Here is a 70798-nt window from a genome sequence, read left to right on the forward strand (position 1 = left end):
TAGATCAAACCAAATACTGTCTGCACCGCTATGAATCAGATCACAGCTCAGTTAGAAATTCAGCCAAAGAAGTCAGATTGGCAATCAAAAACCTTGGCTCTTGACTCCTGAAATGGGTTTTGAAATCTCAGAGACAAGGATTCCAGCAGTCAGTTTTGTGAAACTCTACAGTATTTGGTCATATTCGTAGTTAAGTAGGTTTCTATTTCAACATGACAGTCAAGAAGGTGGATATCACCTGCACTCACTACTACTTGAACTGTATTAAGTCCCCAGATATGAAAAATTTCTCTATAATTGATTGGAAATATGCAACAAACTGTGATTAGCCATCTACCTAACATGGCAGAATTCAAATATTCAATAGGAAAATCTCTTAGGGAAAAAGAATCGTGTTTTTGATATTTTCTAAAATAAAACACAAATAGATAAATGTATTATATACAAAGAAAAATCAATTGCATATTAACACATGTAATTTTGTGATTTACAAATTAAATGCGTGTGATTTTTCTGAATAGAAGAGGAAGAGTAGTTTTGCTGTGAAGGCACTGTTGAAAACTTAGATCTTCATGATTTTTCTAATATATTTCTATCTTAAATACCAGTATCTAAAGAATCCTTTCAAAATAAAAATTTTAACTAACTCTTAACTTAGTCTAAAATGTTAGTTTCACTATGGGACTAGAGGGCTTTCCTAATCGCTAGTAGACTACTCCTTCCCTATTTCCTTTAGGGCTCACTAACAGCTAGGTTTTTTTGTATTCTGAGAGGCAAGTTAATGAACTGTGAATAAAAGAAAGACAACTGTGCAGTCTTACTACTGCCTGTTAATTATTCTTCAGTAATATTATAATATGTATTTTATATATATATATATATATAATATTATATGGAATATCTGCTGCACTCATCATCTTTATTTTTCAGCCACCATCAGTGAGCTCCAAACTAAAAAGTTCAGGCACATTATACAATTTTCATTGTTTATATCCAATGATCTGGATATCCAATGAGGCTGATCTCCAGCCTCTTCTCCCAGTCTGTATATAAATCAAGGGTTGTGCTATCCCAATCCAAAATCCAGCATTTGCTCTTGATTGTCCAGCCCTCTGATTTGTCAAGATCTCTCTACAAAACCTCAAGAGAGGCAACAGCTTTTCCCAGTTTGTTTTTGGCCGCAAACTTAGTATATCTTCAAATCCTATATCCAAGTCATTTACAAAAACATTAAAAGAGAACACTTATATTAAGTAATTGCATATATTGGTTAACAAAAAGTAACGTTATGATCTCTTAAATTTTGATAGTCTTTAATATACTCTGAAATTCTTCCTAGTTCAATAACCATAGTAAGCTAGCCAAGTCTGCTAGCAAAATATATATTTACTATCAAGATCTTCTGCAAGCCTGGATTTTTCTGCTGTACAATTCATGAAAATTTGTGGTGACATTCTGGGCCAGAAAATTCAAGAGATGTCATGGTATTGACAGGTGAAGATTTTACTTTCTGTACTATAAGAACAGAGACTATTTAACATCCACTTTGCATGGATTGATGAAAATTTAATCAAAATCAATAATATTTGAAGCTTATTCCATCAGTCAAAAAATTACTTTAAATTATTTATCTACTTATCTTTGCTAAATATATTTAATAGCTACTTGATTGTCTTGCAAGACGTCTTGCAAGTTTTTATTTATTTTCTTCTGTTCCTATTAGTGTTCTATCTGGCTACCCTCTCAGCCTCCACTGAAGAACAACTTTGGAATCTGTGAAACGGGACTAACAGAAGACAATGTCAAGCATCTGATGTAGTGTTTTGACATTGTACAGTTTTGGCCTAGTTCTTGTGAGTGGAAAGATTCCACTGTCTTAATTGGGATTATTACTTAATTGGGATCATATCACTTGTCAGAAATAGAAGTGATTAGAAAAAATGGTTTGATTGCTTCAGTACAGACAAGTCTTAGTAAAACAACCCGTACAAAAGCCACAACGCAAAAACTGTGATCTTCTGCAGTATACTCAACTGAGGAATTTACCTTCAAACACAGACTTCAATATACACTTTCCATACCCACAGTTACTGCAGGCTGTGAAGCTCCCACTAGTACTCAGACCTTGATTTCATTTAAAGTATAACATTTATTATAAAAGGTATGGAATAACTGTACAGTCTTTGGAAAAGTCAAATCTATCCTTCAATTTAAAAAGAAGAATTATGTCTCTTATCTGCATCTGACACCAGAAGGATTAATCAACCTAGTAACTTCCTAAAATGTGTTAATGATAATGATGATTAGCTGCAGGCCAGCTGAGTCACCAAAGAGTTGATTTATATCATATTTAAAATGAGACCTCAGGAAACAAAAGCTTTATATTTGTTTCCAGTGTCTGAAACTAAAGATTAAATCTGTCCTTGAATTTTTTTTGTTGTTTTTGTTTTTCACAGAGAAAATTTGAGTGTCTTTGTCTTCATTGACAAGGCAATAAAGAAGCTCAAACCCACTTGGAAAGTTCAGTTCCTCTGAGCAAAAGAGCTTTGTAAATTAAAGCATAAGGAAGCAGGGAAGTGTTTCACTCTTTTACTAAGCCTCAAGTTCTATTCTCTTCCTAATCACCATACAGTGGATACATTCCTTCAGCTATCTTGTTAAATCACAACCTAAATGATTCCTTATTTTCAAGACACTAACTCAGATTTATAGAAATAATTGTAACTTTAAATTGCTTAAAAAAATAATAATAATAATCAAGAACAAATCCTCTTTCAGTTCAGCAGTCCTAATGGGTGTCTTGATTTTGCAGTAGGTTGAAAATTTTTATCTTATACCTTGCACAGACTTTTTAAAATGTTTCTTTGGGTAGTTCAGTAGACACAAATCAGTTATATTTCAATATTATATTGAAAGCTTATGGCATTGAACGAAACATAAAAGATCTATGAATTAACTTTTTAAAAGAAAATAAAAGGAAGAACAATGTTGTACATCTTCACCTACTGAAATGAGGATTTAAGGAAACAAGTCTTTAAATCATTTTAGAGACAACTAATAGTGAATCATATTTGAATTATAAGCTGAGTCTCTTTCTCAAGAATATGGAGAAAGCAGAAATGTCTGGAGAAATATGATACTTTTTGAAAATATTACTGCTAAATGATATAAGTGTCAAGGTGTAGATTTTTTATTAACATATTTTGGAAATTCCGTTGGACTGAAGGGCAGTTTTTTGTAGAAAAATCTTTGGTAGCTGCTTGGGACAAGAAGCAGCAGTATCAGAAGTAATCCAAACTACATGACTTTTTTCAAGTTCCTCCTTGTTGAAATGAATTAACAAACACAATTTCTCCAGTGTTTCATATACCGTGTTTCATATGCCAAAAGTCAGTGATTCTGTGATTAAGGATATCTATAACTCATTCTTCATATGTCTAATGAGAACAGCAGTTTTGTTAATTCAAAGAAAAGAACAACATCTGTGAAGATTGAAGAGACAGTAAGCAGAAACAGTATTTTGCATTTTTTCAAGGTGTAAGCTTTTATTTCCATTTTTTTACAAATATGCTTTGCTGCTACAGTATGTTCTTCCACTAAAGATACACAATTATCAAATGATGTGCAGGTAGAACACAATGAGGGTTTTTGAATGTGGCAAAGATGTGTTCTAGCACTTTGTACTAGAAGGAGAACAGGTTTTATCTCTGCTCTGACTGTAGCAGCAAGAAAACCAACTGGCTAAATTATCCAAATTTACATGCCCAAAGTTAGACAACCTCAATTCTGCTGAGGTATTTTCAGATCAGTTCTGCAAAGTACTTGATCATTTCCCAACCTACAAAAATGTAGAAACTTAAATGGCCTATTTTGTTCTAGGGCAGGTGCAGATCTTAAGTTCTGTGCTATGTAATATCATTACATTATTGTTTATGTTTAATCCTCAGCCTTGGCTATAACTAGGCCACCTCTTTCTTTGTCTAAGAAAAGATTTTGATTAGGAACAGAAATATTGTCACACTTGATCAAAGTCAGGCCTACCCACTTTGTCATCTCCACCAACACTCAACACTATAGAACAACTCTAGAGATAAGTATATAGAAATAAAACAATTATTTCCTTCCATTTCTCCAGCTTCAAAAAACCTCTACACGTTGAAGATGAAGTTTCAATATCACTTCTACAGAAACTCCAAAACCACAAAGTGTTTTTTAAAAAGTATTTCATTTTTCATTTTTCCAGTTTTAAGCTGACTTTTTTTTTTTTACCCATGTGAAGTATCCTGTTTCTTGTCACCTCAACCACCCTAGTCAAAGAAGTTTGAAAACCGCAGTACAGACATTTAATTGCATTTATAGCATAAATCAGAATGACTTGTCTAACTCACAGTTATTTTGAAAATCAATTACCAAAATAGGTTCATTCACAGACATGAGCAATGGAATGCTGAAGAGCCAAATCCCACTTCACTGAATTCATCACACCTAAATACAAATTTCTATGAAAAGTTTCAGAGACAAAAATATGATACGTTAAAATGTAATATTAATCTGTAACATGTAATGTTTTAAAAAAATGGGAATAAGTTTTCACAAATTAGTTAGATAACTGTTATTAAACACAATAACAATGCTAATGTCTACCTTCTAGAATTAGTTGATATATATGTTGATAATAGAAGAGGTAAGGTCTGGGACCTTAACAAAATATGGCATAGAGGTAGATACATTATTCCTAAAGTGAAGTTTGTTAATGATATTTCAGACTTCTGTTAAAAAAAAAAAAAAAATGATACTCAGAGGTGGCACAATCACAGAAATAGAAAACAGCCTTCCTTCTGTTTCCATGACTGAGTAGGAGGCCAAAAAAAAAAAAAAAAAACAACAAATGGATCAATTAAGAAGAATAAAGAAAAACACCTACTGACACAATTGAAGCACTGGCACTATTATCAAGGAGATAATCCAGTGTTATCTTCTGACTGTCCTCAAAGACAGCGCTCTCGTCTGCAGATATGTTAGAATAAGAGCACTACTACCACAAAGCCTTCTAAAGGAGGATACTGTATATGCCAGAATATCACTCAGTAGGAAAAACAAAACAGGATTCTTTGTCATTTATAAAGCATTTTAAATCATGTTCATCTACTGACTAACATGAATGCTCATGGAAATTTATCTTGAGTACACATAATAGAAGTAATGGAGTATCATGGAGTGCTAGGATTTTTTTAGGTTACTTTCAAGGATATGAAACTTCCCTGTTATCAGAACATATAATAGTATTGCAACATCAAGAAAAATCTCTGATGAAATTCCTTGCAAATTATTATTACTGTAAATAAGACACAATTCTATTGAGAGCACATCTCTAAGGACACAACCCCAGTGTGATATAAATTTCTATTATGTGAATTTTGAGATAATAAGAATAGACAGGAAAAAAAATCTCTGAGAATGGAAGGGGGAAAAAAAGTCTTAACATAGTTTATGATGCTCTTGGGTGCTAAATAACTGATTAGTGTCCTCAAACTGTGTAGCTGAATTCCTTTTCAGATCCTTTGAAAAGTTGATTTCACTGCTGCTCAATCAAACTTTAATAAATTTCACAGCACTCAAAAGGTATTCAAAAATATATATATTCATGCATAACTCCAAAAGAACATGCTGAAAACAATTGGGCAATTAAGAACATAGACATTTTTTCTCATAAAAATAGCAATATACCATCATAGAATCATAGAATAATTCAGGATTGAAAGTAACACAGGAAACTCATGCAGCTGAGTCAATCCTGATAATGACTGATTGAGATGAGGTAGTTTAGGACTTTGTCCCATTGTGTTTTAAGGAAAAGTTTGGAATTATTTAATACAGACTGGTATAGGGAAAATTACTACTGTCTATTTGTCAGACAGAGTGAGATATGGACACAGTGTGTGGAGTTATTGAAAATTCAGCAAATTCAAAAAATAAATAATTTTACTTTAAAAAAGGTTTTGTTTATGAAACTGTGACTCAAATTCTGTTCTTTAGTTCCACACACAGTATTCTGGATGCATGAGAGATGTAGAAGACATTATAATACATCATTTTTCCTTAGTAAAAAGAGGAAGAAAATACAATAATAAATCACATGATAGGACAATATAGAAGTTAGTGAGGCATAGAGAGGTTAAATTGCAGAAGTGAGTAAATAAAGTGTGGACAAAGATAAGGGAAGTTGCAAACTTGTGGGAGTTGTAAAAGTACAAAAGTATGATAAGAAGGACTTGGTATGATGCCTAACTCCTCAGGGACTGTAAACAGGGACAAGATAACCACAATGCATGCAGAAAACAGTTGGGAGTGGCCCCCCTGGAAAAGGTTAGAAGTTTACATTGAGGAAGACTATGAGGCTTTGCAAGGAGGACCATGAGCCTTCATCCAACGACCACCAGGAAAAGCCCCCCACAGGCGCAAGGAGGAGGGACTGTATCAGAAATATAATGAATATGCATACAAATTCCAGGAAATCTGTTGAATATGTGCAAGCTAGGCCTATATATGTAATGAGCTTTTGCTTGTTGGTGTACAAGTTAGGCGGTCTTGTTCCCCTTGCACCTGGCGTGCACGCACCGCTGAAATAAACATACATGCTCTGTATCTCTCAGGCTATAGAGTTGGATTTCCACACGTTATTAGATATGAGGGTGCACACAAAAACAATGGAAAAATCTTCAATAAATAAAAGTTCATTCCCTTACCATCTACTGTAGTGGTTTATCTCCTAAATGAAGTGCTAAATTAAATCTATGAAAATAATTATATTTTTATTCACATAGTAAAGAAACACTTGAGCCCATGGATGAAGGCAAATTAAAAGATATAAATCATAAGCCTAAGTGATGTGCTTATGACTGATTGCTGTTCATGCCACAGAATCAGTCTAGTTTCAATGCTGATATCTTTAAATTACAGTTTGTTTGAAATCAAGAGCAATTAAAATAGTAACCCATCAAAGTCCATTTTATTCCTCAAATAATTAGAAAACTTCTAATTTGCAATCTTAATTTACCTGTTGCCAATTAGTACTCTAGTGATAACTTGTCCTTTGGTTTATGTGGCTCTACCTGCTACGTACATCTGACCCCCTCTATGTCTTTCTTCTATTTTTTTTTATTTTTTTAAACATCATTTCAGTTAACCAACATCATTTAGTACATGAAAAGCCATATATAAATTTTGAGTATGTTTGGCACTAACCAAATAACTGGATGCCCAGTGAAAGTACTCTCTAACTCAAGTTTCAAAAGCACTTCATCTTATTTATATATACTTATGGAGAATGTCTGCCACTGTTCTAATTAAATGACATGAAAAACACCAGCAATTCATAACAATATTAGCCAAGAAAGCATAACGTTCATATTTACTGCTTTTAAGTGACATTTTCCATACTGATTATTAATATATTAGAAGCACGATGTTGTTTAATGAAGAAATATAATTTCTCAGTCTTGATAGTAATTAAGTTGAAAGAAATATTTATATTTGAAATCTTGACCGATTACTTTTTAAAAGGACTAATAATTAATATATTCTGGAATATTACTACCCCTTCTATGTTCTGGAAAATTACCATCCATTCTATGACAATGACCTTGGGGAAAATAAAGTAAAGCTCTAGTACCTTCTCTCTTCTATATATAACATACATTAGCACAACAGAAGTTAAATATAATTTTCTTACTGAAAAAAGGATGCCCTTAATTGCTTTATATAAAAATCAGTTTAAATAGCAGAAGATGGAAAATGTCAAACCCTTAAAATTGCTAATTGCATTTCCAAATATAATTTACCACTTACAGTTCTGTTACTGACAGATTTAGAAAACAGAAATTTCATGTATCCAAGAGGAAAACTAGTAACTGGTGATATGTAAATATGTAAATGGTACATAATAACATTATTATTTTATTTATCTTTATGAGAGTCCAGCCTATCTAAACTATGATATTTGTCAAAGTACTTTAAAACTTTTTCCATTTAAAAGTTACTTCGGGCAGGATGAGGTACCAGATTGGACTACTGAATTGTGCATATTTTATGATAAGGTGAGAATATCAAACCATCTGGTTATAATATACATGCATGCATTTGGAAAAATTAAACGCACATTGTTATTAATGCTGAGATTCATAGAAGATGATATGCATCTTTGAAATTCTGGCATTTAATACATCAGTGTTACTAAGCATGACTGTAGTTTACTGTCATTTTAGTAGTCTCCAAATTCAAGTAAATGAATATTTTCTGTTTAACTGTAAATAACATTGTTAAGGTAATTGCCTCTATTGCCAATAACTTCAGAATTCTCTTTAAAAAGGAAATTTATTATTTATTAGGCTTATTTATAATGAGGAGACTTACTGACTTACACTTTTTCGAACAGTTCCTATAACAAAGGCATTTTCTTTAAGAGGAGGAAACATAAAATCACTTTGAAACACAGGTCACTGCAACATTAAACTCACTGACCAAGCACATTCCTATGATCAGCAAAGGTAAAACAATGAGACATGAGATCAAAGTGGTATTCAGACAAATTTAAATCAACTGATCTGTGAGGTTAAGTCCAGTCAGATCATTTTGAGTTACTGACAAGAACTGAAATAAGTCTTCAAAAAAGGTCTTTTGTTACATCAAAACACATATGCAGTATTCCAGGAACTGCCAAAAGTGAACTTAACAGCGAAGGACAGATCTTCTCTATTGTGAAAGTATTCTCTGGCTGCCAGGAGATTCCTTCATAATTATAAACAACAATAACTGTCACACACTCACACCATTTGCATGCACTCTGTGTGTTTGAAAAGGTACAGACTGAAGCAAAGCCCATTATTTGTGTTCTTCATATCTCTTTTTTTCCCCACCTGATGCCAATTCTAAATTCAAAGAAACTAAGATGATAGTGTTCCTGAGAGTAAAACTACATGCAATTTTGCAGTGCTTTTCCTCCCTAAATCTGGTTGGTGTTTACTCTCATCTAATTTCTCTATCACAAGCCTGATGCTAGAGTGAGCATTGCAATTTTTGTGCCCTCCTTCTGAATTTAAATCAGACAGTGAGCAAAGAATATTATTCAATTGATGATGGAGAAAGAAGACCAAAAAAATTCCAAATGAAAAATTTATCAGTTCTTAATTTTTTCCTCATCTAAGCTTACCATCTGAGTAGGCCTGTGCACTAAATGAGTTTCTCCTAACATACTGGGGAAGACGAAGCTACATTGTATTTCATGAGAATGACATCATCAAAGATGTTGAAACCAACTGTGGATCTTGTCTGGAACAAGAATGAAAGCAGTTCAGGGTACTAAGCTAGAAATGTTATTCTTTTAACTTGATTGGTTTTGTGTTCTAAAAGCTCTTGGGTAAGGATTGTTACATTCTTGCTTTACTACATGCTCTACTATGACAGAGACATGACTCTTTGTTCCCTACAACAGTTTAATACACTGATTCAGTTGCAACTCAAAAATATATCCTCTTGTACAAATCGATTATGTACTTTACAGCTGTTGGAAAAGTCTGTCTGCCCAGTGATTCTTTGAAAGTCAAAAGGCACCTCACGAGCCCATTAGTTATCCCCTAACACACTGCCAATGGAAAGCCTCCTTTCAGCTCTGCTGTCACTGGTTTCCACTTCATTTTTCACCACGTTTTCCTAAAGTCATTCTTGTTAAATTCAGTTCCACATCTTTATCTAATTTCTTGATATCTATGCTTTTTTTTTTTTAATTTAAATCAAATAAAATCAAATCTCTTTCATATCAGAACGTAATTTAATCTTATCATAATATCTCTAGTCAGATATCTTAGATGTGGATTGGAAACAAAAACTTCAGAAAAGGTATCAGAGCAACAGGACAAGAAGACATGAAAACTATTTCACTCTCAGAAAGCTATCTCGTTCATGCCACCTATGAAGTGATTTAAATACACATCTATGATGTTTTAATGATGTCTCTGTGTGTGTGTATATATATATATATAAATGTATATATATTCATATAAAAGGAATGTATATATGTATGTGTATATATATATATATATATATATATATGTATATATAAAGGAATTCCTTTCAGATGACACCCAGGGAAATCCAGCTTGTCTGATTCAGTAACTAAGTTGAGTTCATATCAAGTATTCAACTGGGAATTTCTAGAGGAAGTTGAAGATATCCACTGAACACTGAACTGAAATACACTTTCTTCAAGCCGTATATCTGCCTGTGCCTCCTTTGTATTATCATTTTGAGCCTCTCTCATTAGTCATTTAAGTTCAAACAAGAAATGCTCCTTCTGGAAGTAATGAGGTTGAATGAAGGAGAAACAGAAAAGTATAAAATTGCAGCCCTTTACTGATACACTTTATGAAAAAGGTCAGACTACACCTTAAATGCCAGACTTTCTTCAAGATTTTTTACACAGAGTTTTAAGAACTACATCTATTTTCCAAGCTACTCTTTTTTTCTAGCTTCTTAAAAATGAAGATGAAATTTCATGTGACGACTTAAAATAAACATCTTCTTCTGAAGAAGATCTTCTACTGAAGGTTATCCTTCAGTACAAAAAGTTCATATTAGCTTACAGTTACAGAAATTGATTTTTTAAATTATTAAAAAATTAGACTAGATATGAAGTTTAAAAGACTTATGCCCTTTGAGTATACTTGCCAGCTGTAGTATTAGAAAATAAAATTATAAGCATAAATACACAACAAAATTATGTTGCATATTAAATGATATGAAAAGAGCAGAGCTGAGGTTTATAAGGAAAATATACCAGTTTGGAGGAAGAGAACTGATACTGTCATTGATGTTTTGCAATCAAAGCAGCATGCCATAATCTAAAGAAATACTAGAAGCAGTTAAAAAAAAAAATCAAAGCAATTCATACAAGATAATATTTTAATTACTTTGATGGAAATAGATAAGTGACTAGACTGTGGAAAAATCCAAGAAGCTTATATAGCTTATATGTAGTTTATAATAGGAACTGTTCCTGTTTTTTTATTCCAGTTTTAAAACAAGAACTACTCTTGTTTTCCTTTTTAAACTTTTTTTCTTTTAAAAAGGAACAAAAATGAAAATTGTGCATCTACAGAAGCAATCTATGTAGTATCTACAGAACAACTAAAATAGAAAATGTCACTTCTAACACAAGTAGTAACCTGTAATGAATGAAGACATTGTGGGACAGGTTCCCAGTCACCAGGAAATATTTCTTTAACAGAATACTATATATATATGTATATATATAGTATTCTGTTCTTATGATGTTTTGGATGCAAAATATTTCAGTGTCCTCAAGAAGTTTAATCTATTCATAGAAATAGCTGTCAGTGTTTATTCTACAAAACCATTACCACTTACTCAGGAAGTAGCTAAGCTGTAAACCAATGGAGGTACTCTATGAAGTATGTTGGAAGGGATTTGGGTTTGTCCTAAATTTACACACTTCCCTTGGTATTTGGTTTTGTTGGCTACTGCTGACAACATCCTGGAATAACCAGGTCTCTGGTAGCTGCTTGTTTTATGCTTCTTATGAGAGAAAGACAATGCACTCCATCCCTAAACTTCTAAAGGTAATGCCTACCACCAATATCAGCTCCCAACTTTCCTTTGTAAGGCTACATTTTCATTATGGACATCTCAAAAAATTTTAATTTTATGGAAGAAAATAACAAGATTAAGTTTTTGTCTCCAAATATTTTTCTATGGTTTCTTCTCCAAATTAATTTCCCCAAGATTCGCCAGATCACCTCAGATCATTTATTTGGCACACTCTGTTTCAGTGCTGTGGCAGGTGTCTTGTTCCATTCAATGGGATAAGAGGAAAATGAATCTTTGGAATCCCCCAAATAAGGTCTCCCTGTTTGGAGGAAGTCACAGGAACAATGGAGCCAGACTCAGAGGAGCAATACAAAACACCTTATTGAGTAACAAAGTTAGTCACTTACCTCAAGACAAAATTAGGTAACTTTCCAACAACAATTTACATTACAGATAAAGGGTACTTTGGCAACAGGTATTATTTCCTAGTCAACTACTTGAGGTAAATTTAGACTATAACTACTAAAGAAAATGAGTAAAATGATTGCTGCCATGCCTCTGCAGCTTTCTCCATTTTCTCTCTCTCAACATAACTGTAGTCTGAGATCAGACAGATGGAATTCTCTCTGCTTTCCATCTTGAAGAGCAGAGAGCCTTTAGCCAGCAAACATAGGAACTGCAGACTCAGAGACCCTTTCTACCACATGGCTTCTCCAAAAATAGGAAAACACTGTCTTGCTGTGGATGGATAGCAAGAATGAAAGAAAGTGAAGGAAGAGACAAAATAGTTATGTGACAGATGGCCAGAACAACAAAGAAATATTTTTAGCAAGAGGCCAAGCATAGGAAGATCTTACTATTCAAAAGCCTTTGCCATTCTATGGAATTTCTCCCCATTTCATGTTTAGTTCATGCACTGAACAAAAATGCTGAACAGATGATTAATTAGTGCATTTTGTGTAACAAATACCAAATGCAGCTTTGTTAATCACAACTCTTAATTATCAAGTGTTTGCTTTCTGTACAGTTGTTCTTAATCCTTTGCTGCTTAGCTATAGAAAATTCAGTTTCAGTAGGGTATTGTATGCGGACTGCTGAATCATGGCCTGAACCTCTGATTGATCACCTGAGGCAAGCAGTGAGTCAGCAATGGGAGCAAAGGTGAAGGCAATTATCCTGTGCTGTTGGAAGGGGTGGAGCCTGGCTCCACCTCTCCTAGACCCATTTAAGAGCTGACTGCCAGTGGGGAAGGATCTCTTCTGGAGATCTACTCCACTGCAGTTTCCCATGCTAGCCCAGATTATGGGTGAGTGTACCTATCATTTCTGTTTCCTGCTTTGGTGTAATAACATCATAGCCAAGCTCTCTGTTATACCTTAACATCTGTATATTTGTTAATTGTACACTGCTATACCATAACATTGGTATATTCATTAATTGTACAGGTATGAAATAAATCTACATCCTGAACAAGCTCCTGTAATGCTTCTGTATATCTGTTTATATGGACAACAGCATTTTTAGTTAATCACACATGAGTTTTACCAATTCCCATGTAGAAATCCAAAGCACAGGAAACTGAAAACATACTGTTTATGGAAATCTCCATATTCTGACAACTTAAAGCAAGTGGCAAAATAATTGGACCATTTTTCTTAAAGATGTGACAGCCAAATGTTGAGACAGAACAAAGACAGTGGTTAAAAAAAAAATGACACAGCGAGTGTGGATGAATGTGGCTTACTGTTATGAACTAGACTCACACGGTGACTGGCAGGTGACAGACCAGATTATTTGTAGTTTAAATTATTCTGCAAATGTTTGTGACAATTTATGTGCTCTTTGTCACACTGATATTATTATCATTACAGTATTGTAGCTAAGCAATAAATTGAAACAAGCTTACTTCCCTTTATTCCACATGGTCTGTGTTTTCACTGATTCAGTATGTGCAGAATCAAGGAAAATCTTCTCCATCTCCTCCTCCTGCACCTTCCTGTCCCCAGTTTCAAACTCCAGATTTGTACTTTGTAAAAGAAATTCATAGTCTCCATTAATATAAACAGATTTTCCAGTGACAACTAGGATGTATAATTGAAGTTGGTATATTGACTGACTTCTTGAGTCACTATGCAAAAGTTTGAAGTGTAGTGACATTAAAGAGAAATAGTGACCTCATCTTTTCCTCAGTTATTTCTTTCTTTTCAATTTAATTGCAGTTTTCTTGCTGGTCAAAATTAAGCTTGATATAAAATTGTTACAAATTAAAATCATGAAGCTTTTCACATGGGAATGATACAATTCAGAAAGCCATGTCATGTTCTGAAAACTGGAAGCCACACCTCACTGGTTTACTGATTAAGAACATTTCTTCTTTGTTTAGCTCTAGTTCAAAAAGGTTACTTGTAGCAAAATAAACACAATACAAACATTAATTGATTGTATATATAACCATGGAAACTGCACTTCTTGCCTTCAAAGAGCTTTGCAAAACACCAACAGGTCTTCATAACTGCTGGGGAGGCAGGAAACTGTTGTATCTCTATGGATCTAAGTCAAAGAATTCAAAACCACACAGCTTTAAAATACACTAGGCTGAACAACTCCATTACACAGATAGCATACAGGTACAGAATGCTGCTACTCTAGAAATGAAAAAGGAAAGCGGGTCAAAAATCAGATAAAAATGAGGGGGTACGGGTAAGGGGTTTACAACTGTGTTTTTCACTGCACTGACTGTGAGGTTGGTGAGAGCTTCTCTGAGGAGCAGGATTCTAGGGGCTGCCACCACTCACTCTCTCAATAAATGAAATAAACGCCATTGTGCACCGAGGCTTTGCTGGCATGTGAGCAACACCAGAATAGGCTGCCCAGAGCACCATCCAGCTTGTCCTTGAGCACCTCCAGGGATGAGGCAACCATAGCTACTCTGGGCAGCAGTGTCAGGGCCTCACTGCCCACTGAGTAAAGAATTTCCTCCTAACATCTCATCTGAATTTCCCTTTTCTTAGTTTGAAACCATTTCCCCTTGACCTATTGCTATCAGCCTATCTTGTCAGTCTCCTGTTTATAAACTCCTTTTAAGTACTGTAATGCTGCAATGAGGTCTCACCAAAGTCTTCTCCAGGCTGAACAAGCCCAGCTCCCTCAGTCTTGCTGCTCACTTGCCTAGCATGTGGGGCATGAACAAAGTGGCCCATTCCTTTCCTGATGTCTCAGCTGGCAGAATTTGAAACTGCTGGGTCATCTGCAACTATGAATCATATCTGGACTGCTTTATTTTGTGCTTTCTGAATGATCTACCTTCCACTAATCTCTCTAATCTTTTCTTTTGAATTTATTTATATTTTTGGCTTCTTTAACTTCCCATGGCAATGCTTTCCACATGCAAGTGTCATATGAAGAATATCTCCTGCCTCTTAACTTTGGAGGCATCCAATTCAACTACTGTATGTGACAATTCTGTTTCCTTCTCACTTTCCCTGCAGAATTTATTGAAGTCTGCTGTGTATCCCTGTTGCATCTTTAGTGTAACTCTAGCTCAAAGTGCAATAGAGATGTACTTTGTCCCTCCAGTATCTCGTCATGGTTGTCCTAGTCAAAACCCTAGAACATTTTAAATAATTGGTGAAACTTCCATTTCCTAATACACACAATTTAAAAACAAACAAATAAACAAAAACCTAGAACTTTTCAATTAGTGAGTCCAACTTTAAGCATAAGTGATGAGAATAACCAACAAAAAAAAAAATTAGTCCTGGACAGCCTATTCATCACTTCTTACTTAAACCACATCTTTAAAACTTTTGGTTTTATAAAGCCATGTGAAATTTTTCGACTTTAAGAAATTAACTTTGGGATCAGACATAACAGGAGATTCAGCTGTCTTGGGGAGAATGGTCAGCAAAGAATAATAGTCTTCAAACTTATCCCTAGTTCCTAGAAAGTCACTTCTCTGTGGACAGGAAGTTGTAATTTTTGGTTTCTCCATCAACATTTCAATATCAAAAATTAAATTTTGATGGAAGAGAGGAAAGAGCAACAGGAGGAATTTCATGAATATGAAGAAAACAATAGAAAAAAATAATTTACTTGATGAATAAGTACAGGACTTCAAGGAAAAAATATTCAACCAGTAAAAGAGAAAATCTTATGAGTAGCTGTCTGTGAAATCCATCGTGCCATGGAAATTCAAGAGAAGACATAATATGGAGTAGCAGCAATATTGTCTTTCTCCCATCTGCATTTTACCCTTTCTGTTTTCACAAAAGGAGTAAAATTAATTTACTTCAAAACATTTACTTGATCTGGCAGTATTACACAACTTTGAAGGAAAGCTCTTGATGAGAAATATTTTCACTTCTTTTTAGAAGAAAAGTACCATAAAGTGAAAGTATTTCCTGATTACTGTCTGGTTGATGTTAATTCTTTACAGCAAGTACAAGGCTTCGGATCATAGAAAGCTCTAACTGTTTCCTCTTACTACTGCTGAAGTAAACAGTTCTGTCTCCTGTTTGTTTTAAAAAAAATAGTAATAATATTATTGTGCAAAATAGCAAAATAAAAAAACATCCTTACCTATCTTTATCCAAATGCCTACCTTATACAAAGCCAGGTACTTTCTTTAGTCAAATCTCTATAAAAAAGGACTGCATATTACATTTCAATTTCTCTATGTATTTAACTCTACTCTAAAAGAGTGGGAGAACTAAAATAAAATGTTATTTTGGGAAAAAAATATGAAAGCTTAAATTATGACAAATGGCTAAAATTATAGAAGTTCCCACTGAAAAAGCCAAAATCCTGTAAATATTATTTACCATGCAGCAGGGACAGGCTGGATGATCTGTCTTACTCCTTCTGTCTTACTGCCTGCTGTACTGAGGAAGCCACTTGCCATTTCTAAATTTTATTGGACTTGCAACTCCATGAAAACATACCACAGTGCTGATCGCCATCTCCTGGTAGTTTGCTAGCTAGGTACTCACACAAACTGGCAGTCACTGAAGTTGCATAATGGGGTGGGCAGGAGCAGGCTATTTAATCAGTAACTCCCAAAGAACACTAGCAGGAATCTGTCTTGCTCCAATTTATAGGAGGGACAGGAGATTCTTTTAATATGTATATACGCAACATGAGATTAAGGAACAACGGTTCAAATGTTAGCCCAACCAGCTTATTACAAATCCTAATCAATCAAGGAAGTGGGGAAGGGGAATCAGGCAATTGTTATGAATTAGGGTGATGGGGAAAGAAAGCAGGTGATAGGAAAGAAGCAAGAATGACATAAAGCAGGGATAGTCACTACCAGGATCCAGCAGCATCCTGTTGCACACCATTCTGGTGGTCTGAGGCAAAAGCATGGGGGAGAGCAGCAGCACCGTGACCGGCCTTACACAGCAAGCAGGTACAAACACAGCAGGAGAATCCACCAGCAGGCAGGCATAGTGTCATGAGGCATCTGATGTCAGATACCTACCCTTGTGGTTGTTGGTCCCTTTTTTAGCCTTCTGCCAGCGCGGCATTCTTGGGCACTTTCGTAAGAGTCACATGCAGGCATTCCTGGGTGTATGGGAACTGCTGAATCATGGCCTGAAGCTCTGATTGATCACCTGAGGTGAGCAATGAGTCAGCCACAGGAGCACAGGTGAAGGCAATTCAGCTGTGCTACCAGAAGGGGTGGAGCCTGGCTGCACCTCTCCTAGACCCATTTAAGAGCTGACTGCCAGCGGGGAAGGATCTCTTTCTGGAAATCCACTCTGCTGGAGTTTGGTAAGCAAGCCCAGAATATGGGTAAGCTTTCTATCTATTCTCTTTTTGTTATTATAATCTGCTTTGCCTAACTCTTATTTATTTTGTAGCCATAACATCTTAATATTCATTGATTATACGCTGGGCACTTGAGTAAGAGTTGTTACCCCCTGAGATGGCCATCTCCCTCGAGATGAGCCCACACAAAAGACAGTTTCCTGGCTATGGAGCAGCTGCTTATCTCTCTTGTTACCCCTGGCCTGCAAGTCCTTAGACAAAAGATTCTTCCAACCCTGGCAGGACTTACCTGGACTTGTCCATCAGTGTTCCTCAGCAGGTTTTGAGAAAAAGATGCAAAAGGAATAATCTCATACAGAATCTTTACCTTAGAGATGAAGTCTTGCAAGTTTTGAAGCTGTCAGTCTTATCTCAAACTTTGCACAGTCCTGTGATATGGACTTTAGATACAATGCTGGGTCCTTTCTCATATGACAATAACAAGACATTGTTACACATAATGGGGTGTTGGTATAAGTTCTTCCACATAATTTTTTTTTTCCCCAAAAAAAAAGTGTTTCTAAAGTGGAAAGTGTCCTGATAATAGAAATAATTTTTTCTTCACTTGGCTTCCAACATGAGATTCTGCTAGTTCGATGTTGCTTCTAATAGTCAGTCTGATTAGTTCCTACCAAGAACTTCTACCAAATCCTCCTATCTGTGGTCTAAGTTTTGATACATCGGATAAACACAGTAACGCAGTCCTGGTGAATAAAGGACTAATTTGTTATATTGTTAAAATTGTAAAAGTAGTTGAGCACAAAGAAAGGGGAAAATGTGGGGTACTTCAACCATAAACCCAAGGAACCTGCTGATTGGTCCAAGGAGCCACATCCTAGAAACCATCCTAGAAACTGAGCCAGCTGAAGCTGGAATACTTCCTCAAACTACACCAAGGTCAGAAGCAGACAGTGAGGATGACATATGGCCTTCATCCTCCTGACCACCAGAGCAACCACCAGGAGACACCACGCATGCATAGAAGCATTAGTTAGGGGTGAAGTTTGAGGCATAGAATGGGCATGGAATATTGTAATGAATAAAGTTATTTGAGAGCATTTTCAAGTCTTCTGACTAAATCATCAATTTCTTCAATATACTTTCAGATGCTATTTTCAGTCAACATAAAAATGCTACCTGAGAATTTTCAAATGGAATGTATGGAGTTGCAATCAGATTTCAACTCAATAAAAGTGATCGTGTATCTTCACCTGACTTTCATAAGACAGTGAAAAATTCCAGTGAAAAATATCCTTCCCTTCACAGTCATGCCTTATTCATGTCATACGTTTCTGGCTGTATGCACACTTGCGAAGAACTATTTTCAAGGATGGAGTACAGGAAGAGTAAAATATCATCAAAAATCTCTGAACACATTGAGAACTCACTAAGAATTTCAAACACATCCACTGAAGCAGACAAATACGTTAATTTCACAAAAACAGGGTCAAATATCCCATTTGTTTTGTTTCTGTTGCTCTCTTTCTTTAAATGCTTTAATTAAAAGAAGTAAATATTTGTTCCCTATATACAATAACTATTCTATATTTTAAATGCTGCCCAAGCAAGCCAAAATGTTGGACACCCATGGGTTAAGGGCTGACCAGCTGGAAAGGAGCTCTGAGGAGAAGGATCTAGGTGTCCTGGTGGACAGCAGGTTGACCATGAGTCAGCAGTTTGCCTTGGTAGCCAGGAAGGCCAATAGTATCCTGGGGTGCATTCAAAATTTTTCCTTCAGGTCAAGGGATGTGGTTTTCCCCCTCTACTCCGTCTTGGTGAGGCCGTGTCTGAAGTACTGCGTCCATTTCTGGGCTCCTCAGTTCAAGAAAAGATGGAAAGTTCTAGAGACAGACCAGTGGAAGGCAACTAAGGTGCTTGGAGCCTGCAGCATTTCCTGTTTGAGGAAAGGCTGTTCAGCCTGGAGAAAAGAAGACTTATAAGTATCTAAAGGACAAGAGTCCAGTACCTGGAAGTTGTTGAAAAATGCCAGAAGTTTGTAAAACTAACACAAGGGTGCCAATTTTTCTTCACTGTTTCTTTCTCTCATCTTACAATCATGCTGAGAAACCGTAACAAGCCTGCACATTAGCTATTTACCAGATAATAAGATATAATAGATATAATTGCAGAAATAGGGATGTAATCAGCAGCTTATAGTGTCCCGCAATTAGAAGCTGAAAGTACAGTCATAAAGCTGTATGCAACTACAAAGAATATTCAGTATCACACAAATCAACTTATTTCACTCATAATTTTGTGGATTTTTTTAAATTATGTTTTCAAGGAGTTAGCTTTTGTGCTGCAATAAATCTTTTATACAAAATCTCATAATTATGATGTGTTTTGCATCTGATGCTATCAGTAACCGATAAAATCCTTGTTCATTTAAAGTCAAGATGTTGTCCTTGAAGGAAACTAGTTTAAGATAACATATGCAATTTTAATACAGTGATGAAAGAAACAAAATTAAGCAAATAAGTACATGCTCACAAAACTAAGTCTTAATCATTTTTTGCTAGAGAGCAAAATATCCATTAGACATTTTTAATATAATTTTCTGTATATGAGTACGCTTAAAGTTATTTTTTTCTCTGTATGGATAATTTTATTGGATATTTATATCCATAGAAATGGTGTCTGTTTCTGAAAACAACTTGAATTACATTTGTACATTTCATTAAGGAAAATTCCTAAGCAAAATTATTTACTTTAATTGTATTATAAACTCTTTCAATCAAAATGCATTTTATATTAGACCTATGCACATTTTCTTAAATTCGATGTGCTGTTTTGCTATTTCATAGACTTACAGTATCACAGAATTGTTTGAGTTGGAATGGACTGTCAAAGACAATCTGATCCAGCTGCTCTGCAATGAACAGGGACATGTACAGCTGGGTTGAAAAGGACCAAAATGCTCATCCAGTTCCAACCCTCTGCTGTGTGCAGAGTCACCAACCAGCAGACCAGGCTGCCCAGAACCACATCCAGCCTGGTCTGGAATGTCTGCAGGGATGGGGCATCCACAGCCTCCTTGGGCAACCTATGCCAGTGCCTCACCACCCTCTGATTGGAAAATTTCTTCTTAATATCTAACCTAAACCTACCCTGTCTTAGTTTAAAACCGTTCCTCCTTGTCCTATCACTGTCAACCCATGTAAACCATTGTTCCTCCTCCTGTTTATACACTCCCTTCAAATATTGGAAGATCACAATGAGAACTCCCCAGAACCTTCTCTTCTCCAGGCTAAACAAATCCAGTTCCCTCAACCTTTCCTCATAGGAGAAGTGCTCCAGTCCTCTCCTGTAGAATCACCTTCAGTTTTCATCAAGTTCCATACAGCTTTCTTGGAACGTTAACTACAGGTGTCATCCCTAATTAACTAATTCTGTAACCCAATGAATCTGCCCAAAAAGAGATATCTGCATAAACAAATAGTTCCCAACTTTGTAATAGATATAGTAAGTGTGCAACAGCTTCTAATACAATATTTGCTATTCATGCTTCTTTTCTACCTCTTCCAAAATTCTTCCCAGTGCAGGGTATTTTCACTGTGATTTTCATTTTCCACTGAAGCACTTAAAAAGGTTCTGAGCTGGACACAGGAATAATCCAGCTGAAAAGGAACTAAATGCAGAATGAGAATTGAGTGCTTCTGGAAGGACCTTGCTGTATGAGGATCACAGAGTTCTCACACTAAGAAAGTAGTACTGTTCCTGGAATAAAGCCTGGAGCTGGTCAGGAAATCCAACTGGAATACTATGTTTGCTATTGGTAGCAAAGAGACTTCTGCCCTCCAGAATACCCACATTCTGAGAGCTTACTCAGACTGAAAGTGCCAGCAGTGCCCCTTCCACATAGCCTGCCCCTCTCTCTGTCTGCTTAATGGGAACATGAAGAAAGGAAAGTGAAGGCAACTGGGACAAAATTCTGTCCACTTGGAAATGACTGGTTGCATTGTCAGTGACTTCCCTGGGGCCAGAAATTATAAATCTGCAATAAAAAAAGCATTACATTATATTACTGTTTTACATGTTTTAGGAAATCCCTCAATCGCACTGTCTCTAGCAGCTATGAAAAGGAGTGCTTAAACAAGCTGCTAACTGAGGACTCCTTTATAAAGCATAATTAGCTCTGATTCTACCTACTCCTTAGGAATTATGTTTTTAAAGTCTTTCAAAGTCTTCTCCATTATGCAAGTGCCTTCATCATTTTTAATAAAGCAGCTATTCTTATCCAAGTGCTTCAAACTTCATACTTAAGAACAACAGGAGATTCTAAGAGGCTTGCAACAGTCACAAATGTAGTCATTATTTTGGATACTGCCAGTTTGTAATTTGGTAAAGATATGAAAGGTGCTTATTTTTGAAAAAATATGGCTTTTGGGAAGTATGGACTTCTCTGTGTAATAAACAAGTCAAGAAATAAATACACAACTCATGCTAATTGAATTATATTTAACATAATTTAATATATATGTTTATATTGTGTTATGTATATTATAATTATTATAAATAATATATTATATATTTATATATTTATTATAATATTAATATATTTAATATAATATTAAATTGGTATCTGAACATAACACATTGGTGTGATGTGAACTAATAAAGGTGATTAGTAGAATCTACATCTGCTTGCCTCGTTTATAATTATAATTTATAATTACTGCTCAAAGAAAGAATTGACAGAAATCTGTGTGCAGCTGTTATCAAATCATACCTGTCAGGGAAATTTGTACAAATAGTGAATGTATTTCAAATTCTGCTTAGCATATGCATAATATTTTTGCTTCCCTATAAAATATTTATTTTAAATTCAGGCACATTTCACTAAGACTAGAAATTTTACAATAATTTATTACATGCTGATTTATACATATTTTTTGGCAATCCAGAAGTGCAAGCATAAACAGCTTTTAACTCCTGCACAGAAATTGAATGTTTCATAGTAATTAAATGAGCAATAAAAAACTATGTTAGCAGTCTTTCCAATAGAAATAATTGCCATGATATCATGGCCGTCCTGATATCTAGTCTGAACAGATTGTGACAGATCATTTAAAGGAAGGAAATGGGCAAAGGGCACAGACAAGAGACTAGCCAGAGATATTACTTACAAGGCAACATCATAAACAACAAAAAGATTTAAAAAAAAGTGTGAGAAAAGTCTCTACTCCAATGAAATCTTTTCAGAGTTAGCATAATTTAACATTAACCTCTCATTAACATATATATGCCTATGTAACAACTTTGATACATAAAAACTATTTAAAATATGATGCTTTCACGCTAAATTTTAAAAATTTTGCAAGCACTAAGATCCTCCAAAATATACAGTGAGAAAGAGCAGTTGTCCAGAGCTTTATCCTCGTTAGCATCATAGGACTCAGCACAGGCAAGAAAGAACGTGTGTAATTGCAAACTTAGATATTCTGTACAGATCTACTTTAAGCACTCATGTTTAAATCAGTGGTGCAGAAGGAAGCTGCAGTATATAAACATAAAGAAAGTATAAACATACTTCATCCAACTAGATTTGCGTATCAGTATCAGCAGTTTGATTCAAACCAATTAGACCACACAGTTATCTATGGAAAACATATAGTTAGACTGATAAAAAAAAACACTTCTATGTTTAAAACTATAGCATTTCCCTTGCATAGCAAGAAGCAGCTGAAGAAGGATGTTATTTTTCAAGGACTAGACAAACTGATACAAAGAGAAGTTCTTGTGCTGGATTCTCAGCTGGTATATATCAAGTTGAACACAGAGGTGAATTGAGGTGGAGCTACTCACTCTGAAAATGAACACACGCTCACAGAGAAACTGAAGGGAGCACTGGTTTCTCTTTTTTCTCTGTTCTTTACCTGTAAGATGGGACTATAACTTTTACTCATCCATTCTTATTTCCATTAACCATTAAGCTCTTCAGAAAGAGTATTGTGTATTACATTGTGTTTGTAAATAATTTGCACGTCTTGTTTAAGCAACTGCCTTAATATGAATAATGCCAATGGTTCCTCAACACCGCTACTTCCGTGTTTTTCCTTTCATGATGGCCAAAGGGATTTTTTTTGCTTATATTTATTTCTAAAAATAAATTATATTTTCATTGCTTCCCTGGACAACTGAGTGCAAATTAAGAAATAGAAAAGAAGTGACTGAGGGGAGAAACAAGGTAAATGAATTTTAGTGGGAAAGAGAGCATTGCTTCTAGACATCATCTTTACTGTCGTCACTTCCTGTATTCAAGAGATCAAAACAAAACAGCAAAAGAAACAAAAGCAACAGAACAAAAAACAAACAAAAAAAAACAACACCAAAAAGCAAAGTAACATTTGGAGCAGGCAGTGTTGTACCAATAAAAGTATCTCATCTGTACAACCTGATTAATCATTTCATAAGTGCCATATTCAGACAGCTAGACCTATATGCTCCTCTGACAACGTCTTTCCGCAAAGCCTTTACTCCCTTCTGAATAATGTTAATGGTTTCTGAACTTCTCCTTTACTGAACGAAGCACCCACAGTACTTGTTGGATGGCATAATTACAAACATTGCTGTCTGGAAATTATAACAATGAAAAATAGAATGAATCCACTCTCATGTATCTGAAATTCAACTTAGCGCCATATGAAATGACAATATATGCTACTTTCTCTCCTCCCCTGCCCATTCTTCAGTAAGTCAGTCAGTCCTATACAGATAAATTATAATACAACCACTAAGCAATGGAAACACAAGCAAACTGACCGTTGGTCAAGACAACACTATTACTTATTTATTTATCTGTCCCTTTATTTAGTTATTTTCATAAATATGAAACTCCTACCATCAAAATTATCCACTTCTAGCCTGCAGTTGAAGTTCAAGGAGAGCAGAATATTGCGAGTTTCTCAGTGGTGCTCAGATAGTAAATGCTGGAACAAGGGAATCAGCACAAAGTTGTCCTATCTGTGAACACCAAAATAGCTTAAGTCCTCCATGAAGCCTTTACTAAGTTTATATCACTTGTATTTAATGACTAAGTTAGTGGGAAAAAAACAAACATACAAAACAAACAAAGATGAATACTGAATTGTTAAGAAGCACATTAATCTCAACTGATATCCCAGAAAATAATGTCTCCTTTTTTCTGTATCCAAATCAAATACTTTCCTAGACCAGGCAGTTTCTTTTATCTACATCTGTGATTATAGTTTAATCTACCTGTGGTTTAGTTAATCATGATACCAATAAAGGTGAAATTTGACATAAAAAAGAAAAGCCCAGTAATGTCATTGTTTTTTCTACTGAGGATTTGACATTAACTCCTTTAGCTCCTTCCTTTAATATGAGCTGCAGGACCGTGTTCTGGTTTCAGCTAGAAAAAGAACTGGAAGCACTGGATATAGAAGAACCCAATTACTTCTCATATTTATCTGTGTGATCAGTGTGTCTGCTAAATACCTCTCTGAAAAGCAAACCTAGATACTCATAACGATGTTCTAGACTCTTGGCTCATAAAACAAGGGATGCTTATTAAAAGAAGTTCTGTATCTGCCTCTGAGTAAAAACATGGGTGATTTTATTTCAAATGCTCTAACTTGCTTTAAAATGGAATTAATTTTGTGTACATATATGACACATTTTGAATGCTCTTACAGCTTACCAACATTTTGTCCTTACTTATACATTATCCATAAAAACTCCAGGAAAAAACAAGTGATTTTTCCTGTCCTCTTCATAACTCTTCTCAACTTTTCACAGTCAGCCTGGGAAAACAAAACTTATTCTTTGCTTTACAGAGAAGAAGCTCAGATTCTGCTGATCTAAAGGGATCTCTACATTCTCTTACTTTCCAACACAACTCTCAAAACAACAGGCTCTGCTTTCTCTTTAAGATTTGGTTAGATAACAAAGAAAAAGTGAAACTTTAAATAAATATTGTTTACTGCTTTAAACTTTTCTTTTGCAAAAATATTTTTTTCATGGACTGAATCCTCTATGTGCAATTTATTAATCCTTCAGAGAGTGTATAAAAACTTAAGCGGCAAGACAAAATATCAGTCTTTTTCACTCTTGTTAGTGGAAGCTGTATGATGAGAGTGCTTTATTAATGGATGCTATTACATTTCTTTTTATTTTACTCCTGCATTGGGTGCTTTCCCATTTTTTATGTCTTTAGCAGAACTACTGTCTACCAAAAGATTCTGATATTCCATTAGGAAGAGCTATGTAGTGTTATTAAGTTCTTAGTAGTCTTAGTTATTCTTCTTTCATAATTTGTCAATAAGAAAACTGAGAAAGCAAAAAGGAAAGTAATAATCTAGGAAACTCATAACTTCATTTTCAAATGCCTCTTTCTATCATCTTACAATCCTCAAAGCTATCATATTTGATTACTCTGAGTGGTTGTATATATTATAGTTACAAAGATTAATCTATTGAGACTAACAGTTGCAAGTACATGTATTAACCTTACTCTCTAGAATTCTTTGATATAACAGAAGTTAGACTGAAGATCAGTTATGGCTGAAACTGGGCTGATGCTGTACTGGAAGGATTTATTTCTTGTTATCCTTTGCTTCCAATGTATTATTCTTGAGCATTAAGGTGAAAATAAAAATAAGTATACAAATAAATATGTAAATAAAAACAAAACAAATTTAGCATAAATATAAATAAATGTAAGATAAATAACTAAAATAATAAAAAACAGTTTTAAAAATGTAATTGCTTTAATTTTTATTTCAGACAAAGTTTATAGGTTACAACATTTTTTAATCTTCCAAAACTAGTCATTATTTGCCCCAGTTATGGCAAAGTGCATCATAATAAAGCAGCCCCTTATCTTCCATTTCATAGATTCTTGGATACAGTGCAATGCCACAATGTATTTTGAAAACATGACAGAGATGATTTCAAGAGTGATTTTTCAAAGAAACAGAAGAAAGCAGTAGTGGACAAGGGTCAGAAAGAGCAACAGAAATTGAGGTTGGCTGCAGTCTAACAGGGTGGTGAAGGAAACTGAAAAGACTAAATTTGTAGCACTGCTGATAGGTGAGCTTGAACACTGCAGGGGCGTGCACTGAACACAAAGGCTCTTTTTCATGCAAATACCTTCAAACATCTGCAGGAGCTCTTGCCTTGAAGTTTCTGCCCTGCTCTCCCTTTCTTGGAAGTTCCCTTCTTACCCTAATTGTTGAAGTTTATCTCTCTGCAGAGCAGGAATTGTGCAGAACTGAAGGATTTATAGCTAGAGACATTAAGTTAAAGCAGAAGTTATTTTAGATACGTCCTGTTGTACACTGCAAGTTGTGGCAGCTCAGGCAGGGTTAGAAAGGAATATAAATAAAACTCACAGATGTCTGCCATTCATAAGATCAGTTAAGTCGCCATCTCCCAGAGCTGGTTTCGGAGCTATTTAGGAGAATAACATAGGATAGATGGAATAACAGAAGTTCATTTTGAAGTGCATTAGGCACACTTCATTCTTAGCTACAGTAAGTTGAACAAATTGTTATCTTGTTTGAAAACTAAGTAAAAGTAAAGCATGATTTAGAATTGATTTTATGTTTTTATTGTCCTTTGCTCTGTATTTAGTATATAGACATTTTCAGTATTACATATTTGATTCACTTATTTTTCTTGAAAAGCAAGTGTGCCTGAAGAGGTTTGGTCTGTCTTTGTGAAGTTAACAGATAAATGAGAGAATTAAATACCTCAAGGGAAATGATCTCTAGAGGATGCCTAAGAAAGCAGGACCAGCAACTCCATATCCAAACTAGAACAGCAGGAGCAAAGTGCTTTAGCAGACGCCTTCAGCATCTGCTTGTTTGGGAAATAAAGTTCTCCCAGAAAAAAGTTAACAGCAAATTCATCTTTCTACATTTTTATAGAAAATCATTAGATTTTGTATAATTTGTAGATTTGTATAAAGTTAAGGAAAACCTGAAAAATACCCTCACTAGCTTTTCTCTGTCAATAGATTCAGAAGTTAGAAAATCGTACATATTGTCAGCACTTACACCAAGCAAAGGATCACAGAATCACAGAATCACAGAATTGTAGGGGTTGGAAGGGACCTCTAGAGATCATTGAGACCAACCCCCCTGCCAAAGCAGATTCCCTACACCAGGTCGCACAGGTAGGCGTCCAGGTGAGACTTGAATATCTCCAGAGAAGGAGACTCCACAACCCCCCTGGGCAGCCTGTTCCAGTGCTCCGTCACCCTCACCGTGAAGAAGTTCTTACGCACATTCGTGCGAAACTTCCTCTGCTGCAGCTGATGTCCGTTTCCCCTCGTCCTGTCTCCATGTACCACTGAAAAGAGACTGGCCTCACCGCTATGGCCGCCACACCTCAGATATTTATAAACCTGGATCAGGTCCCCTCTCAGTCGTCTTTTCTCAAGGCTAAACAGACCCAGTTCACTCAGCCTTTCTTCATAGTGGAGATGGTCCAGGCCCTTCACCATCTTTGTGGCCCTCCGCTGGACTCTTTCCAAGAGATCCCTGTCTTTTTTGAACTGGGGAGCCCAGAACTGGACACAGTACTCCAGATGAGGCCTTACCAGGGCAGAGTAGAGGGGGAGGATCACCTCCCTCGACCTGCTGGACACGCTCTTCTTAATGCACCCCAGAATGCCATTGGCCTTTTTGGCCACAAGGGCACACTGCTGGCTCATGGCCAACCTGTCGTCCACCAGGACGCCCAGGTCCCTCTCTGCAGAGCTCCTCTCCAGCAGCTCATCCCCCAGCCTGTATTGGTGCATGCAATTATTCCTCCCTAGGTGTAAGACCCTACACTTGCTTTTGTTGAACCTCATCCGGTTTCTTACTGCCCAACTCTCCAGCCTTTCCAGGTCTCGCTAAATGGCAGCACAGCCTTCAGGCGTGTCAGCCAATCCTCCCAACTTCGTATCATCAGCAAACTTGCTGAGGGTGGCCACTATCCCCTCATCAAGGTCATTGATGAAGATGTTGAACAAGACCGGACCCAGCACAGACCCCTGGGGGACACCACTGGTTACAGGTCTCCAGCCAGACTCTGCACCACCAACGACGACCCTCTGCACTCTGCCAGTCAGCCAGTTCTCAACCCACCTCACTGTCCACTCATCTATCCCACACTTCCTCAGCTTGGTTATAAGGATGTCGTATCAAATGCCTTTCTAAAATCAAGGTAGATTACATCTACCGCTCTTCCCCCATCCACCCAGCATGTGACAGCATCATAGAAGGCCACCAAGTTGGTCGAGCACAACCTCCCCTTGGTGAACCCATGCTGACTACTCCTGATAACCTCCTTTTCTCCCAGTTGTCTGGAGATGGTATCCAGCACAAGCTGTTCCATCACCTTTCCAGGGACAGAGGTGAGGCTGACAGGCCTATAATTACCCGGATCTTCCTTCTTGCCCCTTCTGAAGACCGGAGTGACATTGGCTATCCTCCAGTCTTCAGGGACCTCCCCTGTTGTCCAAGACCTCTCAAAAATGATGGAGAGCAGTTCGGCAATGACCTCCGCCAGCTCTCTCAGCACACGTGGATGCACCCCATCAGGTCCCATGGACTTGTGGACCTTAGTACTGCCTAGGCGCTCACGCACGTCCTCTTTCCTGACTAAAGGGAAGTCTCCCATTCCCCAGACCCTCTCACTAACCTACCAACTAACAACCTACTAACAACCAAAGGATATGCTGCCCCTTCAACCTGATAAAATGAAAGCAATCAATGCATTACAATTACAGTGCAGTTAAGTTCAAAGTATGCACACAGTTTAAATTATGCACTGAATCTTAAACATGCATGCCAGAATTGCAAAAGGAAACATCACCAGCTTTTAGGACGTTTTATATAAGATGTCTGCTACTAATGAACCAACAAAATTAAACAAAAGTGGTCCCAGGGATGGAATACCACCCTTCAAGGACAGGCCACGAGAGCTAAGGCTGTACAGCCTGGAGAAGAGAAGGCTCCAGGAAGACCTGAGAGTGGTCTTCTCAAGGGGGCTGTAACAAAGGAGGGAACAGACTCTTCAGATTCTTCACAAGGAAAAAGTTTTCTATGATAAGAACCATTTTATGATTCTATAGTAAGGGTGGTGAGGCCTTGGAGTAGGAGCACTGAGGGATCCTGGAGCCCTGAGGACTGGGCATCAGGGCCTGGGGATGGATGGGATGGACGGGATGGAGGGCACCATTCCTGGCCTGTTCCAGGGGCACCTAGGCATTGCCACCCCCCAGACCTTCCCTTGTGCTTTGTGGGGCTGTGCAGAAGAGGGGAGGGTCACAAGGTGCCCTATGGATGGCCCAGAGTCACCATGCAGATTGAACAGCGGCTATGGCTGCTGTCCCCAGTGGACCCAGATCCTGCCCTGGGCTGATACTAGCCCTTCTCCTGCCTGAAATCCTGGGGCACAAACCCTGCCTATTTGGTAGATACCATGGTTTGCTCATTGTAGTGTAAAGATTTGCTCTGGATTTAATCAAGCACAGAACTCAGAGAGCATTCCCTGAGAGATGCTACTGTAGCTGAAGAGATGAAAAAGCAGCCAGTAATCTGCAGACCAAGCAGTACTGCCTGATGTTGGTCACGGTGAACTCTTTCTGCTGCAATCTGATGATGACAGGACTAGAGATGATCTGCAAGTCCACCTCATAGATGGGAGCCAGGCATGGACACTGCAGGAGCACAGAGGTGTTAGGGAACAGCTAAGGCATCGAAAAGCATCAAAAAGCACTGAAAAGCATGACAAAGCTGCAGCCAGTAGTTTTGGGATTTTAATGAGCAGCAACCAGGATGCTATTTGCTATTGTACAAAACAGCAGATCTCTCCCTGCAGACACCCCAAAGCCATACAACATGGGAACAAACCCAGAGCTCTGCTGCACACAGCCAAAAGCCATGTCACTGCAAGTTGAAGTGCCTTGCAGTTTTTTATATTGATCCCAGTCCCTGTGAATGACCCAGAACAGAGTCAAGGTGTTGACTGAGCATGAATGTGCCTTTACTCATTAAAAGACAGAAAAGCAAGAAAGGTCCAGAGTAAAGAAGGGACTCCTCTCGGAATGGAAAGACTGGTTCAGAGCTTGTGGTGCTGCCTGGTGCCTGGGACTGACTGCCTGACTAAAAGTTTTCCTCCAAAAAGTTCAGCTTCTCCTCAGTGATGCCGACCATCTCCTCATGGAAGTGCTGTTGTCCAGGCACTTGGACTCTGCTTCAGATGGGCTACACTGGAAAGACACTGCGACACAATCCAGGCTAACTGTGATGTCTGATGGACTAAGGTCAACATCATCAGCAGAGCCAGGAGAAATGAGGGCAGGAACGTGGATGAGCTCCTTCACACAACCACAGAAACACCAAGGTTGGAAAAGACCTTCAACCAACCATCCACCTATCACCAATAGTTCTCACTAAAACATACCCCTCAACACAAAATCCAAACGTTCCTTGAACACCCCTGGGGTTGGTGACTCCACCACCTCCCTTTCCAGTGCCTTCTTTCTTATCCCCATCGCTGTTGTCATGTGGAAGGCTGTCATCAAAACTGCAGCGGATTCATGCTTCCTAAGAGCTCTCCATTGAAGGAAGCACACAGTGCATCATTGCTGGGCCTGGTTTTCCAGATTGAAACTGCTTAGATTCACCTAAGAAAAAGCAGATACACAGGGGTGAGCGTCAAACTTTCACTGTCCATGGAGACAATGGCTTGGTGTTGTTTTTCAAGTTGGCTTCAAGCAGCACGCAAGACACTCACCTGGTCAGCTCTAAACATAAAAAGAATGGAGTTAGCAATAGCTGCTAATTAAGTGTGCTCAAAGTCTTTTTAAAGCAGTTATCAGGTTCAATTTAGCCTGAAACTAAGCTGCTTGCAAAACCAAAATTAGTTCAAGCATTTTATGGTTCCAAGTCTTTATGAGAAATCATTTTCCTTCCAAGGCTGCCTTTTTCACCTTAGAAGAGAAAGGGGGGGGTGGTAAGGCATGCAAGGCAGGTAATAGCTGTAATGTCAGCTATACAGAATCCTTAGAAGGAAAACTAAGATCTGAAGAGTGTTGCCCAGATACCACTGCCCAACAGGGATGGGTAACCTGCTTTATTAACAAGTCCTGCTATTACTGTGGGGGTGTCAGGCAACTGCTCTGCTGCTCATCTGCAATCAGTAATGTTACACTGCCTTGGTTTAAACCTACATTTTGCCTTACCATCAACAGTGCAAAGGGGTAAGTGATTCTTTGCTTTTAGCTGAGCCAGGAGTCCTGTTCTCTCCTTGTCCCCCCTAGGGAAACAAAACCAGACAGTGACAAGTTGAATTATGAAAGTGGTTGACATTTGGTAATGGATTGCTGGTTAAGTAATTGAGACTGGAAAGCACGATAAGCACATGATTTCCCAGTCTAAAAGCAACACTCTAACAGTGCTACAGAATGTCCGCAAGCACGCATTGTCCGTCTGCTTTGCACTGAACCAACAAGGGCTGCTTACTGACAGTAGCTCTGCATGAGAGAGGGACGCGGTGTACAAGCAGATAAAGGCACCTCTGGGTAAGAAATGCCTTTTCTATCCCTAGAGTGACAGGCTGGCTGAGGTTACAAGGAGAAGCAGACCGCCGCCCTTATGCTGCTGTCATGAGCCCAGCCCTTGTGCAAGAGCAGCAGTGCCTGTGCTCGCCCTGCACGTGACTTTTACACATCTGGAACATTACGACACTGCGCTGCCCAGGCAAGCAAGCTCAGCATGGCATTGTCACACAGGTGTTCCTTGGTGCTCAACTTGTTCTCTTTCATGGAACTGTAGATCTCAGCAGACAAACTACAATGCAGGTATCAGAATAATAACTAGTTTCCGCTCTTCTCGAGTCCTTGGCAGAAATGTAGGGCCAACCACCTTGTCTTAATATTTACTTTGGACACTAAGTAGCAGCTTTGCATCTGACAGATGTTTTTCTGATGCAGTTTCACCATCTGATCGCTCTGCAGGCGGAAGCAGGGCTATTAAACAAGTAGGTCGCAGCACAAACGAAAGGTCAGTACAAAGGAGGGAGGGAGGCAGAAGTTTTCCGAGCGCAAAAGAGCCGGCAGAAAGAAAACCAAACACAGGGAAGGGACGGACGCGCTACATTCAGGGCAAACGCCTCCGCAGCGCGAAACCGCAGCAGCAACAGCGCAGCACAGCACGGAGATGACGCTGAGAACAGGCTACGCTCAGCTGGAAGGGCACGGCCGGACCGGGACGCCGCAGCTCCGCGTGCCGCGTTTCTCCTCTCCACGCCCGCATCCCGCCCCGCGCTCCCGTCCCCGCGTTCCGACGCAGCCCTCCCCCGCGAGGTCGCTCACCCGCAGTCCAGGCAGCCCACTCCCCGCAGCGGGGAGGGACTCCGGGCCCAAAGAATTCCACGCCCGCCCATAAAGGGCGATGGCGGGAGGGGCGGAACCCGACAGCGCTGGGAGAAAAGCGCCTTTGGGGGAATTGCGCTCCGCTCCACGCGGCCCCGAGGGTAGAGCGCTCCATGGTGATTCGTGCATGGTGCCACGCCGTGCTCGGAGATGGACGCGGCACCACAAAGCGCACCCGTGCCGGGCGGCTGCGTTACGTCATCAGAGCGCGCCGCCAGCACAGCGCCCCCTCGCGGAGGGAACAAGAGGCGCCTCGCGTGCGACGGGAAGCCGCACCGCCGTCTGTCTGCTGCGGCCGGACTGACTGCGGCCGCCTCACAGCGCCTTTGTGCTGCCTCCGGTCACTGCCCCTCAGTCAGCGCCATCCCCTCCATCTCTGTTATAGCAGGAGACACGCACGGCTCCACACAGCTACAAACACGTGGAGATGTTCCCTGGTACCACCTGAGGAGCCCACGGCCACACACCATCCCCATCTTCCCAGTCCTGCCCTGTGCTGCTGCCCTGCAATAAACAGCAATCCAACACACAAAAATCTCCATGTCTGTGTGTTCTGTGAAACCCCACAGATGTGACAATGGGGTCTGGTTTCTGGGGTGCTTCTCAAAGGAACCAATGCACGGAGCAGAGGAGGAAGCAGCTGATCCTGCCACTGATGCTGCCATTGTGCGTCCCTCCCCAGGACTCCCACACCTTCCTCTCCTCAGCCCCGCTCACCTCCTCGCAGGCTGCAGACACTGCTGAGGCACCCACGCTCCATGGCTGTCATCTTCCTCTTGTGCTGCCGGACCGCCCTCTGCAGGGCTGCGCTGAGTTCCTGCTGCTGCAGCAGCCAAACTGCTGCTCCTGTGATGACAGATGGAGGACCTCTGTGCCGGCACCCGCAGCACGTGGTCCTCGGGCTGCTGGCAGGATGGCAGGATTCTCCCTTCCCTTCCTCCCATTGCCCTCAGCTCCTGCATCCTCCTATTATGTGCGTAAGGATATGAAGACCCTGCAGAGGGATCCGGACAGGCTGATCGCTGGCTGATGCCAACGGCATGAGGTTCAATAACGCTATACGCTGGGTCCCGCGACCCACGCCGCCTGCAGCGGGACGCCAAGGTGCCCCGGAACCGCTCATCTCCAGGGAGTTCCCCAGCGCCATCTCCGGGCCGCCCGCCCGGACGCCCCGCTCCCCCATCTGCGGGCAGCCGCCAGCCCGTGCTCGCCGCTCTCCGGGAAGTCCCCCACATCCCCGGCCTCCTCCTCCCGCAGCCCCGGCCGCCCCGGGACCCCGGAAGCGGAGCGGGAGCGGGAGCGCGGCGCGGGGCGGGGCGGCGCGGCGGGCAGCCGGGCCGGGGCCATGCGGGACGCACGCGGTGATGACGCAATGACGGCGCGACGGCGTACAGAAAGGACTCCGCGGGGAGCGCCCGCCCCGTTCCGTCGACCGACCAATGGGAGTGCGGCGAAGGCGGGGCCGAGTGCGGGCTCTCCGCCAATGGCGGCTGCGGAGCCGCGAGGCTCCGTGCGGAGAAAGCCGCGCTCCACCGCCCCGCCGCCGCCCACCCCGTGCCTCAGGGACGCCGGGCGGTCAGAGGAAGGCGGCGCGGGGGCTGTGAGGAGGGACGACTGACCGTGAGAGGCGGGACCCGCCCGGTGTCCTGGAGCGGCTCCTGGCTGAGCCGGGCAGCCCCGAAAGAGCGGGAGCGATCCCACGGATCGAGACGCGATCGAGCCCGGCGCGGAGTCAGCAAGAGCCTTCGGTTCTCACTCGGCTCGAATCAGCAGCGCTGCGCTGAGCTGCTGCCCCGCAGCTGCAGTCCCCAAGTGGCGGTTTCCGTCTGTCTGTCTGTCCCCGTGCGGAGCTCCCGGAGCTGCGTGAAGCCAACGTGGAGCCGCTTCGTGTTGGCCCCGAGGAGGGAAGCCGTGAGGAGGGATGATTGTTCGGGTGGGACCTGGTTGGGAATGCGGTCATTTCTCTGTTTATTGCTCTGTTACATGATTAAATGTTTAGCGTTCGTTTTTCAACATTTTGACTGCAGTCATTTCTGCAGCTCCTATAACCCCCCTTCCCCGTGCCCACCGCCGGGTAAGGACGGGGCAGCACAAGTGGCCGTGTTATAGGACTGCAACCACCAGCCCCGTTCCTTCCCCCGCATCCCCTCCCCTCCTCGGCACCGCATGGGAAATGCTTGGGATGGGATTCCGGGAGAGCTGGGGCGGCTCAGCCTGCAGAAGAGTAGCTCGGGGGGATCCCGGGCACAGCCATTGGTTCCTGCAGGGAGGTGCGGGGAGGACGGAGCCAGGCTGTGCTCAGCGGTGCCCAGCAGCAGGACCGGAGGCACTGGGCACACACTGCAGCACGGCAGGTTTCCCTGTATGTCACCACTGAGCCCGTTGGATATTTTTGTCAATGATCATGATGCAGGAGATGTGTGCATCCTTGTGAAATCCACCAGGCATCCTAAGGAACGAGGTGCTGCTGGCACTCCTGAAGTTTTTAAGGGGCAGCAGGGGTAACTGGAGGGCTCAGGGCAGTGGCTGGGGACTCTTGAAGGGACTTTGAGTTGCTGTGGGTTCAGAATTGTTTTTTTTTCATGTTTCACACAGAAGGTGGCAGTTTGGCTCAGTACCTCGAGGTGACAACAGGATTCCCAAACACCAGAAATGAGGGGTGGCCAGCAAGGACAGGGAGGTGATTGTCCCTCTCTACTCTGCTCTTGTGAGGCCCCATCTGGAGTACTGTGTCCAGGTCTGGAGCCCTCAGTACAAGGAAGACAGAGAGCTGTTGAAGAGGGTCCAGAGCAAGCCACAAAGATGATCAGGGGACTGGAGCACCTCATCTACGAAGACAGGCTGAGGGAGCTGGGCTTGTTCAGCCTGGAGAAAAGAAGGCTGCAGGGTGACCTCATTGCAGCCTTTCAGTACTTAAAGGAGCCTACAAACAGGAGAGGAATCAATTCTTTGAAAGGGTAGATAACAGCAGGACAAAGGGAAATGGTTTTAAGTTGAGGGAGGGAAGATTTAGGTTGGATGTCAGGGGGAAGTTTTTTACAGAGAGAGTGGTGAGGTGCTGGAACAGCTGCCCAGAGAGGCTGTGGATGCCCCATCCCTGGAAGTGTTCAAGACCACGTTGGACGGGGCCCTGGGCAGCCTGGTCTGGTATTAAATGGGAAGGTTAGTGCCTTGCATGTAGCAGGGGATTGGAGATTCATGATCTTGAGGTCCCTTCCAACCTGGGCCATTCTGTGTGATTCTGTGAATGGAGGTTGTGGTGAGTTGGGGGTCAGCATCTGCTCCCATGTAACAGTGATAGGACGGGAGGGAACAGCCTCAAGTTGTGGCAAGGGAGATTCAGGCTTGACGTGAGGAAATAGTGCTGCTCCTAAAGAGTGGTTGGGCGCTGCAATGGGAGTGGTGGAGTCACCAACCCCAGAGGTGTTCAGGGATGCTGAGACGTTGTGTTGAGGGCCGTGGTAGAGTGAGAGCTATTGGAGATAGGTGGATGGTTGGAGTGGGTGAGCTTGGAGGGCTTCTCCAAACTTGTGATTGTGTGATTGGGGATACAGGATTGAGGAGGGACATGAGGGGGGAAGGGGGGGGGGAAAGGGAGAATGGGGGGAGCAGGGAAGAAGGAACCCTTAGGGTAAGAATAGTGGGAGTCACTGGGGGAGGACAGGGGACTGTAGGGGTCAGAATGGGGGACTGAGTGGGGGAATTTTTTTGGGGGGAGAGAATAGGAATGGGGGAATAGGAGGGGTGGGATGGGGTGGGGGTAAGGAAGGGACACTGGGGGTAAGAATGGGGAACCGAATGTGTGCAGGGGGGCACTGAGGTGGGGGGTCGAAGAGGACTGTAGGGATCAGAAGGAGGGAATTGGAGGAGTGGAATGGGACAGGGGGGAAGGGACCCTTAGGGTAAGAATAGGGGGACTTGCTGGGGGGGAATAGGGGACCCTGGTGGTTAGAATGGAGAGTTTAATGGGAGGGGGGTGGATAGGGGACTCTAGGGTTCGGAATGGGCAACTGAGGGAGGGTATTGGTGTAAGGAGAGAATCACCATGAGGGAATAAGAGTGGAATGGGATGGGGATGGGGAAAGGACCCTGGGGGTCAGAATGGGGAAGTGTGTGTGCAGGGAGGCACTGAGGTAGAGGGTCAAAGAGGTCTGCAGGGATCAGAATGAGGGAATTGGAGCGGTGGGATGGCATGGGGGTGAAGGGACCCTTAGGGTAAGAATGGGGGGACTCACTGGGGGGGACAACAGGGGACTCTAGGAGTCAGAATGGGAGACTGAGGGGGGGTAATGGTAGGGGGGAAGAGGATCAGACTATGGGAATGGGTGGGTGGGAAGAAACCCCTAGGGTAAAAATGGGGGGACCCGCTAGAGGGGGAGAGGGGACTCTGGTGGTCAGAATGAGGAATTTAATGGGGGGATGGGAGGGGGGAGGATGGGTAGGAGACTCTAGGACTCAGAATAGGGACTGAGGGGGGCAACGGAGGAGAGGAGGGTAGGAATGGGGGAATAGGAGGAGTGGAACGGGATGGGGGAGGGGAAGGGACCCTGCGGGTAAGAATGCGGTACTGAGTGTGGGGGGGCGACTGAGGGGGAGTCGAAAAGGACTGGGGGAACTGGAGGAGGGAGGGTCTAAAGGTCAAATGGGAGGGGGACCGGGAGGAGAGTGTGATCCTGGGGGTCAGAAAGAGGGACTCGGGGGGTTTATGGCCGAACCGTGGAGGACGAGATAGCAATGTACCTTGGATTGGAGGGGAGCACAACGCACCTCTCCACACCGAGCAGAGCAGAGGCCCCGAGCACCACAGAGGCCCCACGGGACCACTGCAGAGCGGCCCCCGCCCCGGTACCCCCCCCGAACACCCACTTGTAGAAGCCGAGGCGGCGCTCGGAGCCCCGGGGCTGCCAAGCGGTGTTGGAACAGCGCGAGGCCCCGCACCACTTCCGCATGGCCACCGCCTCATCGCGGCGCAGGGTGATGACGTCACAGCTCGCCGCGGCTCTCGCACAGTTCAGACCTGCAGCTCCGCCTTCCCCCAGATCCAAGGAGGGCAGAAAGTAATCAACATTTTATTTTAATTATTGCCTTCTAACATATCTCTGCTGTCTTCTATGAATTCCCGTGAATTTCACTCGGCAGCTGTGTTCTGCGTTTCCCCAGTTGCTCTGCACCTCCAATTTGACACGGCCGAAGGCTTTGCGGGGCTCCTTCTGCCAATACAAAGAGGAGAGGCTTCCTTACGCACGTGGCTGAACCCTGGCTTGCGCTGCTCCGGTTCCTGGGCTGCCGTGGGATGCCAGAACGTCGCTGCTGATGGGGGAAGGCAGCTGCACTCCTCCCTCCCACCAGCAATCGTCCCTCCACACCCGCAGGGGGACGGACAGTTTCCCTCCCACAGCGCCTTCCGGCTGCTGCTCTCTCTGCTCTAGCAGGAAGAGAAAGTGCTTCCAAGGGTAGGACGGCTGTCTCGTCTGTCTTCCCCACAGGAGTTGGCCGTGTTGGACAGCAGAGCAGGGCCTGGCTGATCAGGCAAACCCTTTCTTATTCCTCCCTGGCAGTCTGCTGCACACACTTGCCATACCTGCACTTGGAAGGTCTGGGCAATCTATCTGTCCACATCGTAAACGAATAACCCCAGGAGAGTTTCACCTTCGTCCTCATCCACTCCCTGAAAGACAAGAGATGATGGCGGTCACACTTAGGCAGGCCATGTGAAAAAGAACACGCCGAGGCCAAAGACGGGAGCCCTTGCCCCGCTCCCTCAGCTCTGGCAGGATTGGAGCACAAAGAAGGGTGAACCTGAGTCAGGGCATGTGGAGCAATTGCTCCCAGCTGCTCGGCAACGAAGAGCAGCAGAGGCCTCCGGAGACATGTAAGCACACCAAGGGTCTCCGTGACCTTGGGCTGGATGCTGTGCTCTGCAGTAGCCCACCACAGCTTTCTGGGAGCTCCCACGGCTGTGGGGTCTTATGGGGCTCTGTGGAGGCTCTGTGGGGTCTTGTGGGGCTCTATGGCAAAGCTTTTCCTTGGGGCACTCCAGAAGAAGCAGCAGGCAGAGACTTACCAACACAGCAAACTCTTTGGGGGCACTGCTGACTTCCCTGGAGGGAGAGACCACCTTGGAGATGTGCCAGATGGTGAAAGCCATGGGCTGGATTTTCTCCAGCAGCCGGATGACCACATGGCCCTGAGATCCTTGGAAAGCCCAGCAGTTGCCAGGAGAAATATCAGGCTGAAATGTGAAAGACGTGTCTGTCAGTGGTGAGCAAAGAGCCACCAGAGCTGGCAAGGAGCACAGAGATTGCCTTCTCTGTGGACTGCCGTTCTCCTCGTAATGGAACGGTAGTCAAGGGACAGGAGGGGAATATGCAAAGGTTTGGACAACAGGTCTGGAGTCAACTGCCTTTCTCTGCTTGCCCAGAGCCAGCGGGGCAGCCCTCCCTGCATTTTTCACCCCATCACCCTCACGATGCTGGTGTCAGTAATGTGGGGAAGAGTGTGGGCTGAGTAGTGCAGCTGGGCCAAAGGAAATTGCTGTGCGCTTGCTCCTGCAGCCAGAAGGCAAGGCACCATTTCTCCTGCCATACATGCAAGTGTGTCTCGGGAGGCTCTGCAGTGGAAAAAAGTGGAGAAAGCTGATGGTTCTTCCAGCCTTTTCCACCATAACTCTTGGATGTCCTCTCTGCATCAACAGTGGCACCTGAAATAAAGATGGAAAGACATGCACCAGGAAAGCCCAGAGATGAGCTGAAGGAATGAGTGCTTGTTCCTTGAAGCTCTTGGCAGGGCTCTGGGGTGCAAAATCCCTCCTGTTGTGTATGGGAATTGTTGAGTCCAGCCTGAGCCACTGATTGAGCACCTGGGGAAAGGAGCTGGTTAGCCGTAGGAGCACAAGTGAAGGCTTTTTAAATTCTCAGAGAGAGGAGATTTAGATGGAATGTCAGGAGGAAATTCTTGACCCGCAGTGGGCAGTGAGGCCCTGTAATGTGCCATCCAGAGAAGCTATGGATGCCTCATTCCTGGAGATGCTCGAGACCAGCTTGGATGGGGCTCTGAGCACCCTGATGGAAAAGGTGGCAGCCCTGTCAATGGCAGGGAGTTGGACTGGGATGGTCTGTAAGGTCCTTTCAGACCTCAGCCATTCTAAAGCTCTAGGAGATAACTCTGACAGAAAGCAGAGCTTGGCAGGCTTTGGGGAGTGCCAGACACAAAGCTGAGGGTAGTGAAGCTGTCTACATACCTATGGTTTCCAGAGCCCAGTTGGGCATCCAGATGCTGTTTTCCATTACCTTCTCAATTGTGTGCTGTGTCAACTGCAGAATTTTCTGGCAACAAATAGGGAATGGAGAGACAGCAGTGAGCACAAATACTGGAGGAGATTGGTGTGACCAGGGAGTCCTATCCAAGACCTAAGGGAGGGCTCCATGTCTTTCCAGAAATCCAGCAAGATGAGCCCCCGATGAGCCACTGGACTCCAGAGACATAGCAAAGATTGACTTTGGGCTCTGCCTGACCCCCTTGCCGCCAGCCTTGTGCCATCTCCAGAACAGCCTGGACAGGCAGTCAGATCTTGCCCTGAGCCAGCCAGGCCCTGCAGTGCTCCAGTTGCAGCTGGCCTGGAGAACAGCCCTTCCAGCTAAGAAGCCTGACCCGCAAGTCTCTTGGAAAGGACAGTGTTTGGCCTCCAAGCCAAGCTCAACTTGCCTGGCTAGGGCCCAGCCCAGGGGGAATTCACAGCGCTGCACAGAGCACCCTGATCCCAGCTGTACTGTGCAGCTAGCACCAGCAGCAGCTCTCAGTGAGGGAAGCAGAGCAGCTCCAAGACACAAGAGAAACTGAGCCTGAGAGCCAAGTGTGTGGCAGGCAGCCAGAGCACAGAGCTGTCTCTGGAAGGGGCTGAGAGGAAACAGGAGGGAGCAGAACCATTACCTCTCTCTTCAATCCATGGATCCCATTCTCTTGGAGGGCATCAAACACTGACTGGAGAATGAAGTCCTTCATGGCCAACAGCTGAGTAGTTTCCACGTTCAGCTCCTGCCTCTTCCCCTCCAGCCAAACCGGTGAGTTCCTGAAGGCAAAGGCAAAGCGAGTCTTCAGCACTGTCCACCCCACAGGTCAGAGCTCCAGTGCCATGAGTGAAGGATTCTGGCGGGTTGTGCCCTTCCTTATCCCTCAGCCCCTTTCATTCCTTTGCTTTGCCAAGGGCTGCTTTCCACCGTACAGATGGGAAAGGCTGGAGCCCTGGGCACGAGGCAAAGGTGTGCAAAGAGCACACAGCCAGCTGAGACCACGCTACAGAGTCAGGTGCAGGGGTAAGGAAGTGTTCTTACCCCAGAGACAGGAGCTTATGCACAACAAGTCCTGCTGACACCATCTGGAAGAGAAAGGCATTCAATGGGAGAAAGCACAAGGAGCACAGCCAGGGCTTCCAAAGGAGCTTCCCAGGGAACTGCTGGCAGAATTTCCTGCTGCTTCCCAGCAGTTTGCAGAGGACCGCTGCCCAAAGTCGGGCTCTTAAGCCCTCCCTGTGCTGCAGAGCATCTGCTGCTTCTCCGTTTGCTTTCCCATCCCCTCCAGACTCCCCAGTGCCACGGATGGGCCAAAGACCCCTTCTTCCCACGCGCTGCCACCTTCAGCCCGAGCTCTAAGATGAGCACTGGGAAGATGCTTTCACACCAAAGCCCATTCTGCTGCCAAGGCGATCTCCAGCCCAGCTCAAAGGCCCGCCCTCCATCTCAACAGTGAGAAGCCTATGGCCATTCTTCCAAAAAAAAAAGAAAAATGAAAAAACAAACAAACAAACAAAGAAATATGAAAAAAAAAAGGGGAAAAAAGGAAAAAAGAAAAAAGAAAAGAAAAAAAATAAAAAAGAAAATTTAGAAAATAAAAAAATGAAAAACAAGATGAAAAAAGAAAAAAAAGAAAAAAAGACAAGTAAAAAGAAAAAAAGCAAAAAGAAATTTTAAAAGAAAAGTGAAATGAATTAAAAAAAGAAAAAAGAAAAAAATAAAAAGGAAAAAAAGAAAACGTTGAAAGAAAAAAAGCAAAAAAAGAGCAGGAAAAAAAAAAAGAAAAAAAGAGACATGAAAAGAAGAAAAAATCCAAGTAAAAAGTAAAGAATAGCAGTTGAGAAAAGAGTGGATGGCAACAAATGTAGAGAAAGCAAAGCACAGTAAGGGCAGGCAAGGCAAGAGTAGCAGCCAAAAGCAGAAGAATGAAGGAGTGAGTGAAGAGCAGGAAAGGTAAGTTTCCCATATGGCAGGGGGGAAGGGAAGGAGGGGAGGAGAGGGGAAGAAGGAAAAAGTGGGAGGTAGGGATGAGGGGAGGAGACAGGGGGCGGGAAGGGGGAGGGGAGGGTTGAAGGGAAACTCGAGAAAAATAGGCAAAGAAGAGAATAAGAAGTGAAAAGCAATGCAGGTCAATGTAGAGAAAGCAAGTAGGAAAGCTAAGCGTAGCAGAGCAAAGGAAAGCAAAGGAATGCAGTGAATGACAGTAAGCAACCTTGCAGGAATGGAGGAAGGTGGGAAGAGCTGAGGCCCGGCTTGCCACAGGAGCTGCGCAGAAGGAGAAGAAGCTGGGCCCAAAGGTAAGAGGAGCTGCTTTGGGTCGTGGGCTTGAAGCAAAGCTGAGAAGCTATGGCCGGGAGGAGGTGTAGGGAGCTCCAGGCAGCTTTGCTGTCTCCCCAAGAGATGCGGGCTGTGGGCACGGCAGCAGGCAGGAGTGCTGGCCAGAAGCAGCATCTCTGTGGAGAAAGGCAAAGGGCAGAGGAGGCTGAAGAGGAGCTACCAGGCATGGCCTTGGTCAGCAAGGGGAAGCAAAGCCTGAAGGGCATGAGAAGGGAGTAGAGAAGGGCCTGCAGAAGGAGTGAAGCTGCGAGCAGAGCTGAGAGCAAGCTGTCAAAGCAGCAAGCAGAACAGGCAAGTGTTGAGACTTGGAGCGAGTGGCAGGAAAAGACAAGAGCATTAAGAAAAAGCAGGTGAGGGGCCAGCAGCTCAGGTAGGGAAAGTGAGGGGCAAGCAGGTTAGCTGGGAAAGTGATTGGACAGAAGGTCAGCTAGAAAGGCAGGTAGAACAAAGTGATGAGAAGCTAAGTGAAGGGTAGGCATGATAATTTTAGGCTAAGTCTAGGGTTAGGGTAGGGGTAATGGTGGTGAGGATAATTTTAAATTGTAAGGTTTGGGATTGTAGGGGATGGGAGAAGACAGGAGGGAAGAGTGGAGGGTTAAAGGAAAACCTTGCGATTAAAAAGAGAAAAAAAGGGAAAGGGAAAAAAAAAAGCAGGAAAACAGGGTAAAAGTCTCCTCTCTTTTCTCCATCTGTACTCTTCCTCTTTCTTTTTCCCTGTTTATTTTTTCTGTTTTGCTGTTCGTTCTTTCTTTTCTCCTTGCTTTTTTCTTCATTTGCACTCTTCTTAGTTTTCCTTTTTTTCCTGCTTCCTCACTCCTGTTTCTGCAGCGTTTGTGCTCCTCTGCTGCTGTTCTGTCTTCTATCATTTTATCATAACTCTTTTACATTTGCTGTCCTCTTCTGCTGTTTTTTTCCCTTCTTCCCAGCTCTACTTTATTCTGCAGCATCTCTTCAGTTATGCTGTTCTTTCTTCACTCTTTCTTCACTTCCTTTTCCTTCTGTACTACTTCTGTTGTTCCCTCTTCTCTGTATCCTTGCTGCTTTCATCTGCATTCATTCTCTTCTTCTGCTGTTCGTTTTTCCCTGTATCCTCACTCCTCTTTCTCTGCATCTTAACACCTCTTCTGATCTTCTGTATTCAGTCTCCTCACTCTTCTTCTCTGCTGCATTCCTTTTCCCCTTTCTTCTGTGATTATTCACTCCTCTTTTTTTCTGCATCTGCACTCCTCTTATTCTGTTTCTTCTTCCTATCCTCACTCCTCTTTTTTCTGTTGCTTCCCACCTCTTCTGTTTTTTTTTCTCTGTCTCCTCAATGCCCTTTCACCTCCATCTGCACTCCTCTTCTGCTGTTCTTTTTTTCTGTATAGTCACTCCTCTTTCTTCTCCATGAGCTCTTTAGCTCTGTCTCCTCTCTCCTTTTATTTCGTCTGCACTTCTCCTCTGTGCTTCTTTCTTCCATCTCCTCACTCCTCTTACTGCTGTATCTGCACTCCTCTGCTTTGCTCTGTCTTTTATCTATCCTCACTCCTCTTTCATCTGTGTATTTACTCCAGTTCTTCTACTCTTTGTTCCCTGTATTCTCACATCTTCCTTCTGTGTCTGCTCTCCATTTTGGCTGTTCTTTCTTCCATTTATCCTCACTCTTTTGCATCTGCACTACTCTTCTGCTGTTTTGTTGCCCCTGTGTGCTCTCTGGCATTTCCACTCCAATTTTGTTTTTTCTTCCCTTCCTCTTTCTTCTGCATCCACACTCCTCTTCTCCTGTTCTTTCTTTTCTGTATCCTCTCCTATTTCTTCTGCTTCTGCTCTCCTCCCTGCTTTTCTTTGTTCCTGGTATCCTCTCTTGTTTTCCATCTGCATCTGTTTCCTCTTCTGCTGTTCTTTTTTTCCTTGTATCTTCACTCCTCTTTCTTCTGACTGCACTCCTCTTCTCTTTTGACCCTTCTTCCCTGAGTTCTCACACATCTTTTTCATTTACACTCCTTTCCCGCTGTTCTTCCTATACTGTCATCTCTCTCTTTCTTCATCTGCTCTTCTCTTCCTAGCACGATCTGCTCTTCTTTACTGCTCTTTTCTTTCTCTGCTCTTCTGTCCTCACTTCTCTCATGCTCTTCTCACATGCCTCTTTCCTCTCTTCCCATTTCCTGTACTTCTGTCATAGTTCTTTTCTCTATTCTCCTCTTCAGCTCCTCTCCGCTTCTGCTTTTCTGTCTTATCTCTATCCTTTCCATCATGCTAATCCCTTTGTCGTGATAACCTCCTGTCTCACCATTCCACCAGTGATCTTTCTCACTGTTACAGGTGCCATCCATCCCTTTCCTGGACTGTCCATGTGCCAGCTCCAGATGCTGCCCAGAGGACTGACTGTGACCACACAGTCTTGCCAATGCTTTGTGCCCTGGATTTCACAGCATCTTGATGGCAAGGAATGCTCTTGTGAGGATGCTGAGCAACGCTTTTGAGCTCTGCTCTTTTCCTGGACCAGTATTCCAAGCTCTTCTGAGCCGAGAGCCTGTCTCTCTTTTTGCCTGGGGTTCTGTGGCACAGTTAGCAAGCATGGACTTTGCCAGCCACCTTGGTTCAGCTTCAGTGGCCAGATGACAGCAGGGCAATCCTGCAGCTCATGGCAGCCCTGTGGCTCTGCCCCTTTGCCAGGCTGGAGAGCTGAATCAGCTCCGAGATGTGGGACCAGTTGTCCTCCTGACAGTTGATCCTGATCCTTCCCGGGTCCTGCTGCTAAGCACCGATAAGAGGAGCAGGTTAACAGGCAGAAGGGTCTGGCCTTCTGCTGGGTGACAGCCCCCTGCATGACCTGTTCCTGCTTTCTTTTTTTCCCAAGGTGGCCTTGTGCTTCCCAGGGTGTGCGTGGACCTTTCTGATGGCAGTGAGCAGCAAGGAACCCAGCGGGTTTTAGCTTCCGTCCTGCCCTGCACCTGAGTGAGGGACCCTGCGACCTGCTCTGGAGATAAGAGGTGGCTGCCATGCTGATCCGTGGTGCAGCATTTCCCACTGAACTGTGTTTTCCCTCAGAGTTTGCTCTGTCTGTGGAGATCTGGACTTTTCGAGTATTTTGTGAGTCCTGTTCTTCAGAAAGGGTAAGTAATTCTGTCTTTATTTACTGGTTTGTGTCCTTTACCTTTCTTGGATAATTTAGGACTGGTTTCAAGCAGCTGTTTTTTCTGTTGTCCTTATCTGCAATTACCCTTCTGGGTTATGGTGATGGGATACAATTTTGGGTTAGATGTATGGGTGAAGAGTTGCCATTGTAATGAAGTGGAAATGGAGGTGTCACCATCTCTGGAGGTGTTGAAGGAGTATTTAGATGTTGTACCAAGGGACACAGTTTAGTGGGAAACATTGGTGATAGGTGGATGGTTGGACTGGATGATCTCGGAGGTCTTTTCCAAGCGTGGTGATTGTGTGATTCCTTGGATTTACACTTCTGGCTTGTGAAGAGGTGTTAGCATTTAATGCTATAGCTAAGTGCTGAGGTTAACCCTTTTGGGTTAGGGTTTGGTGTTACTGCTTTCTGTTAGGTTTAAAAGTTAAGGCTTAACACTTGGATTTAGTGATGGTGGGGGGGTGTGCCTGGGGGTTTGTTCTTTCTAGTTAGGGACAACAGCAGCACTTTTGAGATGGGGATGAAGGTTAAGCATTAGCATTTTGGATTAGGGTTGAGGAGTACCTTTTGGGGTGAGTGTTAAGGGTTAGCCTTCTGAGTTAAAGGGTTAAGAGTTGCCCTATAGGGTTAATGCTAAGTGATGCTGTAGTGGCTGTGCTTAATCATAGCTTGAAACACGATTTTTCACCTGATAGAAAGGCAGGGCCAACCCAGGGGCATGCGATGTTCCCGAATGACAGAAGGTCTGGAGCCAGGATCCACCCCTTCCCAGCCCTCATTGAAGGTCTGGCAGTGGAGGCAAGGGGATCTCACTGGAGATCCCTGCCTACCTGAGTCCTTCTGAAGGTAAGCAGCTTCTTCCCTTGACTTCTGAGCCCACAGCTGTTGCCTTTGAGAAAATCCTCCCTTGCTGCAGCCTTGGACCTTGCTCCTCTGCTGTCATGGCTGTGCTTTCCATCAGGCCTGGCCTCATGGGACTTGGCCCCACAGGCCTTGCTGGCTGCTAGTTGTGTTGGTGTTGGTTTGGTTGGTGGTAGTTGCAGTAGATAATGGCAAAAACATTTCCTTAGTGCTTAGAGTAAGGAGATAAGTGAGAAAACAGGAGAGTCTTGAGAGGAAGGAGTAAGCGATGGCAGTGCTGTGCTGGAAGCCATAGTGGAAGCAGTAGGACTATTGGTGGCAGTAGAGTGAAATGAGTCTGCGTCTAAATGGTGGTTCTTAGAGCTGTGTCTATTCGTTGGAGAGACCAAACAATGTGGAGGTACATGTACTGACTGTTGTTTGGCTCAGGAATGAAGTGTGTTTCTCAGCTGGCGCATCTGATAGCATTGTGTTTGCTCGTGCAGCTTTGCTCTGCGCGTTGTAGAGCTGTCAGGCAGACATGGGTTGATTTGCCACTCTTTCAGCAGGAATGAGACTAGTAATACTTTCTGTAAGTGCATTGCAGTGGAAAAGTGAGTTTGTTTTGGCTGTAGAAACCGTGTATTTGAGGGATTTTGGTGGACGTGGTCTCACAGGACAAGGATTCTATTGGCGACTGGTTTCTGTGACACGGAAAAGTCGTACTTTGTTTTAAGGATGAAGCATGGGACTCTTATTGCGAAAGGAGAAAACGGGAAGCCTGTGTGGGTAAGAACATTCTGTGAGCTGTAGTTCGGGTGCCTTGAGCTAAACAGGATTGTATGGAAGGATGTGTGTGATGGAAGAGAGAGGAAAGTGCCTTGTGTTGACTGTAAAGATGGTAGAATATTAGAGCCGTGGAAAGGCAAATTGAAGAAACACAACAGGCGTCTGGACTTGATGCACTGTCTTTCTGTCCAGGTTTTCTGTTTGTTGGTTCCTGGGACAGTTCTGAGCAGTTTGCATCCCAGCTTTCTCCCAAGCCCTGCCTGCAGAAAAAGGCAGCAATCAGAGGAAGAGAAGGAAAAACCAGAGGAGTGGCCTTCCGAGAAAAGAGTTGAGGGGGAGCAGGAAGAGCTTGAGGCAGTGTTTTGGAGAAGTAGTGCTTTGACTTAGGGTTGTTCTGAGTCTGAGTTTTCCTCGCCCTGGGTTATCACTGAGTGCAGCTATTTGTTTTCTTGGATCCTGTGTATGCATTGTTGGTAGACAGATTAGTGTGTGGAAAAGACAGCTGAGAATCCAGGGCATGGCAATGTACTTCTGCTGGGCAGATGTACTGAACTGCTGGAAGGATTGTGGGAATGGGAAGAGAAGCTGGATTTCTCTTGCACTCCCAGATTGTATCAGTTCTGCCTCCCGTTCACTGAGCTGAACGCACAGTGTGTGTGAAGCCTTCTGCTGGGAAACCCACGGTCCCCACAGAGTGGGCGCAGAAACGAAATGGAGCTGAGATGCAAGTGTGCTGTGAGTCCTACTGCTGAGGACAGGGAGGAGCCCCAGCTAATAAAACGGCTTTGGTAAGAACAGCGGTGAAAGCAGGAGTGGATATGGAAGTTTTGGATTGCTCTTGGAGGAAAGGTGGAAGTTTCAAATGTTCTGCAGGTTCAGCATGCTCCTGCTGCCTTGGTGTGCCAAGCCTGCCTGCCCTTCCTATGCTGTGTCGGGTTTTTTCCTTTATTTTCTCAGGAAGGAAAACCAATTTCTAGGCCAGGAGAAGAAGAAATGAAGCAATCTTCCCTGCACGGCTCACTTTGCATGAGTTGCCAAGTGCTCCAGGGGTAATGGGTGCTGATGAGCTGGCCTTTGTGGCAGGGGCTGTGGCTTTATTTTATGCCTGTCAGAACTTGAGGCCTGGGATTTTCCTTTTAGAGTGCCCACTGTCTGTTTTAAATGATGAAAAATGATATTAAAAATGGCTTCCTTCCTTGTATTGGAATAACGCATTGAGTTTTGATATTTCTGCCTTTCCATTCCTTTAGCAACTGGGGTATTGATGCAGGTGCACACCTCTCCCATTTTGTCCTTCTGCTTTGTCTAAAAGAATAGTAAACTCAGCAATCTCTGTGAAATTTCCTTGAAGTATTTTACTTCCTTTGCCCCCAGGAAGCAATGGTGTGGAAATGATGCACAGTGACCTGATGTCTGATTGTTTGGGTCTGTTAAAAACCACCATGATGAGAAAAGAAGGTTTGCATGGATTCTGTGCTGACTTTGTCAGTACAGCCTTGTGGACATGGCATGGCAGGGAGAAGGAATTTCCTTTCCGATGGAATGTTGACATCCCATGTGTTGGTGTGTAAGTGCTCCATGCCTGTGCCCTGCACGCTTCTGAATGGGCAGCTCAGCTTTTGTGTCAGTTAGCCACCTGTGGCAGAGCAGATCAGGCTTTCTGCAGGCATGGGCAATCATCCCATCACTTTGTGCCTTACAAGGACTTGAAAACCTTTTCTTTTTGGAGTCCTACTTCCAAGCTTAACCACCATCAGTGAAGCAGATGTTTTTTTTTTTTTTGTATCCTTCAATTCCGAGTCTCTATTTTCCTAAATGCAAAGGAATTTGGAGGTAACCACCTACAGTGAAGTGAGTGATTTCAGTATATTTCAGTATTTATTTCTGATCGTGGCACGCACTTCTCTGTTCAGAGGTCTGCCTTAATGTACAGTGCCTGTTTTAATTCTGAGCAAGGTTGTAGTTGCAACTGACTTCCCAAGGCTGCAACATGTGGTGGTGACACAGCCTTGGACTTCTGACTTTGCGTTAATCGCACATTTTATTTCTCTGCCTTGCAGGGCAGCTCATGCTGGAAGTGGATGGTATCACAGTGTGAGTGAAGGTTGGTACAGGAGCAGATTCTGATGGGAGGAAGGAAGTCCAGGCTAATGGACTCTGCAGCATCTCCTGATATCAGAGGAAGCAGGAATGATATTGCAGAAGAACGTGAGGAACTCTTCAGCAGGAAGCCACAAACCCTGCAGAAAGCTGCAAGAGAGTTGGAGCACGTGTAGATGCCTAGGAAGAAGTCCAGCTGTAGTGTTTCAGCAGTGCCTGGCCATGGGGTGCTGTGGCCCAAGAACAGAGCTATTCTGCCTTTACAGGCTGGCTTGAAAGAAGGACTTTTCTGCCTTCATAAAAAACAGGGCTGCCTCATCCAAATACTTGCTGATTGTTTGGAAGCCCAAACCTTTCCAGCATCCAACCTGTAGGCAGCCAGGAGGTAGTGTCTCCTTGGTCTGATTGTGCAGTGCCTGAGCAAGAGTGTGACCCAGGCTGGCTGCACAAGAGTCGTCTTAATTTCTCTGTTCCTTTATTTTGAATAACTCCATTGGGTGACACTTGAGTTGGTTTCTTAGCGTTTGTATGTAGGAGGTGAAAAATCTCTCTTTGCTGAGATGAAGGCACAGAAGTGATGCGGGCACTCGCTGAGGTCACAGTCGTTGCCGGGGTGGGAGTTTTTGTGCCACAGCTGGTGAGCAGAGCTGCTGCTCTGGTGAACGTGCTGCACGCAGAGACTGAGCTGTGAACCTTCTTTGAGAGAGATCAGCTTGTGAGAGCCCGTCGGAAGCACCTCTGTGGCGTGTGTGTGAGCTGGGCACAGCTCAGGCCAAGCAGGTGAGCTGGGTTTGGTGCTGGGTGGCTGCCGAGAGGTGTCTCAGCAGGAAAGCTGGGCTGGGGTGGGCACGCTGCGTCAGCCCTCGTCCAGGCTGGCGGTGAGACAAAGGGAGTTTTCTTCACAACAGCCACACCAGCCATGTGCTTCAAGGTGCATAACTATTGAGGAGATGGAGAAGAATGCTTGCTGTCAGAAATCATGGCAGCTATACAGAAGCTGGGTGTATTTTGGGGACATTCTTATAACTAGTTGGTTTCGAGTATTGCCCTGCCCAAGAGACTCTTGGGCAACTACATAGCAGAAGAAAGCTGGGAAAGCTTCTTCCTCACTATTTTTCACTTGCAGGTTCTCTCCTTAGTGTTCCTTTCCAAAAGGAGATTTTGGGGATCGAGGCAGTTGAAGAAAGAGTGAAGCCAGCTCCTTCCAACAGTGAGGGCTGTCCCTGTGGAGAGGACCCCGGGAACTTGAGCTTCCTCTGAGGTGTTCTGCAGCATGTCTCAGCGGGGAGACAGACGCAGTTCGCATTCCTGCTTTGCACGTGGAAAGGTATGGCTGGGTTTTCTTCCTTTGGTTTTGGAGAGGAAGAGGTGGAGCAGGGGGAGCCCTACTGGTCCTTTGTTAGCTCAGTAACTGGTTGGGTTGTGCGCGTGCAGCAACAGGACAGCATTGCCAGGCTTCTTAACTTGCTGGGGCAGGTGGGAGCACAGAGCGGGCACTGCCCTCCTGCCAGCTGCGCCTGTTTATGGTTTGCCAGATCTCTGCTGCTGTGGGTTTCTGCTGCAAAGTTTGTTCCAGCTGCCTGCAGTAGTAGAGGGTGGGGAAGAAATGGTGGCGAAGAGCTAAGGCTGTGCACAGTAATTTTGCATGGATTGACCTGTGGGACCTGAAGACACTGTTTCCCTCAGAATAATGCTGGTGTTTGCAGGTGTGTTGGTTTAACCCCCTGAAGTGATGTCTGAGAGCGCCTGTCTTCTCCACCTGAACAATAAGAAAGCTGGATATGCCCAGAAATTGCAGCTTGTGCAGATGTTGTGAATACGCTTCCAAATGTTTCCTTTAGTGATAACTAATATCTCAGCACTCTGATATCCCATCTCTGGCACGATATGGAATGCTGCATTTCTTTGCAAACGTTGGGTGCCCGTTTCCATGGACTTTTCTTTTTTCTCTGCCCAGAAGCAGCGCAGTGCAGTTCCCTGCGCTAGGGAGCAGCAGCCAGCAGGCTGCCAGAAGGCCAGCGCCTTGCAGCACGCAAAGGGACGCGATGGGGATGGACCATCCTTAGCACCACGCAGAAGTGAGTCTCTTCAGCCCTCTGCTGTGAAGTATGGAAGAATGCATTTTAAGTATAACCTGTGAGCAGGTGCAGTGCCATAGGGATGTCAAGTAACCATGGTGGACACATCAGAGAGGCCGACAGCAACAGCTGATGGCAGCAGTGAGACAGAAGTGTGTATAATTGGTGCTCAGATCTGAGTGAATTCCCTTTAGGGACAAAAAATCCATGTCTCGACTTTTGCAGCTGATAGCATTTTGTTTGCTGATGCAGCTTTGCTCTGCAGAATGCAGAGCTGTCAGGCAGACAGGGGTTCCTCTGCTGCTATCTGAGCAGGAATGAGAGCAGTAATGCTTTGTGCAAGCGCACTGCAGTTTAAACATCAGTTTCTCCTCTGGCTATAGAACAGGAAGCCAGACGAGGAGTATGGAGTGTGGCACAGCACCAAAGAGAGGTACAGACACACAGCAGGCATCTGGGTTTGGTGCACTGTCTTTCTAGTTAGGCTTTCTGTCTGTCCTTTCCTGTTGTCATTGTGTGTTGCTCTAGGTCTTAATCCCTGGGGATTGCAGTTACTTTTCCTGGCCCAATTGGAAGTGGGACCCCACAGTTCAGCCAAGATCCTAAGATCCATTGCTGTGAACACTCGAGATGAGATATCCTAGTTTTGTGGCCCATTTTGCAGACTGAAGGTAGTGCTGGACTTATTGAATGTTGCTGCTTCCCCTTTCTTGATTCTAACAGGGAGAGGTGCTGAGCCGAATGGCAAAATCTACGTGAAAGCTTCTCTCCAGACTGGAGGGCTTCCTGGAACAGCAGGTCCCAGCACAGGGGGAAGAGCTTCCCCTGCAGTTGACAGCCACCCACTCTACAAGACCATGGCTGCAAGAAAGCGCAAGGGAGTGGAAGAAGAGGAGCAAAAAGCAGAGCTGTGGCCTGCCAAGAAACTAGTGAAGGTGAAGCACAATGGGGAGAAGGCTCAGAGCCCACATCAGAGCAGAGGCGGTGTGCCAGCTCCAGCAGCACACCCTGGGCCTGCCCCAGCGCTGACTGGGCAGTTCTGGACCTCAAAGCAAAGAGGTAAGAAGGTGCTGCAGCTGTCCTGGTGAGGTGCTTCCCTTATCAAGCACATGGAGTTTGCTTAGGGTTTGCTTTGCTTTTTCCTTCTCTCTGCAGAGAGGGGAAAAGAGTAGAAGGCTACCAAGTCCAAAGGCAAGGCCAGAATGTGTAACCCCTCTTTTCCCGTTAACTCCATGATGGTCTTCTGCTCATCCCACTGGAATACCCTTCCCTGAGAGGCTTCCTAGCCTGTTTTCATGGTACCCGTGTTTCTGTGGTTTTGCTGTTGACAAACTGAATTTCTCTTGCTGTACAGCAAGACAACGACGACAGAAACAGAGGAGAGCGGAAATGAAGAAGGCTGCTCTGAGAGCTGCCGCTGCATGTGCAGAGGTGAGTCCTTGGTGAGCACAAACATGGCTCCTGTTGTTCTCTGTCTGTCAGGCATGAAGGGGATTGTAGAATGCTGGGGGAAGCGGTGTCCTTTTTTGACACTTGCCTTGTTTCTTTCCAGTCCTCCACAATGAACAGCCTTGTGGAGATGATGGAGAAGCTGCAGCTGAAGGACTGAGTGGAGGAACATCAGAAGGCAGCGGCTTCATGGCAGCAGCCCAGCTTGGCACTCTGATTGCAGTCCATCAACAATTGGAGTTTTGTATTCACAAAGAGCACATGGCCTGATTGGTCCAGCAGCACTCAGTGAGCTGCTGCACCACCTCCTCGTTATTCCACTCGCGGCACTGGGTCAGAACTCCCACAGCTCCATCAGGGAATGCTGCAGGTTATTGAAGCAGTGGATGCACCAGTCCTTGGCCCTGCCCATAAACACACTGTCTGCAAACACACTGTCGTGCGAGTAGCACGGCCTGAGCACAGGCGCGCTGAGTTAGAGAACGGCTCCATAGAGCTGCCTGAGTTTCTCGGGGCAGCACTGAGCATAAGTGAGCGTGTGCCCCTCACCCTGCAGGCATCTCTGTTGGGGAAAGAGAGGCTCCACCGGCCGCCTGATCCCGGAAGGCAGAGGTGTTCTCCTGACTTCTCTGCAGTGCTACCTTCCTTCATCATCCCCCCTCTCTTCAGCCACTTTGATGCTTCTTTTCACCTTGGGGGTGAGCTTGAGTGACTCTCATCGCTGCATGGCTTCGTACTGAGTGGTGTGGAATTTTCTAGCTTTGCTTTTAAAAGCCTAAGCTGAAAACTGTAGCGTGCATGTTAAATGTGGGGTTGTAGCACTATGGAAGTGGATCACTTTTGGGATGGAGCTGCTTTTGGTTTTCTAACAAGTGTGTAATGAGCAAAGTTCGCCAACAGGGCCTGAATTTGCTCTCACCTTCTTTCTCTCTGCTCTCCTGCTCTCTGCACGCGACCTCCCACTTCTTCCATCTTTAGTTCTTCTGTTGAACTCCTACCTTATTTCTCTTCCTTTCTTGCTTTGGAATCCCTTCTCTGATACACCCTCGCTTCTCTTTTCTGTCTTTTCTAACTTCTCTCTGCTGCCTTCCTCTCCTCTATTTTTTCCTGTACTTTTCTCTTTTCTCTGCACCATTATTTCTATTCTTCCACCTGACAACAGGCTGGGGGCTGAGAAAACTGCCCCATGATCAAAGAACCAAAAGTTTCTGGCTTGACACCAGCCTCTGAGCCAATTACTCATCAATTGTGCTTTCTAAGCCTGCTCCGTGTCCCTCACTGCCCCTGAAGGCATAGAACAGAAAATCACTTGAGCTCCTGCTCCTTGAACTAAACGCCCTAAACCCTGAAATCTCTTTTCATAGTTTGTAGGTTTCTCTGAGCAGTTTAATCACTGCCAACTTCAACTGTGAGTAAAGGAAAATAATCAGCAGACCTAACCAACTTTGGGAGTTTCCTGGCTTTGTCCCTGAGCCCAGGAAGGCAGCACACTTCCCCACGGTTTGGGTTTGGTCTGCAAGTGGGACCCTCTGTTCCTCCGAGAAGGGAGTTGCCCACCACAACCACCCTTCTTTCTTTCCTGACAGTATATTTGGCCTGCCTGGCTCACCAAGTGTGTAAACAACGAGTATACAGATGTATAATCAATAATGATACAGAAAATTTAGGCTGGAAAGATTATCGCGTCAGAAAGGAATAATCAGAAATGAATGGAAAGCTTACCTGTGACCTGGGTTACCCATTGGCACCCAGTGTCATCCAGTGGTACCCAGTGTCACCCATTGGCACTTATTGGCACCCATTGCCACTCAGTGTCACCCAATGATCCAGTGTAATCCAACAGCAACCAGTGTCACCCATTGACACCCCTTGGCTCCCAGTGGCACCCAGTGACAACCATTGGACCAAAGGTCAACAAATGTCTCCCCATGTCCCCCAATGGAACCCAGTGTCACCAAATCTCCCCCAATGAACCACAATGCCCCCCATTTTCCTCCCCTAGTGTTCCCAAATATCCCCCAAATCCCCAATGTCCAACAATGTCCTCCAATGTTACCCAGTGTCCCCAAATATCACTCAATGTCCACCATAGTTCCCCAAAGTTCCCCAATATCCTTCATTGTCAATCAATGTCCCCAGTGTCACTAAATTTCCCCAGCATCCCCCAATGTCACCCAGTGTCTCCCAATGTCACTCAATTTCACTGATGTCCCCCAATGTTCCTGAATGCCCCCGTGTTCCCCAATGTCACCCAATCTCCCCCAGTTTCCCCAATGTCCCCCGATGTCCTTCATTGTCCCCCAATATTACCTAGTGTCCCCTAATGTCCCCTACAGTGATTCAGTGTCCCTCAGTGTCACTCAATGTCACCTAATGTCCCTGAATATCCCCCAGTGTCCTCCAATGTCACCTAATGTCACCCAATGTCCCCCAATGTGACTCAATGTCCCCACATGTCCCCACATCTCCCTGAATGTCCCCCAAAGTCCCTCATTTCTCCCCAATTTCCCTCAACATCACCGAATGTTCCCCAATGTCCCCCAATGTCTCCTAGTGTACCCAATGACCCCCAATGATCCCCAAAGTCCCACCCAATGTCCCCCCGTGTCCCTCAAAGTCACTAAATTTCCCCAGCATCCTCCAATGTCCCCCAATCTTACTCAATGTTTCCAAGTGACCCCTAATGTCTCCCAATGTTTTTGAATGTCCCCCAAAGTCCCCCAGGGTTCCCAATGCCACTCAAAGTCCTCCAATGTCCCCCAATATCCCTAAAGTCCCCCAATGTAACCCCATGTCTCCCAATGTCACTCAATGTCACCAAATATCCCCAATGTAACTCAATGTGCCCAAATGACCCCCAATGTCACCTAGTGTCCCCCAGTGTCACTCAATGTACCACAATGTCCCCTAAAGTCCCTCAGTGTCACCCAATGTCACCCAATATCCCCAAGGACCTCCAGTGTGGCCTAATGTACCCCTATGCCTTCATTGTCACCCCAATATCCGCAACATACCCCAATGTTTTCCAAAGTCCCCCAATGTCCCCCAGTGACCCCAATATCTCTCAATGTCCTCCAAAGTCTCTCAATGTCTTTCAATGTCCCCCAGTGTTCCCCAGTGTTCCACAATGTCCCCCAAAGTCACTCAATGTTTCTCAGTCTCCCCAATGTCTCCCATGTCACTGAATGTCCCCCAATGTCCCCCAAAGTCCCCCAAACATTCCCAATGTCCCCCAATGTAACTCAATATCCCCCAATGTCACCCAAAGTCTCCCAGTGTCTCCCAGTGTCCCTAATATCCCCCAATCATCCCTATGCACTCCAATGTCCCCTAAAGTCACTCAATAGCACCCAATATCCCCCAGTGTTCCCAAATGTCCTCCTGAGTTACTCAGTGTGCCCCTTTTCCCTCAATGTACCTTAATGTTACTCAATGTCCCCCACTGTTTCCCAATATCCCCCAATGTTCCACAATGTCACTCAATGTACGCCAATGTCCCCCATTTCTCCCCAATTTCCCTCAATGTCACTCAATGTCCCTAACGTCCCCTAATGTCTCCCACTGCCCCACAGTATCCCCAGATGATCCCCAAAGGCAATGCACCTCCGTATAGGAACTGCTGAGTCATAGCCTGAACCTCTGATTGATCACCTGAGGCAAGCAATGAGTGAGCCAGCTTTCTCACAAATAGATGGCATTTTCTGCCCAAAAGAAGACATTTTCTCCAAGAAACACACTTCTCTCACACATACGTGAACGCTTCCCCCCAAAACAAGACATTTGCTCTCCGAAATACCAGCACTCTTACACATACCTCCCATTTCCTAACACAAATACTACTTGACACTCCTCAATGCCACACTTACTCCCAGCAACAGGGCATTTTCTCCCCCAAATACCACTTTCTGCCCCCACAACAGGACATTTTCTCTCCAAAACAAGACATTTGCTCCCAGAAATACCAGCACTCTTACACATACCTCACATTTCTACAAGACTACTTGACGCTCCCCACTGTCACACTTGCTCCAGTGAAGATGGCATCTTCTCCCACATAGACCAGCTGGCTCCCAAATAGACCGCCTTTTCTCCCACATAGACCAGGTTTCTCCCAAAGATGTGCCATAGACCCCCGGAAATACCAGCTGATTTTTCAAAAGATGGCATTTTTTTCCCCAAAAGACCAGCTTTCTCACCAACAGATGTCATTTTCCAACCAAGGGTGCTACTAGCTCCCAGAAAGAGCACGTTTCTGGCAAGTACCTCCCACTTGCTCTCCAAAATACTACTTGACACTCCTCAAGAGGACTTTTTCTCCCATACACACCCTACTTGCTCCCCAAAGGACCAGCTCTCACACCAACAATGCCACACTTGCTCTCCAAGACAAGAGAGAGAGCCCCACAATGGCCCACTTTTCCCCACACACATGTCCTTTTCTCCCAGAAATACCACCTTTCACTTGGAAATTGGACCTTTTCTTCCCAAAATACTGCATGACAATACCAAATCGCACACTTGCAACGAAGAAGAGGACAATTTCTCCCCAAAATACCACTTTTCTCCCATCCATAGGACATTTTCTCCACATTGGATGACAGTTCTGGCAAGAAGTACTAGATTTCTTCTCCACATAGGGCGTTTTTTTCCCTCAATAGGACATTTGCTCCCAGAAATACCGCCACTCTTAGAAATACCTCCCACTTCCTCCCAAATAGACTACACAACACTCCTCATTATGATACTTACTCTCAGACTTTGGGGCGTTTCATTTCAGAAATACCGTTTGTATCCCAAAGAGATGGCATTTTCCCTCAGAAACACCACTTTCCTCACCAATATGTGACACTTTCAACCAGAAATACCATTTCTGTCCCGCAAATGGGGGCATTTTCTCCCAGAAACACCAGCTTGCTCACAGGTAGATGACCTTTTCCCCCCCAAAGTAAGACATTTTCTCCCAGAAATGCCCCTTTTGCTTCGGAATGCCTCCCATTTCCTCCCTCATAGACTACATGACTCTCTGCAGGATGACATTTTCTCCCAGAAATACCTGTTGTTACTCGAGAATACCCCTTTCAATACCACAAATACCTGTTTTTACACGAAAATACCCCTTCCTCTCTCAGAAATACCTGTTTTTACAGGAAAATAAGCCTTTTCACCCACCAATATCTATTTTTACACGAAAGTACTCCTTTTTCTCCACAAATACCTGTTTTTACACGAAAATACCCCTTTTTCTCCCACAAATACTCGTGTTTTATACAAAAACACCCGTTTTTCTCTCCCACCAATACCTGTTTTTAACCAAAAATACCAGTCGTTCTCCCACAAATACCTGCTTTTAACCGAATATACCCCTTTCTCTTCCACCAATACCTGTTTTTACTACGAAAATACCACTTTTTCTCCCACCAATACCTGTTTTTACATTAAAATAGCCCTTTTTCTCACGCAAATACCAGTTTTTACATGAAAATACCCCTTTTTCACCCAGAAAAAGGTGTATTTTCATGTAAAATCAGGTATTTGTGGAAGAAAAAGTGATATTTTCTTGTAGAAATAGATATTGGTTGGAGTGAAAGGGGTATTTTTGTGTAAAAACAGTTATTTCGGGGAGAAAAGGGGTATTTTCGTGTAAAAACAGGTATTTGTAGGAGAAAAGGAGGTATTTTCAGTTTAGAACTGATATTTGTAGGAGAAAAAGGGATATTTTTGAAGAAAAACAAGTATTTGTCAGAGAAAAAGAGTGCTGTCCTTGAAAAGCAGGTATTGGTGGGATAAAAAGGGGTATTCATGTGTACACATTGATATTTCTGCGTGAAAAAGGGGTTTTTGTTGTTAAAAACAGGTATTGGTGGGAGAAAATGGGGTACTTTCAGTTAAAAACAGGTACTGGTGGGAGAAAAAGGTGTATTTTCGGTTAAGAACTGATATTTGTAGGAGAAAAGGGTTATTTTTGTAGAAAAACAAGTATTTGTGGGAGAAAAGGGGGTATTTTTGTTTAAAAACAGGTATTGGTGGGAGAAAAATGGTATTTCCCGGTTAAAAATAAGGTATTTGTGGGAGAAAAAGCGGTATTTTCGGTGAAAAAGGTATTGGTGGGAGAAAAAGGGGTATTTTTGGTTAAAAACAGGAATTTGTGGTAGAAAAAGGGGTATTTTTAGGTAAGAAACAGGTATTTGTGGGAGAAAAAGTGGTATTTTCGCGTAAAAACAAGTATTTGTGGGAGAAAAAGGGGAATATTTTTGTAAAAACATGTATTTGTGGGAGAAAATGGGGTATTTTCGTGTGGAAACAGGTATTGGTGGCAAAAAAAGGGTTAATTTCGTGTAAAAACAGGTATTTGTGGGAGAAAAAGCGGGTATTTTCGTGTAGAAACAGGTACTTGTGGGAGGAAAAAGTGGTATTTTTGTGTAAATCAGGTATTGATGTGAGAAAAATGGGTATTTTTGGTTAAGAAAAGGTATTTGTGAGAGAAAAAGGGGTATTTTGGTGTAAAAACAGGTATCTGTGGGAGAAAAAGTGGTATTTTTGGTTAAAAACGTATTGGTGGAGAAAAGGGTAATTTTGTCTGGGAGAAAAAGGGGTATTTTTCTGTAAAAACAGGTATTTGTGGGATAAAAAGGGGTATTTCCGTTGAAAACAGATATCTGTGGGAGAAGAAGGGGTATTTTCTTGTTAAAACAGGTATTTGTGTGTGAAAAAGTGATATTGTTGGTTAAAAACAGGTGTTGCTGGGAGATAAAGGGGTATTTTCGGTTTAGAACTGATATTTGTAGGAGAAAAAGGGTTATTTTAGTAGAAAAACAGGTATTTGTGGGAGAAAAAGGGGTATTTTTGTGTAAAAACAGTTATTTGTGGGAGAAAAGGGTATTTTTGTGTAAAAACATGTATTTGTGGGAGAAAAAGTGATATTTTTGTGTAAAAACATCTATTTCTGGATTAAAAAGGGTTATTTTCATGTAAAAACAGGTATTCCGGGATAAAAACGGGTATTACTGTTCAAAAACAGGTATTTGTGTGTGAAAATGGGGTATTTTCGCGCAAAAACAGGTATTTGTGGGAGAAAAAGCGGTATTTTAGGATAAAAACAGGTATAGGCGGGAGAAAAAGGGGTATTTTTGTGTAAAATCAGGAATTGGTGTGAAAAAAACGTGTATTTTTGTGTATAGACAGGTATTTGTTGGAGAGAAAAGGTTATTTTTCTGCAGAATCAGGAACGTGTGGGAGAAAAAGCAGTATTTCCGTGTAAGAAGAGGTATTTGTGTGAGAAAACGGGATATTTTCGTGTAAAAAAAGCTATTTCTGGATGAAAAAGGGTATTTTCATTTTCTCTCCGAAATACCAGCACTCTTACACATACCTCCCATTTCCTAACACAAATACTACTTGACACTCCTCAGTGCCACACTTACTCCCAGCAACAGGGCATTTTCTCCCCAAAAGACCACTTTCTGCCCCCACAACAGGACATTTTCTCTCCAAAACAAGACATTTGCTCCCAGAAATACCAGCACTCTTACACATACCTCACATTTCATCCCAATCAGACTACTTGACGCTCCTCAATGTCAGACTAACTCCCCCAAAAACGGCACCTTCTCCCTGATAGACCAGGTTTCTCCCAAAGATGTGCCATATACCCCCGGAACTACCAGCTAATTTTTAAAAAGTTGGCTTACTCCCAGACTTTAGGGCATTTGATTTCAGAAATACCATTTGTATCTCAAATAGATGTCATTTTCCCTCAGAAACACCAGTTTCCTCACCAATATGTGGCACCTTCGACCAGAAATACCATTTCGGTCCCCCAAATGGGGGCATTTTCTCCCAGAAACACCAGCTTGCTAACAGATAGATGACATTTTCCCCCCCAAAATAAAACATTTTCGCCCAGAAATTCCAGATCTCTTCGAAATTCCAGACATTTTCGACCAAAAATACTACTTTACAATGTCAGATGTCACATTTTCTCCCAGAAATAGGGCATTTTCTCGCAGATAAACAATTTTTAGCTGAACGTTAGTGATTTTCTCACAGAAATCACTTGTTTTGCACTTATGTGGCGTTTTCTTTCAGAAATTCCAGATGATGCACAAATAGTCGATCTTTTTTATCACAATAACACAGAAAGCTGGTATTTCATGAAATAATTTCATCTCTCTGGGAGAAAACAGATATTTCTTGGAGAAAATGTCTTTTTTTGGGAGAAGGAGGATATTTCTGATGTGAAATGACATCTCTTTTGCAGGGAACTCGTTTTTCTAGTTAAAAAAGTCAACTTTTTGTAATTAGACTGTTATTTCTGGAAGGTAATGTGATATTTCTGATTCATTTGATTTTTGTGATTTTAAGGTAGAGGTCATGGGAATCGCACTCGAAAACGTATTCTCAGAACAAATGAAGTACAATGCACTATATGCGCAGCACAGCGTAGAGGATTCTGCCGGTACAAAAAGCGACTATGTACCAGTTTGCAGCCACTGAGAAATCGAAGTAGCGGTCCATCGCAGGTGGAGCTTTCTACGCATGAGAGCAAAGTAGTGCAATTCCGATGCCGAGAACGTTCAAATTCAGAATATTACAATAAAAACAAACAGGTAGCTTTCTTTTACGCAAGAAAGAATGTTGGGACTATGCTTTTATTTCAAGAGACAATTCGTTCCAGTGTGGATCTCCACTGCTACACATTTGCATTCAGAGAGGAAAAGAGTGGAAGGGAAAACCCTGTGTAAAAAGGCACCTGGAAGTTCGAGGAGCAACAACTGTAGTGCTCTCAGGGAGAGCGTTTCAGAAAGTGGGGAGAGATCCCTTCAGGACTTCAGAGAAAAACCCCCCACTCGCAGGTAGTGCAGGAGGCTGAACTCGCAGTTGTCGGCATCGGAATCGCACTCCGCTCTCACACACAGAAAGCAGCATTCGCGATGAACCGCTCCGGAGACTATGCCGTAGCTGGCCGAGAAATCGTGTTCATCCCCGAACGCAGCTTCCGGCAGTCAGCAGCGGTCTCGCATTTCTCGCTTACCAAGAAGGGGCCACTTCAGCCGGCTGCTTTTCTCCGACCAGTGAGCCGGCCCCTGACCGCACATCGGAAAGGAGCGGTTTGCACTTCGCCTTGGCTACATGCAGAATGCACTACGCCTAGCTCTGAATACTATGTCTCTGCTTTCCTTGGAGCCACAATTCATTCTAGTGAGGTTTTCCACTGCTACACATCTGCATTCAGACAGGAAAAGAGTGGAAGGGAAAACCCTCTCCAATAAGACACCTGGAAGTTCCAGGAGCGACAGACGTAGTGCTCTCAGGGAGAACGTGACAGAAAGTGGGGAGTGATACTTTCAGGACTGTGGAGAAAAAGACCCCCACTCGCAGGTAGTGCAGGAGGCAGAATTCGCATTTGTCGGCATCGGAATCGCACTCCTTCGCTCTCACACGCAGAAAGCAGCATTCGCGCTGAACCGCTACGGAGACTATGCCGTAGCTGGCCGAGAAATCGCGCTTCTCCCCGAATGCCGCTTTCAGCCGTCAGCAGCGGTCTCGTGTTTCTCGCTTGCCGAGAACGGGCCACTTCAGCCGGCTGCTTTTCTCCGATGTGTGACCGGTTTCCTGTGCGCACATCGGAAAGGAGCGGTTTGCACTTCGCCTTGGCTACATGCAGAATGCACTACGCCTACCTCTGAATACTATGTCTCTGCCTTTATTTCGAGCCACAATTCATTCTAGTGAGGTTTTCCACTGCTACACATCTGCATTCAGACAGGAAAAGAGTGGAAGGGAAAAGCCTCTCTAATAAGACACCTGGAAGTCCGAGGAGCGACAGCTGTAGTGCTCTCAGGGAGCGCGTTTCAGAAAGTGGGGAGAGATCGTTTCAGGACTTCGGAGAAACAACCCCCACTCGCAGGTAGTGCAGGAGGCTGAATTCGCACTTGTCGGCATCGGAATCGCACTCCTTCGCTCTCACACGCAGAAAGCAGCATTCGCGCTGAACCGCTCCGGAGACTATGCCTTAGCTGGCCGAGAAATCGCGTTCATCTCCGAACGTGCAGAATGCACTCGCCTAGCTCTAAATACTATGTCTCTGCTTTACTTGGAGCCACAATTCTTTCTAGTGAGGTTTTCCACTGCTGCACATCTGCTTTCAGAGAGGAAAAGAGTGGAAGGGAAAAGCCTCTCTAACAAGGCAACTGCAAGTTCGAGGAGCGACAGCTGTAGTGCTCACACGGAGTGCGTTTCAGAAAGTGGAGAGTGATTCTTTCAGGACTTCGGAGAAAAAAAACCCCACTCGCAGGTAGTGCAGGAGGCTGAATTCGCACTTGTCGGCATCGGAATCGCACTCCTTCGCTCTCATGCCCAGAAAGCAGAATTCGCGCTGAACCGCTCCGGAGACTTTGCCGTAGCTGGCCGAGAAATCGCGTTTCTCCCCGAACTCCGCTTTCAGCCGTCAGCAGCGGTCTCGTGTTTCTCGCTTGCCGAGAACGGGCCACTTCAGCCGGCTGCTTTTCTCCGATGTGTGAGTGGGCTCCTGTGCGCACATCGGAAAGGAGCGGTTTGCACTTCGCCTTGGCTACATGCAGAATGCACTACGCCTACCTCTGAATACTATGTCTCTGCCTTTATTTCGAGCCACAATTCATTCTAGTGAGGTTTTCCACTGCGACACATCTGCATTCAGACAGGAAAAGAGTGGAAGGGAAAACCCTCTCTAATCAGGCAACTGCAAGTTCGAGGAGCGACAGATGTAGTGCACTAAGGGAGTGCGTTTCAGACAGTGAGGAGCTATCCTTTCTGGGCTGCGGAGAAAAAAACCCCCACTCGCAGGGAGTGCAGGAGGCTGAATTCGCACTTGTCGGCATCGGAATCGCACTCCTTCGCTCTCACGCGTAGAAAACGGCATTCACGCTGAACCGCTCCGGAGACTTTGCCGTAGCTGGCCGAGAAATAGCGTTTATCTCCGAACGTGCAGAATGCACTACGCCTACCTCTGAATACTATGTCTCTGCCTTTATTTCGAGCCACAATTCATTCTAGTGAGGTTTTCCACTGCTACACATCTGCTTTCAGAGAAGAAAATAGTGGAAGGGAAAACCCTCTCTAATAAGACACCTGGAAGTTCGAGGAGAGACAGATGCAGTGCTCTCAGGGAGAACGTGACAGAAAGTGGGGAGTGATCCTTTCAGGACTGCGGAGAAAAAAACCCCCACTCGCAGGTAGTGCAGGAGGCTGAATTCGCACTTGTCGGCATCGGAATCGCACTCCTTCGCTCTCATGCGCAGAAAGCGGCATTCGCGCTGAACCGCTCCGGAGACTTTGCCGTAGCTGGCCGAGAAATCGCACTTCATCCCCGAACGCCGCTTTCAGCCGTCAGCAGCGGTCTTGTGTTTCTCGCTTGCTGAGAACGGGCCACTTCAGCCGGCTGCTTTTCTCCGATGTGTGAGTGGGCTCCTGTGCGCACATCGGAAAGGAGCGGTTTGCACTTCGCCTTGGCTACATGCAGAATGCACTACGCCTACCTCTGAATACTATGTCTCTGCCTTTATTTCGAGCCACAATTCATTCTAGTCAGGTTTTCCACTGCTATACATCTGCATTCAGACAGGAAAAGAGTGGAAGGGAAAACCCTCTCTAATCAGGCAACTGCAAGTTCGAGGAGCGACAGCTGTAGTGCTCTCAGGGAGAGCGTTTCAGAAAGTGGGGAGAGTTCAGTTCAAGACTTCGGAGAAAAAAACCCCCACTCGCAGGTAGTGCAGGAGGCAGAATTCGCATTTGTCGGCATCGGAATCGCACTCCTTCGCTCTCACGCATAAAAAGCGGCATTCGCGCTGAACCGCACCGGAGACTTTGCCGTTGCTGGCCGAGAAATCGCGTTCATCCCCGAATGCCGCTTTCAGCACTCAGCAGCGGTCTCGTGTTTCTCGCTTGCCGAGAACGGGCCACTTCAGCCGGCTGCTTTTCTCCGATGAGTGAGCGGGCTCCTGTGCGCACATCGGAAAGGAGCGGTTTGCACTTCGCCTTGGCTACATGCAGAATGCACTACGCCTACCTCTGAATACTATGTCTCTGCCTTTATTTCGAGCCACAATTCATTCTAGTGAGGTTTTCCACTGCTACACATCTGCATTCAGAGAGGAAAAGAGTGGAAGGGAAAACCCTCTCCAATAAGGCATTTGCAAGTTCGAGGAGCGACAGCTGTAGTGCTCACACGGAGTGCGTTTCAGAAAGTGGAGAGTGATTCTTTCAGGACTTCGGAGAAAAAAACCCCCACTCGCAGGTAGTGCAGGAGGCTGAATTCGCACTTGTCGGCATCGGAATCGCACTCCTTCGCTCTCATGCCCAGAAAGCGGCATTCGCGCTGAACCGCACCGGAGACTTTGCCGTTGCTGGCCGAGAAATCGCGTTCATCCCCGAATGCCGCTTTCAGCACTCAGCAGCGGTCTCGTGTTTCTCGCTTGCCGAGAATGGGCCACTTCAGCCGGCTGCTTTTCTCCGATGTGTGAGTGGGCTCCTGTGCGCACATCGGAAAGGAGCGGTTTGCACTTCGCCTTGGCTACATGCAGAATGCACTACGCCTAGCTCTGAATACTATGTCTCTGCCTTTATTTCGAGCCACAATTCATTCTAGTGAGGTTTTCCACTGCTATACATCTGCTTTCAGAGAGGAAAAGAGTGGAAGGGAAAACCCGCTCTAATAAGACACCTGGAAGTTCGAGGAGCGACAGCTGTAGTGCTCTCAGGGAGCGCGTTTCAGAAAGTGGGGAGAGATCGTTTCAGGACTTCGGAGAAACAACCCCCACTCGCAGGTAGTGCAGGAGGCTGAATTCGCACTTGTCGGCATCGGAATCGCACTCCTTCGCTCTCACATGCAGAAAGCAGCATTCGCGCTGAACCGCTTCCGAACGTGCAGAATGCACTCGCCTAGCTCTAAATACTATGTCTCTGCTTTACTTGGAGCCACAATTCTTTCTAGTGAGGTTTTCCACTGCTGCACATCTGCTTTCAGAGAGGAAAAGAGTGGAAGGGAAAAGCCTCTCTAACAAGGCATTTGCAAGTTTGAGGAGCGACAGCTGTAGTGCTCACACGGAGTGCGTTTCAGAAAGTGGAGAGTGATTCTTTCAGGACTTCGGAGAAAAAAACCCCCACTCGCAGGTAGTGCAGGAGGCTGAATTCGCACTTGTCAGCATCGGAATCGCACTCCTTCGCTCTCATGCCCAGAAAGCAGAATTCGCGCTGTACCGCTCTGGAGACTTTGCCGTAGCTGGCCGAGAAATCACGTTTCTCCCCGAATGCCACTTTCAGCCGTCAGCAGCGGTCTCGTGTTTCTCGCTTGCCGAGAACGGGCCACTTCAGCCGGCTGCTTTTCTCCGACGAGTGAGCGGGCTCCTGTGCGCACATCGGAAAGGAGCGGTTTGCACTTCGCCTTGGCTACATGCAGAATGCACTACGCCTACCTCTGAATACTATGTCTCTGCCTTTATTTCGAGACTCAATTTATTCTAGTGAGGTTTTCCACTGCTACACATCTGCATTCAGACAGGAAAAGAGTGGAAGGGAAAACCCGCTCTAACAAGGCAACTGCAAGTTCGAGGAACGACAGATGTAGTGCACTAAGGGAGTGCGTTTCAGACAGTGAGGAGCTATCCTTTCTGGGCTGCGGAGAAAAAACCCCCCACTCGCAGGTAGTGCAGGAGGCTGAATTCGCACTTGTCGGCATCGGAATCGCACTCCTTCGCTCTCACGCGTAGAAAATGGCATTCACGCTGAACCGCTCCAGAGACTTTGCCGTAGCTGGCCGAGAAATAGCGTTTATCTCCGAACGTGCAGAATGCACTACGCCTAGCTCTGAATACTATGTCTCTGCCTTTATTTCGAGCCACAATTCATTCTAGTGAGGTTTTCCACTGCTACACATCTGCTTTCAGAGAAGAAAAGAGTGGAAGGGAAAACCCTCTCTAATAAGACACCTGGAAGTTCGAGGAGAGACAGATGCAGTGCTCTCAGGGAGAACGTGACAGAAAGTGGGGAGTGATCCTTTCAGGACTGCGGAGAAAAAAACCCCCACTCGCAGGTAGTGCAGGAGGCTGAATTCGCACTTGTCGGCATCGGAATCGCACTCCTTCGCTCTCATGCGCAGAAAGCGGCATTCGCGCTGAACCGCTCTGGAGACTTTGCCGTAGCTGGCCGAGAAATCGCACTTCATCCCCGAACGCCGCTTTCAGCCGTCAGCAGCGGTCTCGTGTTTCTCGCTTGCTGAGAACGGGCCACTTCAGCCGGCTGCTTTTCTCCGATGTGTGAGTGGGCTCCTGTGCGCACATCGGAAAGGAGCGGTTTGCACTTCGCCTTGGCTACATGCAGAATGCACTATGCCTACCTCTGAATACTATGTCTCTGCCTTTATTTCGAGACTCAATTTATTCTAGTGAGGTTTTCCACTGCTACACATCTGCATTCAGACAGGAAAAGAGTGGAAGGGAAAACCCGCTCTAACAAGGCAACTGCAAGTTCGAGGAACGACAGATGTAGTGCACTAAGGGAGTGCGTTTCAGACAGTGAGGAGCTATCCTTTCTGGGCTGCGGAGAAAAAAACCCCCACTCGCAGGGAGTGCAGGAGGCTGAATTCGCACTTGTCGGCATCGGAATCGCACTCCTTCGCTCTCACGCGTAGAAAATGGCATTCACGCTGAACCGCTCCAGAGACTTTGCCGTAGCTGGCCGAGAAATAGCGTTTATCTCCGAACGTGCAGAATGCACTACGCCTACCTCTGAATACTATGTCTCTGCCTTTATTTCGAGCCACAATTCATTCTAGTGAGGTTTTCCACTGCTACACATCTGCTTTCAGAGAAGAAAAGAGTGGAAGGGAAAACCCTCTCTAATAAGACACCTGGAAGTTCGAGGAGAGACAGATGCAGTGCTCTCAGGGAGAACGTGACAGAAAGTGGGGAGTGATCCTTTCAGGACTGCGGAGAAAAAAACCCCCACTCGCAGGTAGTGCAGGAGGCTGAATTCGCACTTGTCGGCATCGGAATCGCACTCCTTCGCTCTCATGCGCAGAAAGCGGCATTCGCGCTGAACCGCTCCGGAGACTTTGCCGTAGCTGGCCGAGAAATCGCACTTCATCCCCGAATGCCGCTTTCAGCCGTCAGCAGCGGTCTCGTGTTTCTCGCTTGCGGAGAACGGGCCACTTCAGCCGGCTGCTTTTCTCCGATGTGTGAGTGGGCTCCTGTGCGCACATCAGAAAGGAGCGGTTTGCACTTCGCCTTGGCTACATGCAGAATGCACTACGCCTACCTCTGAATACTATGTCTCTGCCTTTATTTCGAGCCACAATTCATTCTAGTGAGGTTTTCCACTGCTACACATCTGCATTCAGAGAGGAAAAGAGTGGAAGGGATAACCCTCTCCAATAAGGCAACTGCAAGTTCGAGGAGCGACAGCTGTAGTGCTCAAACGGAGTGCGTTTCAGAAAGTGGAGAGTGAGTCTTTCAGGACTTCGGAGAAAAAAAACCCCACTTGCAGGTAGTGCAGGGGGCTGAATTCGCACTTGTCGGCATCGGAATCGCACTCCTTCGCTCTCATGCCCAGAAAGCGGCATTCGCGCTGAACCGCTCCGGAGACTTTGCCGTTGCTGGCCGAGAAATCGCGTTCATCCCCGAATGCCGCTTTCAGCCGTCAGCAGCGGTCTCGTGTTTCTCGCTTGCCGAGAACGGGCCACTTCAGCCGGCTGCTTTTCTCCGACGAGTGAGCGGGCTCCTGTGCGCGCATCGGAAAGGAGCGGTTTGCACTTCGCCTTGGCTACATGCAGAATGCACTACGCCTACCTCTGAATACTATGTCTCTGCCTTTATTTCGAGACTCAATTTATTCTAGTGAGGTTTTCCACTGCTACACATCTGCATTCAGAGAGGAAAAGAGTGGAAGAGAAAACCCGCTCTAACAAGTCAACTGCAAGTTCGAGGAACGACAGATGTAGTGCACTAAGGGAGTGCGTTTCAGACAGTGAGGAGCTATCCTTTCTGGGCTGCGGAGAAAAAAACCCCCACTCGCAGGGAGTGCAGGAGGCTGAATTCGCACTTGTCGGCATCGGAATCGCACTCCTTCGCTCTCACGCGTAGAAAACGGCATTCACGCTGAACCGCTCCGGAGACTTTGCCGTAGCTGGCCGAGAAATAGCGTTTATCTCCGAACGTGCAGAATGCACTACGCCTACCTCTGAATACTATGTCTCTGCCTTTATTTCGAGCCACAATTCATTCTAGTCAGGTTTTCCACTGCTATACATCTGCTTTCAGAGAGGAAAAGAGTGGAAGGGAAAACCCTCTCTAATCAGGCAACTGCAAGTTCGAGGAGCGACAGCTCTAGTGCTCTCAGGGAGAGCGTTTCAGAAAGTGGGGAGAGATCGTTTCAGGACTTCGGAGAAAAGACCCCCCACTCGCAGGTAGTGCAGGAGGCTGAATTCGCATTTGTCGGCATCGGAATCGCACTCCTTCGCTCTCATGCGCAGAAAGCGGCATTCGCGCTGAACCGCTCCGGAGACTTTGCCTTAGCCGGCCGAGAAATCGCACTTCTCCCCAAATGCCGCTTTCAGCCGTCAGCAGCGGTCTCGTGTTTCTCGCTTGTCGAGAACGGGCCACTTCAGCCGGCTGCTTTTCTCCGACGAGTGACCGGTTTCCTGTCCGCAGAGCTGTATGTAAGAGGACTTCTTTTTCCTCTGCTTTTTCAGTTACTGGGGTTACAGACAGCTCATCGGCACCTGCCAAGCTAAATATTAAAAGTTGCTGCGTTGGAGCAAAGCATCGGCTTACTGATTAGAGCTGGCTCAAGAGCCACTGGAGGAAAGGTTTGCTTTTTAGCTGAGGGGGAGGTGAGTGAAATTGCTTTCTTACTGACAAGGCTCTGATACCAGTCAGTGGCTCTTGCTCATCTCTGAGGAATTGGCATCCCAGTGGTCACAAGACCAGGAAGGCAGCTCAGCAGGCAAGACTGTTACACTTGCTACTCTAGCAGATATCCTAGGGGTGCTACCCTTGCACCCTGACCATGCTCAGCTTGGCTTGCTGCCTGTCTTGAGACCTTGGTAGGAACTGACCACAGTGCTTGCAGCTGCCAGAGGCAGGAAGACTTTAGGCACAGGTCCTTCCCCCTGCAGGTACCTCCACTGGGCTTTCATAAGTGCTCCGTACTGTTACTTGAAGCAGGAGCTTCAGGAGCAGGGATTTCTCTTGCCCACAGATGAGTGATCCCATGCGGCAGAAAGGGGGCAAAACTGAGGCATCCATTCCCAAATCCCAGGCTCACGGCCTTCTTCAAGAGACCTAGGAGGGAACGTGATTCAAAAAACAATCATAGAGTCATTCAATCATTAAGGTTGGAAATGGCCCCTAATGTCATCTAGTCCAACTGTCAACCCATCACCACCATGCTCACTAATCATGTCACTCAGCACCTGTAAAGGACCAACAAAAAAACACTTTCTAACTTTCTGCAGTGTGCTCGGTAGGTCTCAACATTATGCAAGGCCACTTCTGTAACAACGAGTCAGAGGAGGTTATCAGGCATGTACAGGACCTTATAAACAGACTGGTGATCAATCTTCTCCAGTCTGTCTCTCTGATTTTTATTCTTTCTGTTTTCCTCAGTCTTGTTTGTTTGTTTGTTTGTTGTTCTTATTCAATCGTTAAGTAACTGCAAAACTTACTTCAGTTTCTTATAAGTTCTATCTCTCGTCATTGAGTCACAAAGTTGTTAAGTAATTGTGAGGTTTATTTTGGTTTCCTAAGGTCGTATAGCTTAGCCACACAGTTTAAGACAGATTTTAAGTGTTGGAGTGCCAGTATTATGGGATAACTGTAATACACAGATTTTCATTACAATTGATGAGAGTGTATTGTTCTACCTTAATCTAATTGGAGGTATTCATGAATCTGGTCACCTCTTCCATCCCTACAGGTGAGATGTGACAGTGCCACATCTACACAGCTGTGGAACACCTCCA

At 44.3% G+C, this 70798-nt stretch overlaps 2 protein-coding genes, 1 long non-coding RNA gene and 1 pseudogene across 6 annotated transcripts; 2 read left to right on the plus strand and 2 right to left on the minus strand.

Moving 5' to 3' along the window:
• Positions 1–26119: 26119 nt before the first annotated feature.
• On the minus strand, positions 26120–34347 carry LOC146543812 (uncharacterized). Its single transcript, XM_085230472.1, has 3 exons — positions 33518–34347; positions 31610–31683; positions 26120–31051 (listed from the first exon to the last, which is right to left on the minus strand). Exons 1-3 carry the CDS (start codon positions 34033–34035, stop codon positions 30972–30974), a joined length of 672 nt encoding a protein of 223 aa, XP_085086598.1. The 5' UTR covers positions 34036–34347; the 3' UTR covers positions 26120–30971.
• A 3433-nt stretch (positions 34348–37780) lies between these two features.
• On the plus strand, positions 37781–51355 carry LOC146543813 (uncharacterized). 3 transcript variants are annotated; one of them, XR_014884947.1, is made up of 8 exons: positions 37781–42042; positions 42309–42386; positions 44728–44862; positions 45266–45521; positions 46243–46393; positions 49237–50056; positions 50403–50603; positions 51234–51355. It is a non-coding gene; the product is annotated as an uncharacterized LOC146543813 (long non-coding RNA). The 3 variants fall into 3 exon arrangements; XR_014884945.1 differs by lacking the exon at positions 46243–46393; XR_014884946.1 differs by lacking the exons at positions 44728–44862; positions 46243–46393.
• LOC109365132 (SUN domain-containing protein 3-like) lies at positions 37847–41251 on the minus strand (annotated as a pseudogene). The gene is made up of 7 exons (XR_014884944.1): positions 41131–41251; positions 40730–40868; positions 40041–40125; positions 39388–39500; positions 38865–39032; positions 38382–38468; positions 37847–38010 (listed from the first exon to the last, which is right to left on the minus strand). The product of XR_014884944.1 is annotated as an SUN domain-containing protein 3-like (transcript).
• Positions 51356–51743: 388 nt separating the features above from the next.
• LOC109364139 (uncharacterized) lies at positions 51744–53593 on the plus strand. The gene is made up of 4 exons (XM_085230471.1): positions 51744–51787; positions 52078–52413; positions 52709–52785; positions 52907–53593. The coding sequence occupies exons 1-4, from the start codon at positions 51760–51762 to the stop codon at positions 52961–52963; spliced, it is 498 nt and encodes a 165-aa protein (XP_085086597.1). The 5' UTR covers positions 51744–51759; the 3' UTR covers positions 52964–53593.
• Positions 53594–70798: the final 17205 nt, after the last annotated feature.

This window comes from Meleagris gallopavo, chromosome 9 (genome assembly GCF_905368555.1).
Source record: "Meleagris gallopavo chromosome 9, MGAL_WU_HG_1.1, whole genome shotgun sequence".
Taxonomy (NCBI): Eukaryota; Metazoa; Chordata; class Aves; order Galliformes; family Phasianidae; genus Meleagris; species Meleagris gallopavo.

Coding starts and splice junctions, on each gene's coding strand:
- LOC146543812 (XM_085230472.1), bottom strand. CDS start 34,035: ATGTGGGGGACTTCCCGGAGAGCGGCGAGCACGGGCTGGCGGCTGCCC. Junction 31,684..33,517: donor TGTCTGCAGCCTGCGAGGAG/GTGAGCGGGGCT, acceptor TTGTTTCCCTAG/GGGGGACAAGGAGAGAACAG. Junction 31,052..31,609: donor ACCCCTTTGCACTGTTGATG/GTAAGGCAAAAT, acceptor GCTTTTTCTTAG/GTGAATCTAAGCAGTTTCAA.
- LOC109364139 (XM_085230471.1), top strand. CDS start 51,760: ATGGAGTGTGGCACAGCACCAAAGAGAG. Junction 51,788..52,077: donor TGGCACAGCACCAAAGAGAG/GTACAGACACAC, acceptor TGATTCTAACAG/GGAGAGGTGCTGAGCCGAAT. Junction 52,786..52,906: donor CTGCCGCTGCATGTGCAGAG/GTGAGTCCTTGG, acceptor GTTTCTTTCCAG/TCCTCCACAATGAACAGCCT.